At 37.8% G+C, this 72,089-nt stretch overlaps 1 pseudogene; it reads left to right on the forward strand.

Moving 5' to 3' along the window:
- Positions 1-41,542: 41,542 nt before the first annotated feature.
- On the forward strand, positions 41,543-42,247 carry LOC113916004 (annotated as a pseudogene).
- Positions 42,248-72,089: the final 29,842 nt, after the last annotated feature.

Genomic DNA, 72,089 nt, shown 5'->3' on the forward strand with positions numbered 1-72,089 from the left:
CTCAGCAGAATAAATCCTAAGCCCTGTTCTCACCAACTTCCTTTATGAAACTTCCCCAGAGAATATTTTTTAAACCATGACAAATTTGGAATCCACTGAAGCAGTAAGGAAGCTACAGTTAAATTAATCAGAATACAATCCCCAGACAAGACAATCATTGCAGCTGAGGAAACCTGTAGGGAGGGTGTTTGTCCTTGGAAAATATTTGAAAAAGATCCAGTGCAGCTGAAGCAAATCATCTCACAGTGGGCTCTGAAGAGCCACATAGGATCAAATCACTAGGCAAATAAGATGATGGAGAGGAAAAATTCCTCTGAATGAATCATAAGTAGCCTCTATTTTCAATCAAATTCCCCTTCTTTTCAAAGGTAAAAGCCTGTCCCTCTGAGCTTCAAAAACCCCTGGGGCTTTCACAAAATTCCATTGTTTTCTCCAGTAAGAGGAAGAAGTAGAAGTAAAAGCCAGAAGACAATGGAATGGCAGTCTCTAAAGGAAGGCACACTGATTGATTCCATATATACCAGGACAAAAAAAAAAAAGAACTTGTATTTAAATTCACAAACTATATTCTACCAGAAAATTTGCTCATTCTGCCTCAATGGCAAGTACAGATAAGCCAGTGGCCATTATTAAACCACTTCTAAGCTCCTTGATAGAATTTTGAGAATGGTGATGCAAGGAGGTCCTTTGTAAGCATTAACTTGATAACTTATAGACACCTGTCTGTCAGGTTTGAAGAGACACAAATACATCTGCATACGGATATAACCAGTCAAGGCTGAAACATTGGACCCCAGGTCAAATCAACTCAGTTAGATAAATGCCTCCCAGGAGGTGATTAAGCTAAGCAAACTTGTTACTTCAAGGTCTTCTTGTTTATTTTAATAAAGCATCCAGGGTTCCATGAAGGATTCATCAGAACTCCCTACTTTCAGTCTATCTGGAAATTTGTGCCTTATATTAGTTATCCTCTGCCACAATAGTGCTGTAATAACCACCACAAAACATCAAGGACATCCAGCTTTGAGCATTTATTGCTCTGATGTCTTGGGGTTGTCAACCAGAACAGACTTGCTTTGGTATCACCTGGGCTCTCTCATAAGTCTGGGCCTGATGTGACTGTGTCTCTCATCACCCAGCAAGCTAGGCCAATATTTTTCTCATGGCAGAAACACAGTGCCTTTTTTAAAATTTATTTATTTATTTATTTATTTATTTTTAAAAATTTTATGTATTTATTTGACAGAGAGAGACAGCGAGGGAGGGAACACAAGCAGGGGGGAGCTGGAGTGGGAGGAGCAGGCTCCCCACTGAGCAGGCAGCCCAACATGGGGCTCGACCCCAGAAGGCAGACACCTAATGACTGAGCCATTCAAGTGCCCCAACACAGTGCCTTTTTAGACCCAGGCTCAGATGTAGGGCACTGTCACTTGTGCCGCATTTCATTGGCCAAAGCAATTCACAGTACTGGTCCAGATTCAAGGAAAGTAGACTCTGCATTGGAAGATATGAAGTCTCAGGGCAAAAGGCGTAGATACAGGAATGGGTTAAAGACTTGGAGCCATGACCAGAATCTACTACAGGCCCAGAAAATCAATAAATTCCACTGGGTAACTCCACATTCCCAGAGTACTCTTTCTTTACATATACTCTTCTCAATATATGGACTACAAACAGTGCTCTCTAGATTGTCCTGGTAAGATTAAATAAAAAGTAAATTCCTAAACCTTGTGGATAACTTTTCTACCTGTGAGATCTGGAACACCCCAGCTAACTGAAGACAGTATATCAGAGCCTTTGGATCTGACATAAATTACCACTTAAGACCATCAATTTCTCATTGATACCTGGTCCCAACTTCATTCTAGAGCAGTGTAGAACTTAAGAAAAAGCAGAAAAATGTCTCTGATTTTGTCTCCTACTATCTCACAATCTCTGGTCAAAAAATATATATCTAATTTTTTTTTAATTTTAGAAATGTGTGATGAAATAAGATTTTAAAAATTAGGGTGTCAAGTTAATTTCTTGATCAATTGCAATAGGAGTCTTTCTGGGTGAAAATCAAAATACACGTAATATCTGAAAATTTTTTTAGTTGTAAGAAGGAACTAAGAACTCTTCTTGCTTTGTTTTATCTCTTGGCTTCTGACTTCTGAATGGCCTTGATGGATTCTCTTATTTGAATATGTTCATATAATGACTATTCAGTTCTCAAATGACTAGGTTTTTAACCAAGTCATTTTTCCTTCCTTCTCAGCTTCTTATTCATCTTTTTCCATTCCATAACTGTTCTGCTACCTGTCTAGAAAGAATATATAAATGGAAAATAGATGACCCCTCTCTCCTCAGTTTACAAATTTATAAATGTAATTTAACAGGAGAATCTAATATTTTCACTAATTATCTTTCTTTTACTATGTTCCAGGTGATCTTGCAAATAACAAGGGCAAAAGCTTACTCTTGTTTTGGGGTGTTTGGGTTTTTTTTCTAGTTTAAGTCAAGATTAGAGTAACAACATGATGAACCATACTATGTTTCTCCTGGTATTTCCATCTTTCTGGATTGATGATATATCAGGCAGCCCAATTTTTCCCAAAGGATACGTGCACATTCAAAATATTAAACCCTTAACAGAGACAAATGAGGAAGCCATCTGGGATCCCTCCGTTACTTCCCAATTTCACGGAATCTCTTAACTTAGCCCTTTGACCAATGATCTGCTCATTTCACTGTCATACAAGTTCTTTTTTCTCCACCTGACAGTTTGCCTACCTTTTTGTGTATTGTAACATAAAAAACAATTTCAAGGAGTAAAACTGTCTCCCATAACCTATCTCCGCTAATGCCAACCATATTGATTGCCTGACCTTTGCTAAGTCTACTGACTAGATGGTGTATAATGTTTGGGGATTAAAGATGCTGACTTATTTCTTTCCTAAGTCAAACTTAAACTCTGACTGCCCAGAATCGAATCCTGCACACTGTCTCAACCTGTCCCTGCTTCACACCACTCTCTCTGACATTTGGACACCACTTATTGATTGAAATTTTAGCAGCTGTCATTCAAGGACAGCCAGCTTTAGCTGGACCAGCATTAGAATAGCAGACTCCCAAGGTCCTAAAAAGGACCCAGTCTGACACACATGTGTATAACTTTCTGCAGAAATAAATGGATTCAATGAGGTTATCAGTTTAATAATTCTCATCCAATTATGATTATCACAATTAACAGTTTTAGTAACAGAGGCATTCAGACTTGAGGGCTTTTCCTTTTCAGTAGAGAAAATAGGATAAGAATGATTTTGCTTTCTCATTTCCAAGTATTTGGGTTGTGAAATCCATGGACTAAAATCTACTTCTATTTAACAGATGAGTTGCTAGCTTAGTGATGCAAGAGCATCATTCAAGACCATAAACCTCCACTGTCACCACATACACACACAGATTAGATAATGCCCTGGTCAAAAAAAAAAAAGGTCTTTGCCAAATCTGACTATATACATGAAAACTAGGCTTGGCTGCATATCAATTGGGGTTTATTTAACTTGTAATTAAAAGAAAAATTTTCCATCTTTCAAAAAGCATTTCTAAGCACTTTAAAAATGGCAAATATTTTAAAAGGTAAGTACACTGCTCACCTTTAACAGCATATTTGCAAGTCATTCATGACCTCAAAGATCAAAGACAATCCTTTCATTTTCTCTTAAGAAACAAGTCATTACTATTTGGCTTACTATCCACAACCAGATAGGACTATAAACACTTCCACTTAATAGAATAATCAATGAAGCACCACTGTTGACTCATTATAAAATTCAGACTAGGACATATGCAGCTTAACATCTTGTATGGCTTAGGTTTATTATTTATTGTTTTCTTTTTTTGTATGGTTTAGTTTTGAGTGCACAGCCACTTTAAGACACTGGTCCCAATTCACTTTGAGCAGTTTTCCCTATTGACGTGGAAAAGATGTTTAAAGTTAAATTGTATATTTTATATTTCCACCTTATACCTAAAATAGAGTTAAGGTCTCCAAGGTATTGGCCACTTTCAGTATACTATTGATATTGTGTTCTTAGAAAGCCATTCTCATTGTAAAATGAAATTAGAATGTAAAGAAGAGAATCAGCATTTTTTGCCATCACGGAAGAATTTCTCCCATAAAACCAGTGACAAGGAACCAACTCACTTTGTCTCTCACCTTAATTGTGTGTATCTGTTTGCAACTAACTCCATGTTCAGTGACATGTCGGTAGCTTGAAATTAGTCACAGTAGGAGTATTTACACCACAGAAACTGGCAAACTACTCATAGGTTTACAAGTTTAGTATTAGAGAAATGAAGGTGTTTGATATTTGTATTGTCCAATACAGTAGCTCCTAGCCACATGTGGCTGCTAAACAGTTGAAATATAGCTATTGTGACCAAGGAATTAAATTTTAAATTTTATTTCATTTTAATTTAAATTTAAATTAATTTAATTTCCATTTAAATTTAGTGGCTACCATTTTGGGCAGCTCAGTTCCATACTGAAATAACAAGTGAGGGCATCTGCCAAGAGTCATAGAGACTGAGGTAGCTAAACCTTGGGAAGAAATAGAGCACCTAAAAAGGGGTCACTTCAGGGCTTAGAAAAATGAAACGCAAAGCCCTTCCAAGTTCTATCATCACTTTTTGGATCTGCTATCCACACATTTATTCATTCATAAGCCTGGAGTAATCAGTTGTGGGAATAAGCAGATGAAAGCCACCTCCTCATTAAGGTAACTCAGCAAAGAAAAGTGACCTCAGTTCCCTAAAATAATGGTTCTCAAATTTTAACATACATCAGAATCACCTGGAAGACTCCTTGAACCATAGATTTCTGGGCCCCAGCCCCAGTTTCTGATCCAGTAGGTTTAGGTTGGGGACCAAGAATTTGCATTTCTAACAAATTCCCAGGTAATGCTGATACTGATGGTCTAAAGACCACATTTTGAAAACCACTACTCTCAAGCTCATTTATGTCATCGCCAACCCCTGCCTCTTCAATCACAGTCCACACATGCTTTTTACTCAGGCCGAAATGCTATTAGCTGTGTTTTCTGGGACACTAAAGGAAATCTCATGACTCTTCATTGGTTAATTCTGTTCTTAAGGTCTGGAGTTAAAACTACAAGAAACCTGACAAGCTCTCCTACTTCCCCTCTTCCAGGGTTCCTGGAGCTCTGTTGTTCCCACTATGCCAGATGCTACTTTTGAATGTGCAGTTTAAAGAGTTTCTGCTCATAGCCCCTGCTGTTTATGAAAACTACAGACACCACCTAATCCCTATCTCTCTCTCTCTCTCTCTCACCAGCCCTCATAATATCTTCCAACAGAATACACTGAACACAAGCACAAAAAGCAGAAACAACCTCCAGTATATACTGTATACCTACATTTTGCAAACTCTTTGACGATATAGATTCAGCAGGAATGAAACGATTTTATTTCCCAGGAGGAAGATGGTAAGAGGGGACTCCCCCAAATGGAAACACACCTATTTGAGTAGATTGAAGACCCAAAAATCTGAATTATAACAGTAAATGGCTTCTCAGATTAAACTCTAGTTTAACAAAGAAACTAATAAGAAGCTTTGTGCTTCCTTCTGTTTTTGTTCCATCCTCCCTCCCCCAGAGAAGTAAGATGATGGTATTCAGGAGTCTATTTTAGAAACCGGTCCTGAGACAGCCTGGATAAAGAAAGGTTGATAAAGACAAGCTTTGCCATCAAGACAGAAATGATAGCTTGAAGCACAATGTAGGTGATATAAACAGAAATTACAAAGGAGGAGAAATACAAAGTGTCAAATTCTGAGGCCCCACCTCTTGCCTCGACTGCTCAGAGTTTTATTTCTGATCAGGATGTTTCCTCACTTTCTACAAGAGGATTCTGTTATGTCTAATCAGAACATTGTTAGAAATTATGAAACATTTTTAAAGTGAGAGCAGAGATACCAAACTCTGTTCTTTCAGGGACATGTGGCTATTTTTATCTCCAGGCTAAACCACTTCTAGACTAGGGAAAAATTCCTCAGCTTTCCACTATAAACAAGAGATTAAATCTAAACTCAAAGCACAGTACTGAAGAAATAAAAACAGGTACTCCCTATTGTTTCTCTTTGCATATAGACTATTTACACTACGAGTTACTTGCATACTTTTAAATCCATCTAAATTGGTCTTAAATGGTCTTCCTAGAAGCAGAAACAATTGATGTGTGTTCAAAATGCAAAGTAATTTTAAGGTTAGCATGAACAAAATATTTTGAGACTGTAAACCGCACAGTTCCCCTCACATACACACAACAAAAATTTCTAATATATACCTAAGTCCGCTTACAAACCCTGTTATCTCCCTGCACAGAAAATCAAGAGTTGACTTATTTGTCTAAGACTATTTTTCATATTCTACAGCCTCAAAAAAGGGTAAAAATTGCGATTATGACATGCCAACAAAATAACAATGATAAATGATTTCCCCCCTTATATATACATATATATATGCTCTGTATCAAGAAGCTACTAATCTTTCTCTTTTTCATTCTCATACATTTTCTTACACCATCTACATGCACCAGGTCCTGCAGTCACTTTTCTCCATTTTACACTTTCTTCACCTTTAAATGATATATACCAAGAGGAAAGGTTGACATTCACATTAACTGATTTTAACTCTCCACTGGGACTAAGATGTTCCTATTCAAGAAATATTATACACTCTGACCCCTAAGATAAGATATCCTTTAAAAAAAGAAATCCAAATGGATGGTACATGTAACACAGAAGTTGTTTGGTACCAGAACTTGAAAAGGTATCTGTTTCTAGTGCTTTCTCGAAATAGAGCAAATGTCTATTACTTGTATGCTAAATTTCCTAGCAACTGATAAGTTAATTATAAAGAGGAAACTAATCTCTGTTTTTCTAGCACCCCCTCTTCATCCAGTTAGCTTTTTTGTTTCAGAGCCTCTTATTAATGAGCACTACCTGTTTTTATGTGCTTACCATATGCCACTGTTAAGCATTTTGCACTTGTAAACTCTGTACTTTATATTAGCTCATTTAATTATCATCACAATCTATCATAAAAATCATTTCATAACTGTAAACACTGAGTTTCAAAAAAACTAAGAATTGTCCAGATTCGCACAGCTGGTAATGGCAAAGCTGGACCCAAAATTCTGAAGCTTCAGAGCTTATGCACTAAACTCCATGCACTGAAGCCTACCTTGAAAACTGTACTCCCAGCAAAAGAGCTCAAAAAGAACAAGATGGCAGAAGTTTTTCAAAGTCTAATGAGATCCAAATGTCAACTAAAGTTTCCCATTAGAACTATTCATTACAATTATCAGCTCTTGCTGGCTTACAAATAGGTTAAAGAGGAAATGAGCTGAAGTAGATTTTAATCACTTAAATGGCTTTTTTTCCTCCTTCAACAGGTGATTTGTTTCACCAAAAGCAAACCCTGCCAAGAGAATTAGATAAATAAGCAACCTGTAATTGAACGGTTCTTATCTAGTCTTCCTTGGAAGTTATAAGAATTGGATTCGTGGTCTCTGTCCTTTTAGGTAAGGAAAAAGTTAATATTTCAACTAATGTCTTCTAGCAAAGAAAAGGAACTAACAGTGGTATTCTTTTTTTTCTATCTTTACCATGTTTAGCTATTTGTAACTGAAGTAGTAATACCAAAAGCATGTAGGCAGTTCGAATACATGGACCTTGACTCAGCAAGTTATTTCATGATTTTAAAAAATCAAGGTGGCATAGTTCTTCAGGTATATACATGTTATTCACTTATTTGCACATGACCTATAGATATTTCATCAACCTAACTTCTGTTCAAAGATTACAAATGAAATAACGTTCTTCTTAGAGAAATTCAGATTATGGGTTTCTTTTGAATTTAGAAGAAAAGGCTAAAAAAAGAAGTGGGTGAGGGGATAAAATTTCCAGGAAGCTTATTTTGGATAAACCCTGAAATATATAATTATATTCATGAGTTCTGAAATGAACATCCCTTACTGGTAGAGTATGAAAAGAAACCTACCAAAACCTATGCACAACTTGACTCCTGTTCATCTGCTTGTCCTTCTAAATTAACCAATAATTATTAAATGTTTCCTAGGGGCCAGACACCATTTTAGGCACTGGGGATAGTATATAAAACAAACATGAAGGGATGCCTGGGTGGCTCAGTCGGTTAAGCATCTGCCTTCGGCTCAGGTCATGTTCTCGGGGCCCTGGAATCGAGCCCCATGTCAGGCCTCAGGTCATGCTCCTCAGGGAGCCTGCTTCTCCTTCTCCCTCTGCCTGCCAGTCCCCCTTCTTGTGCTCTCTCTCTCTGTCAAATAAATAAGTAAATAAATAAATAAATGAATGAATAAAATCTAAAACAAACATGGTTCCTGCTCTTTAGGAAGCTTACAGAGCTGGTAGGGCAGTCAGGCATTAAGACTCCCCTAGTCTTAAAGATAGACAAATAAAAAATTGTGTTTTCCAGAGAAAATCCCTTTACTATCTGTCCAGAGTTCTCCAGCTTTTCCTAATTTGGGTCAATTCCATTCTCTCCTGAGAATTTTCACTTCCTTGGAAGGTCACAGAAAGCCAGTCAAGAATTGTACCTCTAACTGCTAGGGCTAGGGAAGAAGAAGAGCTTGCAAGGTGGAAGAGATTCTTAGAGCTCCCAGAGGATATTAGCGAGCATAATCCCAGCTCCTCCACCAAAGATGAGACTCGAGCCAAAGTCATGATCCAAAATCCCCTCTGCACACTTAATACAGCTCTGTGGGAAGAGCAGGAAGCTGCAGGGACCACAAAATATCCCATATTTGGCAGTAGGAATCCTTCATTGTGAGTGACAGAAAACCCAAATTAGATTTATTCAAACAGTTAGGGGAATTTACAAGTTCAAGTCACTGAAAAGTTCAGAGGTTGAGGGGCTTTATGTGGAATTTCATTAAGGCTTTAGTTTTGTTTTTCTGTGATTCTTTAGGCATTCCTCTTTGTATCCACTTGATCTTCAGGGTGGCTTTCCTTATGAACATAAGAGTACTGCTAGCAGAAAGTGGAGCTACAGTTTCTTTCTCAAACACATCCAGGGTATGAGATGATAGTTTTCCACAACAATTGAACAAAACCCCTAAACTTTACTCTAATTGGACATTCCTGAACAATCACTTTAGCCAAGGAAGTATCATCTACAGACTGCCTTCTGCCCAGGTCAGTAATTTCCACCTTGACCACTCTCTGTAGCCGGGAAACACAAATAACCGTGAATGGCATTACCTATCCCACAGCCCAATACAGGGGTTGTGGATTGTGATGGCCACAAAGTGGGATGAAATGGGAAATAGGAATGGATGCCAGAGAGACTAGAATAACTGTTTTGTATAGGTTTCTTTGTCTATCTTTAGTAATATGTTTCCTCCCAATGGGAGCACTGTCCAGCAAGCAAAGGCTAGACTAGTTGACGCACAAGCCATAAAAGGAGTACAACAGTGTCTCCAGATTCATTTCCCAGCTAATCAACAATAGTGTAGAAACTCACATGCTGCTCTCATAAAGTTTTATCAGCTACAGTGAAAGAACCTGGATAACATCCCAGCTAATCTCTCAGCAGCGGCTGGGGAAAGCATCAAAAAATTACACTTTCAGTTGTCTGTCCAAGTATTGTCTGCACTTAATCTGCAGATATCCAACTGTTAACACTAAGGGACTTCACTCAAACAAAGCAACTGCCACAGCACCCTGGGCACACTACCCCACGTGACCACTCTCTAGAAATGTTAATTAAAAATTCCATACTCAGAGTAGGCTTTGTTGGGAAATGTCCTTAAGCCCAGCAGAGCAGACTGATTTCTCTAATTGCTCTGATTCCCCAATGCTAGGAGATGCCTTTTGGCGGAACCTATTCTAGGCAAAATGTAGGTTTTCCAAGTCTTCCTAAATGAATTTATCTGTTCAATTTGAGCTCCCCATAGGAAACAATGGCTTTAGCCATTACCATATTGGTTTCAATAGGCAAAATGCTTTTGCTTCTCCATCTTATCTTTTAGCTTCTAAGCATAACATGGGGAGTAAAGATTATGCTCTGTGGTTCAAGTCTTGTGTGACAAGTCTCCACTAGCTATGTAACCTACATTATACCAACTTCTCGGTCTGTTAAAGGATAACGTCGTTTTTTTTTAAAGGTACAATCATGACTCTCATACAAATGAATAAAAAATGAACATGTGTCAAAGATTTTATGTAATGCATTAATTAATGAGGAAACCAGTAAGCTGTTACAACCAGTTCAAAGGATAATTCAAAGAACTACACCTACACAGACAGGAAGAAATGCTGAACTAAATTTATAGAAAGAGGCTAAGAGATCGGGGCAATAACCAGTTACATTTTGGTCACAATTTATTTGCATTTCTAGGAAGAAGAGTCATGATTATTATCAGTTTTCTGAATTTTACCAAGTTATAAATTAATGCAAAGCCAGTGAAAGACATAGACAACTCAGAAGAGTACACTAACAGAACATTTGGTAATTTTTTAAGGAGAGATGGGGGGTTAAACAATTTTAAAATCTTTCACAGTTTTTTTCTGAAAACGTCTGCCAAGTAAAAACTCCACCAAGAGAACGAAAAGACAAGTGACAGACTGGGAAAAAAATGTTTTCAAGAGACATATCTGATAAAGAGCTGCTATCCAAAATACACAAAGAACTCTTAAAACTCAACAACAAAAAACAAACAACCCTATTTAAAAAATGGGCCAAACACCTCAACAGACGCTTCACCAAAGAGGATATACAGATGGCAAACAAGTGTATGAAAAGATGTTCCACATCATACGTTTGCAAAACAAAACAATGAGGTAGATACCAGTACAAACATACTAAACTGGCCAAATTCCAAAACACTGACAACACCAAATACTGATGAGGATGTGGAGCAGCAGGAATTCTCATTCACTACTGGTGGGACTGAAAATGGTAAGGTCACTTTGGAAAACAGTTTGGCACTTTCTTACAAAACGAAATATACTCTTAACATATGACCTAGCAATCCTGCTCCTTGATATTTCCCCAAAGGGACTGAAAACTTTTGTGTTATGACGGTCGTATCTGCAAGCATAGCCAAAGTCTGGCAGAAAGGGCCTTCCTTTTAGAGGGAGGAGTAAATAATGCTTAAAAAAAAAAAAAAAAAAGGTTGTAGGAAAATAGGATGAGTGGTTAGCCTGATTGGGCAGCTAACCACGGAATAACCCTGAGGTCAGCTGATTTGGGGGAGGGTCTATTAAGGAAGGAGAGGTTTTTCTACATGCCGATGCTCAAGGAGGTACCAGAGTTCAGGAGCCTAGAAGAAGGAGAGAACCCTCACTAAAATGTGGTCAAGTCAAGTGGTTGGGCATTTTCTTCAGTTTGATCAATGGGGACAAATATTCTAGTTAATCATTCATGAGATAAAGAATGAGGATTTGAAGGATCTGCATCTGGCCTGAGTAAACAAAGGATTCATCCTTTAGTCTCATCTAAGTCATATGGGGAAGGCTGGTTCTTTGCAGTAAGCCATTTCCCAGAATACAAAATGGTAGGGAGATTTCTTAGCCTCACTATTTTCCAGGAGCACAGGGCTCAGGTAAAGTTCAACATTGCCTGTCTGCCCTTTGGTTCAAGGTGAATGAATATCATTCATAGCTGAACAACACAAAAGCGATCTAAAACCTCCTGAGTGGAGTGAAACAGGGTCTAAGCAACAGCCTCCTAAAGGCTGTTAATCTATTGTTCCTGCAAAAATGGTTGAGCCGTTTATTGCGAGGTGGCGGCAAAGGCCAGTTGTTTTAGGATCCTCTTACAGGCATGTTAAAAGAGGGATGCCTAGAAAGGAAAAGAGCAATATTAGTATAAAATGTTCTATTGGAGTAAAGAGCTGACCCCTGAAGGTATCTTGCCCAGTGGATTCCAAGAGATTGATACATGGAATTATTTCAATTTTGTAGCACTGCTCATTGAGTTTCTTGAAGTTAAGTTTTCAATGCTCTTGACAGTGGTGCCCACAGTCTTGGCTACTCACATATAAGGGTGTTCATGATCTGAGTGTTTAGCCAGACTTCCTTAGTGGCCTTTCCTTAGTAGCCATCTTTAGTGGCTCATCCAGGGAGAAATCCAGCCTATGCATGGTCTGCTGAAGGGATGAGTCCTTCAAGGTGTATATCAAATCGTCAGGATTCTTCAGATCCCGGGGGAAAGGCCAGGCTACTCAGCTGATAAAGAATCTGGGCAGTCAGGTTTTTAGGTCTTGGTGACGCTACGTCAGAAGGGAGAGGGGAAAATGAGAAACATCAGTTTACAGGGTTGTAGTCACATATTGAAGGAAACTAGAAGAACTAAAAATTTGGTAAGGGTTGACAATTTATGAAAAATGACAAGATATTAGTCCACTTTACAGGTAGGTAACAGTGAGAGAAGTTAATTAAATCTCTACTGAAGACAGAGTTTGTATCTATCTGCAACTTACAAAGAGCTAGAAAATAACTCAAAGATAAGGAACCATCAGAATCTGATAACCCAAAAAGGTATGCTATAGTTTTCTATTAAAACATAAAACTTCTCTGTATGTGTCCAAGAGGATTGATAACAACACAGGCATCATTGTGTGGTTTTTGGAGCACTAAGCAGCCCAAAATACAAAACACGCTAGACTCTCAATCTTCACACAATGCCAGGTCCAATAATGCTAAACTGATGTGAACACTTACTGTTGCCATTATTATGGTTGCTATGGCAGCCAAAATATCTTCCTTACACCTGGCTTGTTTTTTTTTAACATTTTTTTTATACAAAGATCTTTGCCGTTATCCTGCTATTCAAGATAAACTCTATTAATAATTTAGTTTATTTCTTTTATCACTGCTTATAAGGGGAAAAAATGCACAAACCCAAATGTCTAATAATAGAATAAACAGCCAAATTGTGACCATCCACCCAATGGTGCCATGGATGGTAGCCAATGACAGCCTAAAACTGGTGTCTATGGAGAGTTTTAGTGATGTAGAAATATATCAGAATATATGACCTTTAAAAGACAAATCTGCATAGCCAAATAAACTGGATGGATAGACAGATAGATGGATAGATGGATGGATGGATGGATGGATGGATGGATGGATGGATGGATAAGTTTATGTATGAAAAAGAACAGAAATAACACTTGTTATATCTTTAAGACATTCCACATCCTCTCTGTTTACTCAGTAATATATTTGAGCATCTTGCCATTTCCACAAACAGTCCTTGAGAACATATACCCTTAAAGTTATAGCCTAAGACATATTCCCTCTATGTTATTTTTCTATTAACCTCTGACTCTCTCGTTAAGAATTATGTGGAAATGGTTGGACCATTAAATTGGCAAGCTCATGCAGCAAGGCCTCAGATAAATCTTCATTTGAAACAAAGAAGAATCCAAACCATAAATGCCATGGTCAAAAGAGAACCAGATGAGAGAACTAAGAGAGAGAAAATTGGTTACTAGAAGTAGGAGGGAAACCATATGAGAGTCTGGGGTTCAAAAATGAACCAATTTAAAGGGTTTGAGGTCCTTCTCCCAACATAAAGGTGAACTAGAAAATCAGAGTGGTCCCTCTTCCATTTCTACTCTTTAAGCATTAACACTACTATAGTTCTTTAATACCTATATTTTCTCATACCTCTTTGGTTTTGCCATAGACTATTTTTCTGTTGGGACACCCTCCCACTCAACCATCTGGCAAACTCCTCTTCATCAAGTGTCAGTTCAATGCACCTTATACACAAAGCTTTCCCCAATTCCCCCAAGGAGCATTAGAGTTTCTTGCCATGATGTGCCTCTTTGGTTTTGCAAGGACCTTCAGTACAGACATTATTTTATTGTAACATAATCTTTTACATGCTGATCTTCCCTAGTATACAGTGAATTCCTTGAAGATAAGGTTTTCACTTCTTCATGCCCCATTCTTAGCATATTGTATATGTTAATAATTATTCCATGAATAAATAAATGGACAAATGAACAAAACTTTGTGATGGAATAACATGGAATTTAATTGATTACTTAGGATCAAAAATAAAGTTTTGGGGGTCAGCAATCTGGGCTGTGTAATTCCTAAGAATTACTAATATTCCCATTTTTATAGATAAAGAAACTGAGGTCTAGATGATTAGATAACTTACTCAAGAAAGTAAATTTCAGAAGAAATACATATGGTCCTTATGTTTTGAAAAGATAAATGTAAATTAAAACTGTTTTCGCCTATCAGACTGGCAAAAAACAAGCAAACAAGTTTTATAATAGACTTTTTTGGTATGGTGTAATAGCACTTTCATATACTACTAGTACATAAATCGGAACCACCACAAATTTGGCACTACATACCAAAATTATAAATTTCTATAACCTTCAAACCAGAAAATTCACTTTTAGAAATTCATCTTACGGAAGTACCTACACCTGTATGAAATGATATATGAACAAGAATATTCATTGCTGGATAGTTTGTAACAGTGAAAGGTTGGAAAAATCCTTTTCTGCCCACAGACTACATATATTATGGTACATCTAGAACACTGATTTTCAAAGTATGGTCCCCAGACAACAACATCAGCATCCCCTGGGAATTTACCAGAAATGCAAATTATCAGATCCCACACCAGACCTCTTGAATAAGACTTGGGGATAGAACTCGGTATCTGTTGGTGGGAATGCAAGTTGGTACAGCCACTTTGGAAAACAGTGTGGAGGTGCCTCAGAAAATTAAAAATAGAGCTACCCTATGACCCAGCAATTGCACTACTAGGTATTTACCCCAAAGACACAGATGTAGTGAAAAGAAGGGCCATATGCACCCCAATGTTCACAGCAGCAATGTCCACAATAGCCAAACTGTGGATAGAGCCGAGATGCTCTTCAACAGACGAATGGATAAAGAAGATGTGGTCCGTATATACAATGGAATATTACTCAGCCATCAGAAAGGATGAATACGCAACTTTTACATCAACATGGATGGGACTGGAGGAGATGATGCTAAGTGAAATAAGTCAAGCAGAGAAAGTCAATTATCATATGGTTTCACTTATTTGTGGAACATAAGGAATAGCCTGGAGGACATTAGGAGAAGGAAGGGAAAAGTGAAGGGGGGAAATCAGAGGGAGAGATGAACCATGAGAGACTATGGACTCTAAGAAACAAACAGGGTTCTAGAGGGGAGGAGGGTAGGGGGGTGGGTTAGCCCGGTGATGGGTATTAAGGAGGGCACGTACTGCATGGAGCACTGGGTGTTATACGAAAATAATGAATCATGGATCATTACATCAAAAATGAATAATGTATGGTGATTAAAATAACATAATAAAATAAAATTTAAAAAAAAGAAAAAGAACTCAGTAATCTGTATTTTAACAAGGCCTGCAGGTGATTCTGATGCATGTCAAAATTTGAAAAATACTAAACAATGAAGTACAATGCCGCTGGAAGGGAGCTCTCTATATCCTGCTAAAGGAAGATCACCAATAACCTTTGTTAGGTGATGAAAACAAGCTATGAAAGGCTGTCTGTAATATGTTACCTTTTGTGTAAATGGGAGGAGGAAAAAAATCAAATTTTAATTGGCTTTTATGTACATGTTTTGAAACTCTGAAAATCGGGATGTGTCAGAAATTAAGAAGAGTGATTAACTATGGACGAGGGGCTTTGGCAGATGGAGGACAAGGAACAGGAGGGAAACTTATAACTATGAACTTTTTAATATTTTGTGTTTTTTTAAACAATGTACATAAATTAACTCTAAGATAGACAGAGACTTTTATTAAGCACGCACATCTCTAAAGTAGTGGCTAGAAAGGATTACTACATTGGCTAATTGCTTCCTACTACATCCTTCCCTCAAGACCCTGCAGAATTGTTAACAGTTCTTTTTTTTCTTAAGAGCTGCTGATGACTCATAATAAAATCTAGTAGCTAACACATAGACCCACATACACTCGGATGATGTGCACACACACAGACACACTTACATAAAGAAGGACTCGCTGGCTTAATTGCTTTGTTATCAATTAATTTTCCAACTGCTCTTCCAAGTTTAAGGACATTTCCTGCTTAAAAAGGAGGAATCATTTAGACAAATCTAAACTTAAGAGTCATTTAACAATACAAATATCAGGTCACACTGATGGACGATAAATAAGTTAGATAAAACAGTGCACCTACTCTGTTTTGTGACCCTATAACCTGAGCAAAGTCCAACAGTTTAGATAGTTTCAAATGTGCACTAGTTGTTGAGAAGAAGTGTTTTGTGGTGTTATACTAGATGTCTGTGTGTGAATATTGCTATTGTTAATTTGGTGTGTGACCCTCAATAATTACTAAGAGATTCAGTTGTCCTTTCTATAAAGAAAAAAAACTAACATGTTCCTCATCCATCTCATTGGAATGTGATAGGAATTAATTGAGGATAGTTTTAACTTAGTAATATTTTTAGTTCTTCAATTCCAGACATTATGCAAAAAGCAAATAGCCTTGTCATAAATGTCTTCCAGTTTTGTCCTATTTTCAATGTAGTGACACTCGGACAAAGTTAAATCCCAAGATCCCTTCCTGCTGCCAAACTCCAAAATGGAATCAACAGCAGTGACCTCACCTAAATCTCCAGAAGGACTGGAAAATTACAACTCCAGGTGGCTCTTGCTGGCATATATCCTCGGGAGACCTTTATAGGCCCCTGTGCTGTGGAACACGAGGCCCACACTTGGCAAATTTACTGTGCTGTTTGCTTTGATCTGAATTTGCCTCCAATAAGTACCTTTGAAATCCACATATTTCCTGAGACTACTGCCCTGCAGATGCCCAAAATGAGCCATGAGAACTATTAAACTGTGTCTTGACCTGCTGTGGAAGCTCAAATGAACCATCAGTAATAGGATATAAGAGAACCAAGAGAGACCATAGCCAGTGATGGGTACAATTGCTATCAAGGTACTTCTTATCCATTTCAGAGACAGGCTGTAAAGATCTTGGAAAATGTTTGCCAAGTGCTTTAAGTCCTAAAGAAAAAATATTAGTAGAATCCTTTGAGACAAAAATGGGAAAAGAGGGTTTTTTTTTTTTTTTAAGGCAGAAAGAGCAAAGGGGATAATAGAAATTCAATTCAACAAATATTTGTTGAGTGCCTACCAAGTAGTAGGCCGTGGGCTCAGTACCAAGATGAGTGAGGCACTTACAGGACAGCACTCTGGAGAGGAATGGGAAGACAAGTTTAATAACAAAAACGTAGATTAAAAGAAATTTCATGAGAGAAGTGTTCCTGCTCTATTATCTGTTTTTTCATTCATTTGTTTTAGTTCCCAGCAACTGGCACCGTGCTTCACACAAAGACGGTACTCAGTAATACCAAAGAGGCACTCAGTAAACCAAATATGAATGAACAAATAATTGGATATATAATACTGGGGGTGGGGGAGAGAAAAGTGTTTCTGTCCTCCTATCTCTCAAACTCCCTCCCTTTCTGTACATGCCCTGGCCTGTGACTTTCAAACTGTGTTCATCACTTCAATGGTGTCTTTCAGAAGCATCACTTGTAGGGTTTGACGTTTTGTTAGTGTCAACTCTTGCAACCGGCACAGCTGAAGCCTGTACTGAAATAATACTGTTGTAGAAGTAATACTGTTGAAGCCTATACTGAAATAATACTGCTATAGACTGAATGTTTGTGTCCCCCCAACCCCGACCCCACCAAAAATTCATAAATAAAACCTATGCCCCAATGTGATGGTATTAGGAAGTGCGGTCTTCGGGAGATGATGAGGTCATGAGGGTGAAGCCCTCATATGAATGGGATTAGTATCCTTATAAAGAGACCCCAGAGAGCTCCCTCACCCTTCCATCATGTGAGGACACAGCCAGAAGATGGCCATCTATTAACTAAGGAGCAGATGCTCACCAGACACTTCATCTGCAGGCGCCTTGGCCTTGGACTTCCCAGCCTCTGGAACCATGAGAAATTAATGTTTGTTGTTTAAACCACTAGTCTATGGTATTTTTGTTACAGCAGCCTAGACAGAATGGGACAAGTAGAGATTGCACGTTAGGAGTAAGGAGGCCAGCTCATTCCATGTTGTCCATTCTTTCCCCTATTTAACAATGAAATTCCTGCTTTCTGATAAACTCATTCCCAAACAAACTGGGGTGGCTGCTCACCATTATGAGGGACTTCCTTTGGACGTTTCCTCAAGTATTTTCCCTACAATTTAGTGCCAGAAGATTTTAAATGTTAGATTGTAACTTTCTGGACTGCCGGTTCGTGATTTCCCATCTACAAAAAAATTGAAGCTCTTTTCATTTCTCCCTTCCCTCCAAAATATTCACTCTTCTAAAAGTTATCTGACTCCTACTGTCCCACCTCCCAAGACTCCCTAATTACCTGTATCAAAAACATTTTAGAGCGGAAATATAAATATAATTAACTAACCTGGTCCTCTCTCTCCAGTGGCAGAAACCTGAATCCCAGAGAGGTAACTGGCCCAAATCTGAGCTTTTTCTTGGCAGAGCAAGGCAAGTGCTCCGGTCTTCCAATATCCAGATTAGCACTATTTCTTTCAAATGTAACTTTTAAAAATTTTATTTTATGTTTAAAACACACAAACTTACAAATGTTTTCTTTCCCCTTTTACTAGACTTGACGATTCCCCATAAAATCTTTCACAATGCTTTTAAGATCAATTTATAATTTGATCAACAGTAGTCTGGGCTTAAGCACAGCATTTGGCTAATGAAAAGCCGAAATAACATCAGCTCTTCTACTCATGATTACAAAAGTCCTTTAAGCCCCCCAACAAAGTAGGAATGTTAAAAAGTACTTTTCTATTTCACTGATTACTGAACTTCTTCTTCCACTTGCCAGAGCCCATTACCGCCCACTGGGTTCCATGATTTAATAATGTGAAGAGTAACACACACAACGTTTATCAGTTTAACAATGTCATTTAAACTATACAACAACCCTGTCAGGCAGTGTAGAGGATGAATTGCCCCCTGGAGGGTTTGGTTTGGAAAAAAAGAAAGAAAGAAAGAAAAAAGAAAAGTTGCCCTCTGACAGTGGCACTGCAAAATCAATAAAATGCATAGTGATGGAGATAGACAAAGCTGATTTATAAAAGCCAACTGAACACCAGAGATGCGTAAGGCAAGTTTGAAGATAGTTGCCAATGACCGATTGATTCATAATGACAAGTCAGAGAAGCTAGTATCCTTATTATAGAAAAGGATACATGAAGCTACCCTTTCCCTGGTGCTTTAAAATTCAAACCATGAGATCCCCTACTTTTATCTGAATCCTATTCCCACTTAACATTCTTACTTTGACTGAACTTCCAAAATAGATTGCCTACAAAGACAATATGCCCTAACCAAAGAATACCACTGTCCATTCCTAGGTGATCTTCACCTTTCTGGCTTAAATTAATAAATTTCCATGCTGGTTTATACATCAGTCTTCATTAATTTGGTTAACAAACCTTTCCTTGGAAGAAGACACCACTATCAGGACAGGACAAACCCTAATCTCCATGGATTGTGGAGAATTCCTCCTGAGACCCCTTGGCTGCCAGCCAGTTCACTTCTCCCACTGGCACACCGCACTCAGTTCCATATCCTCCACACAGTAGGCCCAGGTATTACCTCCATCTTCTACATGAGAAAACTAAAGCTTGGAATTAAATGCTGGGAGTTAGTACAATTGGGGGCTGGAACTCAGGCCTCTGACTCCAATTCCAGTGTAGTTTCCATTTCTGATTTTGTGTTGGACACCTCTGGTGTTGCATAGCATATTGCCTTGGACACACTGAATTTCAGCTGAAATCCACGTGAACTTAGACTACCCTCAGGATGACAGTGCCCCAAGTCAAGATGTGTCATTCATCTTTCTGCTTTCTACCAAAAGGCCTTTTCTGATGCCACAGAAGCTTGTTCGGCCCATGTGCAAGTATAGTCCAGGCTATTTCAGGAACAGCCTTCAACCCAAGGGGAAATGAGAAAGGTTGGATAAATATCTCTGACTCCTATCCTATGGGAGGATGTCTTTGAGAGGTATGTTTTTCAGGAGGTCCCAGAAAAATGAAGTCGTTTCCTATAACAACCTTGATATCACCTCCTTATATTGAATTCTTCTCTTTCTAACTCTCACATTCCCTCACTCCTGCTTTCTGGGATCACTTCCCAAATAAAGCACCCAATTCTTGTCTCAATCTTTTCTTTGAGGGGAATCCCAAACTGTGACAGGTACCTTCATCCACAGAGTAAATCAAGATAGACCTTCTTTCACTGCTGCTCTGGGAATACTAGAAAGCACATCCTCTGGGCTTCACAAGAGCCACAGAAATAAGTCTGGGACCAGGTTTTGTGGCCCATGTTCTGACCCAGTAAGTCAGTAAATCTGAACTCTAGATCAGAGAGATTCTTCTGGGTTCTAGAAAGGGCCCAAGAAGCCAATGGCAGATATTACACTCTCCCTGAATCCAGAAGAACTCAACTGGACTTTCCATATTGTGGGCTTTTGCAATTACCAATAGTCAAAATAGTCCAATTATCTATTGTTATATAATAAACTACCCAAAACTTTGTGGCTTAAAATAATGTCAACATTTATTTTGTTCACAGTGATACTAAATTCTGTCTTGACCCAGTTGTGAGGCCCTAGCTAGAGGCTGGTCAGTTCCCCTTCTTGAACAGTTGATTAAATCCACACTCCAAGCACCTCCTCATCTAGCTCTCACACTCTGAGTCACTCTGAGCCTGCCATAATGACCCCAGGGCCAGGTATCAGACAAGCAGGGACAGCCCTATGCCCCATAACTGCTGGTATTATTCCAATCCTCACCCTGCTTCTCCTGCCTTGCCCTTTCCTTCCCACAGTACTCCCTTCCCTCTGACTTGTGATGAACTCTGGTGCTTCCCTGAGTAACTCTGCATCACATGGCATGTTCTCTCCCACAGAACCCTGAGTTTAACAAAAATGTAAAACCCTTTCTGGTTTCTCTCTCTTGATTTGCTTCTGGCTTCACCTCACCATGCTTCACCAAAGGTAAAATAGCTAAAACACAAACAATCCTGCAATTTGGGCAGGGCTCAAGGGGGACATCTCACCTCTGTTCCATGCAGCACCAGCTGGGGGGCTCAAAGGCTGGGTGATAGAACCATATGAAGGCTTGCTTCCTTACTCACATGTCTCTTAGTTGATGCTGGCTTTCAGCTAGGACCTTAGCTGGAGATGTGCCTGGAATGTTTACGTGTGGTCTTGCCATGTGACTACCAAATGTGGGAGAGTTAAATGCCTTAGGTAAGACACTCAGTAGGTTTAATTCTGGATTTGAGCACAGACTGGGTGCTCACTCACTCCAAGGGTGAGTCTCCCAAGGGAGTGTCAAGTGAAAGCTGTATCATCCTTTCTAACCTAGGCTCACAAATCATTCAGCATCATTTCTACTGCACTGTGCCCATTGAAGTGAGTCATGAAGGCTGGCCCTCTATTTGGATGAGAGAAGTGTCAAAGAATTTGTGGCCAGAATGTCTATCTCTTGCTGAACCTGCCATCACTGACCCTGCCATATCATCTTGTCTTAAAGATCTTGTCCTTGGATTCTCTAAGCTCCTAGAAACTGGTCCCTAGATTTTCTAAATCATGAGAGCTCTGAGACCTGCGAAAGTCTTTAAAAAGTATGCAGTTCTGCTTCCCATCAATCTACCTGGCAGATGGTCAACCCAGATCAGGTTTAAATGCTTTAAATGGCAACGAGTAAGTCAACGCTTCTCAAGCTGCTGATTTTCACTGTAAACAGCTCTTCTAGAATATTTTTCCTTACCAAAATCTACCTTTGCTTGAAAGTTCCAAGTCCTGCTTTCATTTGTAGGTATAGGATGATACAAAAAAAAATCCCTGTTGCACATGATAGTCTTCAGATACTGGAAGACAAATTATCACATCTCCTTAAATCTTCTCTTTTTTAAGGTTAACATCTTCAGTTTCCTTAGCTATTTCTTATAGAATGGGGGCTAATAAGATCTTTCCTCAACCCTGTTTTTTACACTGAGGGCAATGATTTAAATTTATCCTAATTCAATCTCATGTTTAAAAGTCTCTGTTCAATTTTCCTAATTGTTCTGATCTTTTCAAATTTTAATTGTCTGATTCTCAAGTTTATCTTATCTGAAAATTCTATATATATATAATATATAACTATATACACATAATTTTATATATATACACACAGAGATATACATATCTTGTCAGTTCATTAATTAAAATGCTAAAGAAAACTTTAATGTACACCATCAAGTGAAAACAGATTTATTCATCAACTCTCAACTAGCTATGCTTGGACGCAAGCCTATTGAAAGATGGTTTGCTAATATCTTTCAATATAAAATATACTATGGCTTATAATAGTATTCTGATCCTCCAGCCTCTTTATTCTATTTTTTTAAAGGAAATAAAGTTTATGACTCTATTTGACAAATATTTAATAAATGCCCAAATGCACTCATTACTGACCTAGGCACTTGCACACAGCAATGACAAAATGGACAAGGTTTTTGCTTTCTACAGAGGAAAAGAGATAAGCAAGTAGTCAAATAAATGAAAAAGATCACGGCAAAAAGTGATAAATGCCTGGGGCAGTGGGTAAATGAAGCTACTTTAGTGTGAGTAATCAGGGAAGGCCTCTTGGAAGCGATATCATGTTTAAGTAAGACCTTAATAAAACAATCAGTCCTGTGAGTATCTGGAATCATAATGATACAACAGAAAAAAATAGTCCATGCAAAGATGTTATGGCCATATTTGAGAAACAAATAAAGGGACAACAATGTGGCTGTAGGTAATGTGTGAGGCAGAGAGTGGTACCAAGTAAGATTGGACAGGTAGGGAGAGGTTATCATTTAGGAACACCAAGGCCATTAGAAGGTGTTCAAGTTTTGTTCCACATGCGACTAGATGACCAGGTGCTGGAGTTAGAGAAGTCCCCAAGGCTGCCCTCACTTCTGACACCAATGAAAAGTTCAGGGGTCCCTGAGACCACCATCACTAGATGGACCCACTAACTCACTGAAAGCTGTTATACTCAGATTACAGTTTATTACAGTTTATTACAAATGGGCTGCACTAAAGTCTCTTGACAATCATGAGTACCCAATACACAATGCAGTATTGCCAATGAGAGAAACTCACCTGAGCCTTGATGTCCAGAATTTTTATTGGGGCTTTGTCACATAGACATGACTGGTTGCCCATATGGCTGACCTTTAGTCTCATGCCACTCTGAAGGTCGAGTTGATAACACATGGTCCTAAATCCTCACCATAAATCAAATTGTTAGACTATGGGAAGAGGCAAGGAAGGGGAAGACAAATATTAAAAAGTTGGGGTGAAAAAACAGGCAGCCTAGGACCAGGTTGGCTTGCCTACACCAAGGCTAGCTCCCAATGATCACTGTATTCCAAAAGCACCTAAAGCACTCCTTTGTCAAACTACTTTAAAGTTTTATCAGAAATTGAAGGCAAGGGGGCACCTGGGTGGCTCAGTCAGTTAAGCGTCTGCCTTCGGCTCAGGTCATGATCCCAGGGTCCTGGGATCGAGCCCCACATCAGGCTCCCTGCTCAGCAGGGAGCCTGCTTCTCTCTCTCCTTCTGCTGCTCCCCCTACTTGTGTTCTCTCTCTCGCTGTGTCTCTCTCTGTCAAATAAATAACAAAATCTTTAAAAAAGTGTTTAAAAAAAAAGAAATTGAAGGCAAAAATAGCTATCTATCTTCAGAATCTCTGGTGTTTTTTGAAAAAATAAGATGTTCCCCTTTATAACTTTTTTTTTTTTTTGGAAAGTGTACATGTTTTCCTGATCATGCAATGATTTGGACAAAATTTCTATAATTGCAAAGTGAGTAATGAAACAATTTTTGAGTACCTAATATATGTCAGACTACTACCCATGTTTGTTAAGATCATTTCAACTAGTTAAAGCAGAGATTTTTTTGTAAATGTTCTGGGATATAATTCATACAGGTCTGAGATCTTGAATACATCTAAAGGGTCAACTCTGAGGCTCAAAATGTATCTTTCAGGCAGTAATTTCAGGCATTAATTAATTTCACTTATTCAACAAATATTTATCAGTTACCTACTATCTGACTGCAAGGTGCCCTGTATTCACCAATGAACATAGCAAGCCATGGTACCCACCCAGCTGGAGTGGACTGCCCACTACTATATAATGCAATAAGAAATTCATAAATTTTATCACCAAACAAACATAGATTTGAATAAAGATTCAACTACTTAGTAGCTCTATAGCTATGAGCAAATTATTGAATTTCCCTGGACCATAATTTTTGACTCTGCCAAATGAGACTAATACCAATTCACCTCCAAGAGTTGTTGTGGAGCATAAATGAGAGAAAAAATTCATGTAGTGCCTGATCTGTAGCAGACTGTTAGTTCCCTTCTGATCGTTAAGTGATTTGACATAAAGGTTGCATGCCTATCCCTAATACGCTTCTCTTTTTTAAAGCCAAGGTAGAGTGCAAAATTCTAAATTTGACATTTAAAGTAATGGAATCATGGGCTTCCTAAGATAAAGAATATCAATTGTTAAAGTCAATTAAAAGATTCCAAACCCACAGTCCTAGTCTCATTTTTCTTCATGACTTTTGGAAAGGCACGCTGTGGTAGCCGGTCTCCATTATGGCCCCCAATGACCTCCATCTCCTGGTTTTCATACGCTTCCGTGTATAATAGGCCTGATCTGTGTAATCAGAGACTATTGTGAAAGTGACAGTGTGTGATTTACAAAGTTAGATCATAAACATTGTGAATTCTACCCTGCTCTTTCTTGGATCACTCACTCTGAGGGCAGCCAGCTGCCATGTTGTGGGGGTGCTTTATTAGCCCTATGCAGAAGTCCTCACAGCAAGAACTCCTACCAAGAGCCAGAAATAACTTGACATCCTGTGGGAGCAAATCCTATAGCCCCAGAGTAGCATTCAGTCCACCCAACATCTTGACTGCAACTTCATGAGAGACCCTGAGTCAGAACCACCCGGTTAAGCCACTCTTTGTGTAATATAAGAAGTGTTTATTGTTTTAAGATTCTGAGGGCCATCTCAGAGGATGGTTTCAGGGTAATTTGTAATGCAGCAACAGATAACTAATACATGTGTAGTAGGCCACTGGAATAGCCAAGAACAGATAACCAAGTGTTTCAGAGGATCAAACATGACGAAAGACATGTCTCTTTTGTTTTCCAATACACGTCAAAAGAGTTTATTTTCAGATGGTTGTGTTGTTGTTGTTATTTTTTGTTTTTTGGCTTTGGTTTATGTGTCACTGGCACAAAAGTACTGGTATAATAAAAGGTGGATACTCTGATAATGGAAAAATTAGGGCCTAAAAATGTTAGAAGTGTTTCAAAAGAATCAGCCCCAATCTTGTAAACATAATTTATTATCTCGCCAGCAAACAGGGTAGAAATGCAGTTCTTAGTTTTAGAGAGTCCAGAAGAATGCAATGTGGAATCCTCTTGACATATAGATATGAAACAGCCCACCAACAAGCCCTGCTTCCTTCCTACAAGCATAGCTCTATGCATTTGGCAGCGGAGTCATTCATACGCCATAGTATTATCTGACTAATTTATACATACAAAAATTAAACAAGGCACACAGAGTTTATCTTTATGAAAAATGAAGATTAAAAGTTGAAGTTAAAAAACCTGAGGACCAGGATGGAATATTGTGAAATAAATGAACACAATTTTCCATAAAAATGGATCTCCTTAGCTAAATTTAATTTATATTAAGTTCTAAGAGATTAAATAAATTAAAGTCATAATTCTCAAATTCCCCTATTATTCTCTTCTTTTTCACACTTTCCTTTCAAATCCTCTACACTGCATATTCCACATACCCACCCACATACCCATACTCACAGTCACACACTTCCCCACAAACACACCTCTTTCTTCTTTACAATAACTGTAAATTTCCATAGCTCAACAAAGGAAGTGTGAAAAATCTAAATTATTTGGTCATGGTCAGCATGCTGAAGGAAAAGTAAGCCTAAAGTTAAATTCAAGCAAAAATCTGCATCCCCCAAAGCAGAGACTTTAAGTAGACCTTATTTTCGCTCCAATAAAAGAATCCATATCCCTTTGGTTCTCTTTAAACTGGTTTCCATGTTTACAAAAGTAGGCTGCTTAGTTCTGCACATCCCAGGAGAGTTAGCTAATCCTGTACCTGCTATTTACACAGTCACATTCCCATCACTGTGCCAGAGTCCTGAGCTGCCCAAGAGAATTTTCCTACAGGCCCTTCAAAACTTTCAGCTGGCACAGCAAATTTTAGAGCCTTGCTCATAGAGAAGGTATTCTGAAGTTGCTACAAAGTACTCATTTCAATAAAAATTACAGCCCCAAAAAACTTTGGAAAACATCCTTTCAATATAAGAAGTAAATAGAATAAAAACTTTCACCATGAAAGATTTTCATTCTGACTCACAGACACCATCCCTACATTCCATTCCACTAATCAAGGATTTTTTTAATATTCAAGTCCATGTCTTAATCTCAGCTGCCACCCAAAACCAAGAATTATTTTAATAAAGTACTCTAATTGCCACTTAGTTTCTCTTTATTTACCTTAAGGTAAAATTTAGATTAAACTATTTGAAACATGGGGATTTAAATACCATTCTCTAACATTTCAGAATCTTTTTTTTTAATTTTTCACTGTAATAATTCAAAATCTTAATCTCCTTTTAATCATCAGCTCATTCACTCAAATCTCTTATTCAAAGCCTTTATTCCCACACAATTGTTACTAATATACAAACAAGTGAATAGGATTGAGATGAAATGCAAAAAAATCGAAACAAGGGCTTCTGAGTAGAAGATGGTAGAGTAGGATGATCCTGAGTTTACCTTGGACACGCCAAGGTAACAACTGCATGTATTTTAGCTCACTCTGAAAACACAAAGACTAGCTGAACAGATCATAGATAGCTGAAATCATAAAGAGTAGGTCATATCAAAAGGGTAGAAGGGGTCAAGAGACAAGGTTGGAAACCAAACCCCCAGCAGGGCTACCCACATGCAGGAAGGATATCACAAACATGGAGCAGTGAAGGGATCAAGCTTCACACCAGGCATCCCTGGCCCCGGAAACCCCATAATGACTGGCTTTGAAAATCAGCAGGACTAAACTTCTGGAGATTTAAAAATCAGCAGGGTTTAACTCAGGGAGAGCCAGAGATCTATAGGAAACTGAATCTGTGCTCTCCAAGAGCCAACACTGTATCACTCAGTCTGAGACCCAGCCCAGAAGGAGCAGTTTGAGAAGAACCTAGGTAATAGTTAAAAAGATTTATGGACTAATTTTAGGACATATGCCAGAGGGTTAGAGATCTGCAGGAACTTTCTCTGGGAACAGAAGTGCTAGTGGATACCATTTTTCTTTGTCCTTCAGCCTAGCTAGCTTGTGGGAGCCAATTCTGAAACTCTCCATCAACCTTGCTAGCACTACTTGCCCCACCCCAGCATTCTCCTGTGGATCCACCTGCCTGGCAGGCACCCCTCCCAAGTGGCTCCCACCCCACCATATCTAGTGGCCAGCCCCTGCCAGGACCAATGCCCCTGCAGAGCAACTCCTGCCTTGGGGAAGGAGGGAGCTAGCCCCACCCACCAATGCAGACTCAGTAGTTATAGTCCAACCTCTCAGCCAGCCACACTGGAGAAAAGCCCTGTCCACCAGTGTACCCACAGCAGTCATGGCAATTCATGGCAGCCAGCTGAACTGAGAGCCAGCCCCACCCACCAGCATGCCTGCAGTAGGTACAAGTAGGCCTCTCAGGCAGCCACTGGTGGGCCCACCAGTGCACTCAGAGCAGTTGTGGCCAGTGATTGCTGAGAACCAGGCTGCAGGGCATCCCCAACAACCACAATACCAGCAGCAGTTGTAACCCAGTCAGGACAGAAGGGCACATACAGTCCACACAGGGGCACACCTGGAGTGCCTGGTTCTGGTGACCAGGGGGGATAGTGCAATGGGGCACCCCAGGACACCTTCTACATAAGGCCACTACTTTTAAGAGTAGGAGATGTAGCTGACCTACCCAATACATAGAAACAAACACAGAGAGTAAGATAAAATGTAAAGACAGAGGAATGTGTTCCAAATGAAAGAACAAAACAAACCCCAGAAAAAGAGCTCAACAAAACAGGGATAACCTACCTGATAAAGAGTTCAAAGTAATGTTCATAAAGATACAAACCAGGCTTGAGAGAAGAGTGTATGAACTCAGTGAGAAATTCCACAAAGACATAGAAAATATAAAAAAGAATCAGTCAGAGCTGAAGAATATACTAACTGAAATGAAAAGCTCCCTAGAGGGAATCAACAGCAATTACAGGATGCAGAACAACAGATCAGTGATCCAGAAGACAGAAAACAGTGGAAGACCAAACTGAACAGCAAAGAAAAGAATACAAAAAAATGAGGATAAGTTAAGTGACTTCTAGAGCAACACCAAGCATACTAACAGTCCCATGATAGAAGTCCCAGAAGGAGAAGAGAGAGAAAAAGAGGCAGAAAATCTACATGAAGAAATAATAGCTAAAACCTCCCTAACTTGGAGAAGGAAACAGATGTCCAGATCCAGGAAGCACAAAAGCCCAACACAAGATGAACCCAAGGAGGTGCACAGGATTTATAACAATTAATTGGCAAAGTTTAAAGGTAAAGTGAGAATCTTAAAAGCAGCAAGAGCAAAGCAAACAGGGAAAGTCCTTAAGGCTATTAGCTGATTCTTCAACAGTAATTTGCAGGCCAGAAAGCACTGCTATGATATATTAAAAGTGGTGAAAGGAAGAAACCTATAACAAAGAATACTCTACTTGGCAAGATTATCATTCAGAATTGAAAGAGAGATAAAGAGTTTCCCAGATATATGAAAGTGAAAGGAATTTGATGCCATTGAGGCAGCCTTACAAGAAATATTAAAAAGGACATCTTCAAGTGGAAAAAGAAGACCAGAACAAGAAGTAAAAAAAATTATGAAAGGAAAAAATTCCATGAGTAAAAGCAAACATACAGTAAAAGTAGGAGATCAGTCACTTACAGTGCTAGTTCAAATGTTAAAAGATAAAAGTAAAAAAAATCAACTGTATCTTCAAAAATTAGGTAAGGGATACACAAAATAAAAAGATGTAAAATATTATAACATATATGTAAAACATGGAGAGGGGAGTAAATATGTGGTCCTTTTAGAATGTGTTCAAATTTAAGTGACTATAAACTTAATACAAACTGCTATATACATAGGTAGAAACAACAGTTCAAAATCTTTAGGAAGCAAAAAAAAAAAAATCTTTAGGAGGCAGCAAAAGCGGCTCTAACAGGGAAGTTTATAGCAATACAGGCCTACCTCAAGAAACAAGAAAAATCTCAAGTAAACAATCTAACTGTACATCTAAAGGAAATAGAAAAAGAAAAAGAAAGTCCAAAGTTAATAGAAAGATGGGAGAAATAAGGAACAGAGTGGAAATAAATGGAAGAGAAACTAAGAAAAAGAAAACAGACAAAAAAGATCAATGAAATTAGCTGGTTCTTTGAAAAGATAAACAAAATTGATAAACCTTTAGTTAAACTAAACAAGAAAAAAGAGAGAGAGAGAGAAATAAAATAAAATCAGAAATGAAAGAGTAGAAGTTACAACTAACACCACAGAAATACAAAGAATTATAAGAGACTTCTACAAAAAATTATGTGCCAACAAATTGGACTACCTAGAAGAAATGGCTAAATCCCTAGAAACAGACAAGCTTCCAAGAAATAAAAGGCATCCAAATTGGTAGGAAAGAAGCAAAACTGTCACTATTTGCAAAGGAAATGATACAATATATAGAAAATCCTGAAGAATCCAACAAAAAAACTATTGGAATAATAAGTGAATTTAGGAATGTTGCACGATAAAAAATTAAGATACAGGAATCTGTTGCTTTCTATATACTAATAACAAAGTAATGGATAGAGAAATTGAGAAAACAATCCCATTTATAATTGCATCAAAAGACTAAACTACCTGAGAATTAATTTAACCAAGAAGTTGAAAGAGCTGTACTCAGAAACTATAAAAACTGATGAAAGAAATTGAAGACAACACAAACAAATGGAAAGATATACCATGCTCATAGTTGGAAGAATTAATATTGTTAAAATGTCCTTGCCACCCAAAGCAATCTACATAATCAAGGCAATCCCTATCAAAATGCCAATAGTATTTTTCACAGAACTAAAAAAAAAATCCTAAAATTTATATGGACCCACAAAAGACCCCAAATAGCCAAAGCAATTGGAGTATCGCAATCCCAGATATCAAGATACACTGCAAAGCTACATTAATCAAAACAGCATGGTACTGGCATGAAAACAAACACATAGATCAATAGAACTAGATAAGAAGCCCAGAAATAAACGCATCCTTATATGGTCAATTAATCTATGACAAAGGAGGCAACAATATACAATGGGGGGATGTCCCATCAATAAATGTTTTGGAAAAGCTAGACAGACAGCTACATGCAAAAGAATGAAATATCACATTCTTGCATCACACACAAAAATAAATTTGAAATGGAGTAAAGACCTAAATGTGAGACCTGAAACAATAAAACTCCTAAAGGAAAACATAGGCAGTAACCTCGTGGACATCAGCCTTAGCAACATTTTTCTAGATAGGTCTCTTCAGGCAAGGGAAACAAAAGAAAGAATAAACTATTGAGATCACACCAAAATCAAAGCATTTGAACAGCAAAAGAAACCATCAACAAAATGAAAAGGCAATCTACTGAAGGAAAATTATATGTGTTAAGGGATTCATATCCAAAATATATAAAGACTTATACAAATCAACACACACAAAAAAAATGGGCAGAGGACCTGAATAGACAGTTTAAGGGTAATTAGGGGGAAGAGATTCCTTACATACAGAGGGAGGAACATCAGAATAATTTCAGACCTATCCACAGAGACCTGGAAAGCCAGAAAGGGCTGGCAAGACATATTCGGGCTACTAAATGAGAAGAACATGCAGCCAAGAATACTTTATCCAGCAAGGCTGTCATTTAGAATGGATGGAGAGATACAGAGCTTCCAGGACCAGCAGAAACTGAAAGAATATGTGACCCCTAAGCCAGCCCTGCAAGAAATATTAAGGGGGGGTTCTATAAAAGGAGAAAGACCCCAAGAGTGATATAGAACAGAAATTTACAGAGACAATCTATAGAAACAAGGACTTCACAGGCAACATAATGACAATAAATTCATATCTTTCAGTAATCATTCTCAATGTAAATGGCCTAAATGCTCCCATAAAATGGCACAGGGTTGCAGACTGGATAAAAAGACAGGACCCATCCATATGCTGTCTACAAGACACCCATTTTGAACCTAAGGATACATCCAGACAGAAAGTGAAGGGATGGAGAGCCATCTTTCATGCCAATGGACCTCAAAAGAAAGCTGGGGTAGCAATTCTCATATCAGACAAATTAGATTTTAAGCTAAAGACTGTAGTTAGAAACACAGAAGGACACTGTATCATTCTTAAAGCATCTATCCAACAAGATCTAACAATTGTAAATAACTATGTCCCCAACATGGGAACAGCCAACTACATAAGCCAACTGTTAACCAAAATAAAGAGACATATTATAATAATATGTTAATTGGTGGTGCCTGGGTGGCTCAGTCATTAAGCGTCTGCCTTCAGCTCAGGTCATGATCCCAGGGTCCTGGGATTGAGCCCAGCATCAGACTCCCTGCTCGGCGGGAAGCCTGCTTCTCCCTTTCCCACTCCCCCTGCTTGTGTTCACTCTCTCGCTGTGTCTCTCTCTGTCAAATAAATAAATAAAATCTTAAAAAATATATGTTAATTGTAGGGGACCTCAATACTCCACTCTCAGCAATAGACAGATCATCTAAGCAGAAAATCAACAAAGGAACAAGAGCTTTGAATGACACACTGGACCAGATGGACCTCATAGATATATACAGAACATTCCACCCTAAAACAACCGAATACTCATTCTTCTCGAGCGCACATGGAAATTTCTCCAGAATAGATCACATATTTGGTCACAAATCAGGTCTCAACTGATACCAAAAGACTGAGATTATTCCCTGCATATTCACAGACCATAATGCTTTAAAACTGGAACTCAATCACAAGAAAAAAATTGAAAGAAATTCAAACACTTGGAAGCTAAAGAACACTCTGCTTAAGAATGTCTGGATCAACCAGGAAATCAAAGAAAAACTTAAACAATTCATGGAAACCAATAACAATGAAAACACATTAGTCCAAAACCTATGGGATACTGCAAAGGCGGTCCTAAAAGGGGAAACAGATACCCATCCAAGCCTCACTCAAAAGAATAGAAAAATCCCAAATTCACCAACTAACTTTACACCTTAAAGAACTGGAGAAAAAACAACAAATGATGCCTAAGCCACACATTAGAAGAGAAATAATTAATATTAGAGCAGAGATCAATGAATTAGAAACCAGAAATACAATAGAGCAGATCAATGAAACTAGAAGCTGGTTCTTTGAAAGAATTAATAAGATCGATAAACCACAGGCCAGACTTATCCAAGAAAAAAGAGAAAGGACCGAAATTAATAAAATTATGAAATGAAAGGAGAGAGATCATGACTAACACCAAGGAAATAGAAACAATTATTAGAAATTTTTATCAACAACTATATGCCAACAAATTAAGCAACCTGGAAGAAATGGATGCCTTCCTGGAAACCTATAAACTATCAAGACTGAAACAGGAAGAAATTGACAACCTGAATAGACCAATAACCAGTAATGAGTGCGAAGCAGTGATCAAAACCCTCCCAAAAAACAAGAGTCCAGGGCCTGATGGCTTCCCTGGGGAATTCTACCAAATATTCAAAGAAGAAATAATACCTATTCTCCTGAAGCTGTTTCAAAAAATAGAAAGAGGGGTGCATGGGTAACTCAGTCATTGAGTGTCTGCCTTCAGCTCAGGTCATGATCCCAGGGTCCTGGGACCGCTTCTTCCTCTCCCACTCCCCCTGTTTGTATTCCCTCTCTCGCTGTGTCTCTATCAGATAAATAAATAAAGTCTTTACAACAACAGCAACAAAAGTAGAAACAGAGGAAAGCTTCTAGACTCATTCCATGAGGCCAGCATTACCTTTATCCCCAAACCAGGCAAGACCCCATCAAAAAGGAGAATTTCAGACTGATATCCCTGATGAATATGGATTCTAAAATTCTCAACAAAATCCTAGCTAATAGAAGCCAAAAGTACATTAAAAGGAATCATCCACCACCACCAAGTGGGATTTATCCCTAGGGTACAAGGGTGGTTCAACATTCGCAAATCAATCAATGTGATAGAACACATTAATAAGAGGAGAGAGAAGAACCATATGGTCCTCTCAATTGATGCAGAAAAAGCATTTGACAAAATACAGCATCCTTTCCTGATTAAAACTCTTCAGAGTATAGGGATAGAGGGAACACTTCTCTATTTCATAAAATCCATCTATGAAAAACCCACAGCGAATATCATTCTCAATGGGGAAAAGCTGAGAGCCTTTCCCTTAAGATCAGGAACATGACAAGGATGCCCACTCTTGCCACTATTGTTCAACATCGTACTAGAAGTCCTAGCAACAGCAATCAGACAACAAAAAGAAATAAAAGGTAGTCAAATTGGCAAAGAAGTCAAACTCTCTCTCTTCACAGATGACATCATACTTTATGTGGAAAACCCAAAAGACTCCACCCCCAAATTACTAGAACTCATGCAGCAATTCACTAATGTGGCAGGATACAAAATCAATGCACAGAAATCAGATGCTTTCTTATACACTAACAATGTAACTGTTGTAAGAGAAATTAGAGAATCAATTCCATTTACAATAGCACCAAAAACCATAAGATACCTTGGAATAAACCTAACCAAAGAGGTAAAGGATCTATACTTTAGGAAGTACAGAACACTCATGAAAGAAATTGAAGAAGACACCAAAAGATGGAAAAACATTCCATGCTCACGGAGTGGAAGAATAAACATTGTTACAATGTCTATGCTGCCCAGAGTAATCTATACCTTCAACGCCATCCCTATCAAAATACCAATGGCATTTTTCAAAGTGCTGGAACAAACAATCCTAAAATTTGTATGGAATCAGAAAAGACCCCAAATTGCCACGAAAATGTTGAAAAAGAAAACCAAAGCTGGGGGCATCACATTGCCTGATTTCAAGCGATATTACAAAGCAGTGATCATGAAGACAGCATGGTACTGGCACAAAAACAGACATATAGACCAATGGAACAGAATAGAACCCAGAAATGGATCCTCAACTCTATGGTCAAATAATCTTCGACAAAGCAGAAAAAAATATGCAATGGAATAAAGACAGTCTCTTCAATAAATGGTGCTGGGAAAATTGGACAGCCACATGCAGAAGGATGAAAGTGGACCATTCTCTTACACCACACACAAAGATAAACTCAAAATGGATGAAAGACCTCAGTGTGAGACAGGAATCCATCAAAATCCTAGAGGAGAACAGAGGCAACAATCTCTTCGACATCGGCCACAGCAACTTCTTTCAAGACACATCTCCAAAGGCAAGGAAAACAAAAGTAAAAATGAACTTTTGGGACTTCGTCAAGATAAAAATCTTCTGCACAGCAAAGGAAACAGTCAACAAAACAAAGAGGCAGCCCAAGGAATGGGAGACGATATTTGCAAATGACACTACAGACAAAAGGCTGATATCCAAGATCTATAAAGAACTTCTCAAACTCAACACCCAGAAAACAAGTCAAAAAATGGACAGAAGATATGAGAAGACACTTCTCCAAAGAAGACATACAAATGGCTAACAGACACATGAAAAAATGTTCATCATCATTAGCCATCAGGGAAATTCAAATGAAAACCACATTGAGATACTACCTTATACCAGTTAGAATGGCAAAAATTGACAAGACAAGAAACAACAAATGTTGGAGAGGTTGTGGAGAAAGAGGAACCCTCTTACACTGTTAGTGGGGATGCAAGTTGGTACAGCCACTTTGGAAAACAGTGTGGAAGTTCCTCAAAAAATTAAAAATAGAGCTACCCTATGATCCAGCAATTGCACTCCTGGGTATTTACCCCAAAGACACAGATGTAGTGAAAAGAAGGGCCATATGCACCCCAATGTTCATAGGAGCAATGTCCACAATAGCCAAACTGTGGGAAGAGTTGCTTTAACAGACAACTGGATAAAGAAGATGTGGTCCAGGCGTGCCTGGGTGGCTCAGTCGTTAAGCGTCTGCCTTAGGCTCAGGTCATGAACTCAGGGTCCTAGGATCGATCCCTGCATCGGGCTCCCTGCTCCGTGGGAAGCCTGCTTCTCCCTCTCCCACTCCCCCTGCTTGTGTTCTCTCTCTCTGTCAAAAAATAAGTAAAATCTTGGGCGCCTGGGTGGCTCAGTTGGTTAAGCGACTGCCTTCGGCTCAGGTCATGATCCTGGAGTCCGGGGATCGAGTCCCGCATCGGGCTCCCTGCTCAGCAGGGAGCCTGCTTCTCCCTCTGACCCTCTTCCCTCTCGTGCTCTCTCTCATTCTCTCTCTCAAATAAATAAATAAAATCTTTAAAAAAAGAGGCGGGGTCACCTGGGTGGCTCAGTCATTAAGCGTCTGCCTTCGGCTCAGGTCATGATCCCAGGGTTCTGGGATCAAGCCCCGCATCAGGCTCCCTGCTCGGCGGGAAGCCTGCTTCTCCCTCTCCCACTCCGCCTGCTTGTGTTCCCTCTCTCGCTGTGTCTCTCTCTGTCAAATAAATAAAATCTTTAAAAAAAAAAAAAGATGTGGTCCATGTATACAATGGAATACTACTTAGCCATCAGAAAGGATGAATACCCAACTTTTGCATCAACATGGATGGGACTGGAGGAGATTATGCTAAGTGAAATAAGTCAAGCAGAGAAAGTCAATTATCATATGGTTTCACTTATTTGTGGAACATAAGAAATAGCGTGGAGGACATTAGGAGAAGGAAGGGAAAAATGAAGGTGGGGGGATTCAGAGGGGGAGATGAACCATGAGAGACTGTGGACTCTGAGAAACAAACTGAGGGTTCTAGAGGGGAGGGGGTGGGGGGATGGGTTAGCCCAGTGATGGGTATTAAGGAGGGCATGTATTGCATGGAGCACTGGGTGTTATGAACAAACAATGAATCATGGAACACTACATCAAAAACTAATGATGTACTGTATGGTGACTAACATAACATGAAAAAAAAAAAAAAAAGAAGGAAAGGTTACATACTATATGACCCCAACCATATGACATTATGGAAAAGGCAAAACTATGGAGACAATAAAAAGATCAGTGGTTGCTGGTGGGTGGGAGTGCAGGGTGCCAAGGATGGCATGGGTGGGGGGGATGAATAGGCAAAGTACAGAGGATTTTTAGCAATGAAAATACTAGGTATGATACCATAATGATGGGTACATGCCATTATACATTTGTCTAAACCCATAGAATGTACACCAGCAAGAGTTAACCATAATGTAAAGTATGGGCTTTAAGTGATCATAATGTATAAATACAGACTCATCAATTGTAACAAATGTACCACTCTGTGAGGGATATTGATAATGGGGGAGACTGTGCATGTGTGGGGGCAGAGTGTACATGAGAAATTGTGTACCTTCTTAATTTTGCTGTGAATCCAAAACCACTCAAAAATATAAGATCTTACAGGGATGCCTGGGTGGCTCAGTCAGTTAAGTGTCTGCCTTCAGCTCAGGTCATGATCCCAGGGTCCTGGGATGGAGTCCCGCATTGGGCTCCTTGCTCAACAGGGATTCAGCTTCTGCCTCTGCCACTCCCCCTGCTTGTGCTCTCTCTCTCTCTCTGACAAATAAATAAATAAAATCTTTTAAAAATATAAGGTCTTACAAAATTAAAAAAAAGAAGAAATGAAATTGTGTTAGGGCAATTCAAACATCAAGTCTAAACCTATAGGTAGTATACATACTTAGCAAAGTGGCTGGGGCTACATTTAAGAAATGTTTTACTGCTCCATCCTGTTAATTATATATTTTAAATATTAAAATATTTGGGTGGAGAGAAAGAGGTAAAGTGTGAGTATGTGTTAGAACCTGCAAATCTTTCTTTGTTGGAGGAATAGGTGAAGTGTCATACAACATTGGAGATAATCAAATTTTTGATCTTCAATTAGTTTCATTTATGAAGAATATTGTCAGTTTTACTTTTATGCCTATCATTGACAAACCATAAGATAGGTCCACTTCAAGTTTACCGGTTTCCACCACCACTCCAAATCATAGATTTAAGATGATTGGAACCATGCCCCATCCCACCCATACACAGAATAAAACTATTCCATATACTACTGGTTTTTTTTAAGGTATATGTGTTTAGATTTTTCTAAATCAGGATAAAATGCAGTTGGGGCAAATTGTCTTTTTAAAATTTCTATGAAGTCTTGTTACAATAAAATCAAAAATTGGAGCTATGTTAAAATAGAAGACATTGTGATGAGGAATCACTGAAGTCCCTGGACTTTCTATTATAAATGTAGTTCTCTTTCAAGATACGCTTTGCCTCTTTTTTTTTTTTAAATCAAAGCAGAAGCAACAAAGGAAGACCTGCAAATTCTAAAACAGAATCACAGAAAACTAGGCCATGTTAATAGCAATGCAGTGTAATTGGGTGCATCTAAAAGATGCTATCGTTCATATTTTCCAGTTTGCTAAATAACTCTGTCTGAATACAGTGACCATTCTTAGAGCCCCACCCCATTCATAGTACCACTTGGTCAAAAGAGCAATCAAATTTATTAAAATAATGTCTCTCTGGCCTGAGGTTCAGATGCTAGAATGGCCAAATCCACGAGGAGCTTCCTGCAGGTTTTAGCAGTAAGAGAGCCCATCTCCACAGCCAATAATTAAGGAATGGCCACCAAATTCCCTGGGCAATGCTTCACAAACTGTACTGTGTATCACAATCATTTGGGGGACTTGAAACATACAGATTTCTGGGTCACATCCTCTGAGTTTCTTATTCAGTAAATCTGGGATGAGTTTTGAGAACACTTTTCCAGGTAATAATGATGCTGTTGGTCTGAGGAGCACACTTTGAGAACCGCAGTCTCAAAGAAGTGGCAGGGGAATAGCTAGCCCTACACAGCTTTTGAGGTCACACTCTATAAAATAGAGGTTCTCCACTTTGAATGCATAATAGAATCACCTGGGGAACTTTTAAAAATCCTAATGCTCAGGCCACAACCTGGACCACTTAAAACTAGAGGAGAAGCAGGCCAGACAGTACTCTCTTTCAAAGGTCCCCAAGTGATTCCATATGTATCCACGTTAAAAACCAGTGAAGACCCCACCCATATCGTTAGTTCTCAAAGTTGGCTGCCCATTGGAATTACCAGGGAGAAAATTTAAATACTGATGCCTGGCTCCCACTCTCGGACATTCCAGACACCAGGATTTTAAAAGTTCCCAGGTGATTCTAATGTGTAACAAAGATTGAGAACTATTGAACTTAACCTAATTCAAATTTTCACATTATTAAAAAAACAAGTGCCCCTGGGTGGTTCAGTCAGTTAAGCACCTGCCTTCAGCTCAGGTCATGATCCCAGCACCCCGGGATCAAGTCCCGCATCGGGCTCCCTGCTTAGCGGGGAGTCTGCTTCTCCCTCTGCCCTTCCACCCTGCTCGTGCTCTCTCTCTCTCTCTAAAATCTTTAAAAAAAAAATTGAACATAAAGTCACCATAATGAAGTTAGAGTTATGGATGTAGTTTTTCCCAAATTCAGGCATTTTTGAAAGATTTTATATATGTATGTATGTATGTATGTATGTATGTATTTATTTAAGAGAGAGCATGTGAGAGAGAGAGAGCACGGGGGAGGGTGTTGGAGGGGCAGAGGGAGAGGGAGAAACAGACTCCCCGCTGAGCAGGGAGCCCAATGCAGTCTGGGATCATGACCCAAGCCAAAGGCCGACACTTAACCGACAGAGCCACCCAGGTGCCCCCAAATTCAAGCATTTTAATAATTTTTTACTAAGCCACTACAAATAATTTAAAAATAGAGAAGAAAAATATATATTAGTATGAATATATTTATAAAAGCAAGTTAGAATTACGATTTTCTTTTAGGTAAAATTCATATACAGAGTATTCACCTTTTTAAATGTACAGTTCTAGGACTTCTATAAATGCAGCCACAATCAAGATATAAAACAGTTCTATCCCACTGAAATGTTCTCTTGTGCTCCAGATCAGTTTTGATTTGCCAATAGATCAGGATATTCTGTCTCATTGCCTCCTCCACCTCATCTCCAATTTGTTGCATGATTCTTTCTCCATCTTAGCAAGGGAAGCTCAGCTACTCTGAGGACACAGAAATGGATGTGGAGTAATAATGTAAGTTAGTATACATGTAGCTAATATTAAAATGGAATTGCATCAAATGTGACTAAATTTTAATCCATAATGCTATTTTCAAAAAGATGTAAATAAAAAAGATGGTCACCTTTGGAGGATGGTAGGGAACCGGCTCACTCTTTTGAAAACTGGTAAGCGAAGGGGAAAAAAAGAAGCATTCATTCTTGCTTTCTTGTACCAACTGTACCACTGGGTCACTGAAACAGTAGATGAGGAGGGGAGTTTCCCTTAATTGAAGTAGAAGCAGCTATGAAGCACCAGGATAGCATCATGTTGCAACTCCTAACGAACTGAGGAGATATGAATGAGGGTTAAGGTAGCTGATATCCCCCAAAAGAGAGAAAACCACGCATTGTGTACCTCCAGAAGGGAGAACAACACCCCCTCTGAAGTGTTTTTGCAAAAAAAAGATAAAGAAATGAAACTTGACTCTGATCAAGCCTCTGGATCCAACTACCAATGACAGAAAATACAGGGGCCATAAAAACAGGTTAAACTGCAACATGAGAATGCAATCAGCAAAAGCCAGACTATAGGAAACCACAGGAGAAACGACCCAGTTCCTTCAACAAATGAATGCTAAAAAAGAGAAAGATAGACAGACTAGAGATGAGGTTTAAAAGAGACATAGATTATCCTAATCAAGTATAATATGTGGAACATATTTGCTAATTTAAACTTTAAAATTTATGATACATGAAAATCATCAATGTGAACACTGAGGCTGTCCAATTTAGATTTAGATATAGGAACTGAAGAAGTCAATGCTATTTTCCAGTATGCTAATGGTATTTTAGTTAAGTTTTTTAAAAGAGGGGCTTATCTTTTGGAGATAGTTACTGAAATATTTATGGATGGATTGATATAACATCAGATATTTGCTTTAAAATAATACAATTTTGGGAAAAGTGAGTGGGGTAAGGAGAACCAAGATTGGCCATTAATTTAACAATTCTCAAACCTGGATAATGGGCACATAAGGATTCATTATACTGTTTTGTCTACTTTTGTATATGGCTAAAATTTGCCACAATGAAAATAAAAGGCAAGAAAGATTTTATTTAAAATGTCCACAATAGCCTTATTCATAAGAAACTAAAACTGGAAAAAAAATACATCAATTGGTAAATGGATAAACAAAATGTGGTTTAGCCTTTCTCTATGCCTACAATGGCTGATCTATATGGTTTGACGACCTAGAATATCACCATCCATGAACTTCCATGCAAAGATTGAAATGTGAGTGTTCTAGGCAGAGTGGCCTGCTCAAAAAACATTCCCCAATCTATTCAACATAATATCCACCAGCATTTCACCCCCCAAATGGTGGAAAGAGCTAGTGCTAGAACTCTGAAGTCTTGGGTCCTTCAAAATCAAATCATTTAAAAGTAAATCATATGATATTGATTTATCACCCCTTCTTCTACACTGAAAGCTGGTGTTTCAAATCCTGTTTTCTTAAATACCTGGTTAATCCTGGATTAATCAGATAAACTGAAAAACTGTTGTGCATTACCTGGATATCTAAATGTCTCAATCAGTGATAAAATAAAAGACATTTAAAGAATAAGTAATATAGGGGTATTTCAGAGAGCATTTAGGGAGACATGTTTTATTATGAGGTTGGGGTTTCTCAGGACCTCTCAAGAAACAGAAGGTAGCATCAGACATGTTAATGCACAAGGCTCACAAAAAATCATATAGTTAATAAACACATGCTTCCATTCAGCATCTTCTTCTCTCCAAATACCATCAACAATGACAACAGAAAGATACAAAATCATTGGCAGGGCCATATCTGCTTAGATTCATGTCTAAATGAGGTCATAAATAAAGGTGGAGGTTAAGTGTTAAGTTTTTGAAATACACAGTAATAAATAAATTTTTAAAAATCAAAACCCGCTCTTTTCCGGTTACTGCAGCGCGAAGAACCATGAGCAGCAGTCTCCCACTACACCCTGGCGAGGCAGTGCGGGAAGTCCTGCACGGGAACCAGCGCAAGCGCCGGAAGTTTTTGGAGACGGTGGAGCTGCAGATCAGTCTGAAGAACTATGACCTTCAGAAGGACAAACGCTTCTCGGGCACCGTCAGGCTTAAGTCCACTCCCCGCCCCAGGTTCTCCGTATGTGTTTTGGGGGATCAGCAGCACTGTGATGAGGCCAAGGCAGTGGATATTCCCCACATGGATATTGAGGCGCTGAAAAAACTCAGCAAGAATAAGAAATTAGTCAAGAAGTTGGCCAAGAAGTATGATGCCTTTTTGGCTTCAGAATCTCTGATCAAGCAGATCCCATGAATCCTGGGCCCAGGCCTGAATAAGGCTGGCAAGTTCCCTTCCTTGCTGACCCACAATGAAAACATGGTGGCCAAAGTCGATGAAGTGAAGTCCACCATCAAATTCCAGATGAAGAAGGTGCTGTGTCTGGCAGTGGCTGTTGGCCATGTGAAGATGACAGATGACGAGCTTGTGTACAACATCCACTTAGCGGTCAATTTCCTGGTGTCCTTGCTCAAGAAGAATTGGCAGAACGTCCGGGCTTTATACATCAAGAGCACCATGGGCAAGCCCCAGCGCCTGTACTAAGGCACAGTTCAATAAATCCTAGTGCTACCCTTAAAAAAAAAAAAAAAAAAAAAATCAAAACCCTACATCAGAACTTATTTATCAAACTGGAAGTACATTTAATAATATACCTCAATGAGCATGCTTGCTTGTGAGTACAAAGGCAAGGAGTACAACGTGATTACCATCACACCATTGCTTATTTTCCAGATAGGGAAGCTCAAGGACATTTCAGTGTCATTTCCATTGCTTTGTAGAATTTAATCAATCAACATTACACCTAATCACTATATCAGCATTTGAAAAAATTATTAAACAAAGTTTCTTGCTAAAATTTTAACAGTGGACATACCGAACCACTCCTGTTTTTCTGGTCATGGCAGGTCAGATTAGGTTAGCACTATCTAGAAAATGCAAAGGCAGGTCGGAGACAAACTCAACCAAGACCTGGGATCCAAATATGTCCTCTCCCTCTCAGGTCCTAATTCCCAAGTCTAGAAGATGGCCAGCTATTCTTTCTTAAATTTCTAAACAACCACTCTCTCTACATCTTCCTTCTCTGAAATTAATTATTGATTCTGTGTGTTTTAATAAGATGAATCAAGATAGATTTTTGTTTTACTGACTAGATTGAAAATTTTACCATCTACCTTCAGATAATTAGAATCACCCTGAACTGTTAAAACTTCCTGCTTGTGAAATGTCCTTGGACAACAATCAACATATGGTAAAGGGGCTGTTTCTTAGCAGGAAACTGCTGTCAACATGCTCGTAGGGACCTGTCATCAGGGCCCCACACAAGAGGTAAAACAATGGGTAATATCGACTGGCTACACTCCCCCAAGAACAAGTACAGGGTAATTTTCTGCCCCCTTCTTGCAACAACCCTGAATATTAAATAAATGTAACTTCTCTCCAAAAGAGTATTTTGACTGTAAAGTTAATAGGACATCAAAAACAAAACTGTACAAGTTCCATATAAAAGGTCAGCAGAGAGCTGGTTAAAATGCAAAATCAACAATTAACCAAAACAGAAGCTACTTGGGCATCCAGAGATGAACATCGAAATCCAAGTATGTTCATTTTAGTAACTTACAGGGATATATACTACACATTATATGACAACAATTGTTTTAATATGAAATGAAAAAAAGACAAGTCTGTAGATTTGGTAGATTTTCTGGGAGTTTAGTGTGCAAAGATGGGTGAGTGCAGTTGAAAACCTCCAGTGCACTTTAAATTCAGCTTGATGTCAAGAAGCCTGTCATTTCCATAAAGGGGGTGGCCTGTTCCTGCACACTGATATATATACACACACAGTATAGAGATATCAGTACAGTAACACAAACTGAATCGGTATAGTACACAAATATAGGTACTGTAACTTTGTCAACCCATAGTGGTCATGAAGTGGAGAGCAATTTAAAATAGCAACCTGTATTCTTGCTCAAATAGGAATTAATCAGAAGGCAGGTGAGCGTACTTTTGATACAACTATGTTAATATAAATAACTGGTAATGGATGAGTTAAGGCTAATTATACATGTGGTGGGTTTAAAATGTGTTAATAATTTCACTGAAACTCCTCCCTTCAAAAATCAGAGCGTAATTCTCTACCATTTGCATGTGGGCTGAACTTGGTGATTTTCTTCTAATAAATAGCATGTGCTAGAAGTAATGCCATGTTAATTCTAAGCCTAAATCATCACAAGGATGGCTTCTATCTGGCTCTCTTTCTATCTTGGATTACTCTCTTAGGGAGAAGTCAGAGGCACGTCATGAGGACATGCAAGCAGCTCTGTGGAAAAGCCCATGTGGGGAGGAACTGAGGCCTCACAGTAACAACCAACTTGCCAGCCTTATGAGTAAGCCACTTTGGAAGTATATATGCCAGTTCTAGTCAAGCATCACATTAACTGCAGAACCAGCAAACATCATGACAATCTCAATCTCATGAGAGACCCCAAGCCAAAGAAGCCAAGCTAAATTACTCCTGAATTCCTGACCCACAGAAAGAGTAAGATAATAAATATTTATTGCTGTTTTAAGCCACTAAGTTTTGGGGTGATTTGTTACATGGTAACACATAACTCATATAAAGCATTTTGGTTTTGTTTTTTTTTTTAAGATCAAAGATGGGTTAAACATTGGGTGTGTTGATGTGCTTCCTACACCAAGCACCCTTGCAGATGGCCACTTGATTCTCCATTTCACTTCATAAAAATGCTGAACCCAAGAGAACTTCACAACTGACCTAAAATACTCTACTAGAAATATATCTTTTAAGGCAGAAATCGTGGTTTCAATAATAAAAGGCAAGTACAGTGTGGTAAAGCCCTCTACATCACTTCAATGGTCCCTCCGTTGGGGGGACCCAATGTTAAGGACCCCCTCCATCCCCACCCTCAGGATGAAAATTAAGATTAAACATGATATTAAAGGTCCCTCATGACCTAGCCCTACCAAAAATCTCAAACTTTATTTTCTATCACTCCTCCCCTTATATGTTATATGTCACATAAGTAAATTATTCATACTTCTTGGCACACAATATTGGTCAGCAAAAATTGTGAAAAACTTTACAATGGTTTAAAAAAAAATTACTAGAAGACCGAACTAGCATGCTCTTGGAGATTATCTTCACCTTTCATTGTGTTTGAGTATTTTTCAGCTCTTTTTAAGTTATAGAAAATGGACTGTAATGCAAATGTTTTTGTCTATACAAATGCAAATGAACTGTGTCCAGGGGAGATGCAGCTGATTATTGTCCTTTGGATATGGACTAACTTTGCATCTCTCTATAAATTCATCTCACAACTCCTCAATGTTTATATCTGCATTTTTTTCTCTTGAAACAGTTATGATATCATACTGATTCCCTCATTAATTAATCAGATAAATAAAACCTTTGATATGTGTTTATATTTATATGAGACTCATGATTTAACTTTTTATTGGGATACAATTGACATATAACATTGCATAAATTTAAGGTGTACAATATGATTTGACAGATGTATGTATTGTGAAATGACTGCCATAGTAAGTTCAGTTAACATCTGTCACCTCACACAGTTATAATTTTTTTCTTGTGATGAGAACTTTTAAGATCTACTCTTTTGGCAACTTTCAAGTACCCAATACAGTATTGTTAACTGTAATTACCATGTTGTACATTAGATCCCCAGAGCTTATTTATCTTATAACTGGAAGTTTGTAACATTTGACTACTTCACCTACTCTCCACCCCTACCTCTGGCAACCACCAATCTGTTCTCTGTATCTATGAGTTTATTTTTTGGGTGAGTTTTTTTTTATTCTACATACATATAAAGTGAGATCATACAGTATTTGTCTTACTCTGTCTGACTTATTTCACTTAGCATAATGCCCTCAAGGTCAATCCATGTTGTTGTCAATGCTGCAGGATTTCCTTATTTTTTATGGCTGAATAATATTCCATTGTCTATATATACCACATTTTCTTTATCCATTCATCTGTTGATGGACACTGAGTTTGTTTCCAGGTCTTGGCTATTATAAATAATGTTGCACTAAATATGGGGATGCTGACTTCTTTTCAAGATAATGATTTTATTTTCTTCCCATAAATACCCAGAGGTGAAATTGCTGGATCATATGGTGGTTCTATTTTAATTTTTTGAAAAACCACCACACTGTTTTCTATAGCGGCTGCACCAATTTACATTCCCACTAATAGTGCACATGGTTTCCCTTTTCTCCATATTCTCGCCGACACTTATCTCTTGTCTTTTTGATAATAACCATTTTAACCAGGTGTAAAATAATATCTCTTTGTGGTTTTGATTTGCATTTCCCTGATAATTAGTGATGTTGAGCACCTTTTTATGTAACTACTGGCCATGTGTATATCTTCTTTGGAAAAATGTCTATTCGTGTTTCTGTCTACTTTTTTTTGTAAAAAGGGATTTTGGAGATGTTAGAATCATATAGTAATTGAGCAGGATTGGACATTAAACAATATAGGCTTCAGGTGTGAACTACGGCGTGACCTACCACAAATGTTTCCTGTTGCATGATTTCCACCAGTCACTTTCTTCACTGGCCATTGTGCTTTAAAATATTTTTCCAGTCAAAGCTATGCCTACGGTGTTCAGAAAACAGGCTCTGGCCTCTTGAGACCAGGGGCCCTTTATATAAATACTGTTGTCTTTCCCAACAAGGACCTTTGGGGTTTTTTTAGTCATTCTCAGGGAAGGTAACAGTTGCTGCCTTCCTCAAGCTTGAACTTCAGGCACAACTGGACATTTCCACCAGCAACCAACCAAATTCTCAGTTTCTCTCACTTTTTAATTTTAACTCCAGTATACTTAACAATTCTCAGTCTCTTTAAACCTGGCTGTAATGTTAAGAACCCAGTGTTTGCTAATATAAGACTTGTACAGAGACTACAGAAAACTGAAGTGAGGAATGCCCTACAAAATCAAACAACTATGTTTTCCAAAAATACTTTAAATAATTTACCAAAAAAAGCTACAAAAATCATGTTTACAAGGACCCTCCTGTTAAATAAAAACATTGTTCCATGTTAGTGTACAGGACAATGTGTAGTGTATTCCAGTCTTCTCTCCCTTTAATCACAAGTGTTACCTAGACATGCACGCACACACATACATATATATACGGCTTTCCACAAATATGATGAAAACCAGGAAGCATACTCACAATTTGAAGACTTTGCCCTTGGCTGCTGGGCTGCTGCCACCTTCCTCCACAGAGGTCTCAGTGAATTCACTGTTGCTGCCTCTGTTGCTCCACAGAGGTGTCAGTGAATTCACTATTGCTATTCATGTCTCTGTTGATTGCCCTCTGTCTATTACTCGGGTCTAAAACATTTTCTTCTGAACCTGAATTCCTCACGTCATACAAACTGAGCACTGCCTACGTGGCCGGGGCCCATATTCCTTCTTCATAAGCAAGTATGAGATTCCTAACACTGAGCAGAGGCCAGGCCCTGCACAGGCCAGCTTGAGTTGGGGTGGGGTGGGGGGGTCTGAAGAGGCTGGCTTACTTCACACACACACACACACACACACACACACACACACACACACACACACACCCAGGAAACACCAAAGTAAAATATCTGCATGATGGAGAGTAGTGGCGAAAAGATTGCAAAGGGTAAGCTTTCTGTGGGGGCCATCACCAGGCTGGGCAAGCACCAGACCTGGTCCTCTGCCCCTTCTCTCACTCCAAAGGCCCCCTTTCTACATTGCATCTCTATCCTCTGAGTTCAGCGCCTACAGCTGACTCAGGTGGGCCAAGCCACCCATAAGAGGGCAAGCCCAGCCCGGAGTCATTCTACCTCTCTGCTTCTAGGTTCTGAGTCAGCAAGTTCTAGCTCTGGAGAGTTCTTTAAAAAGGTACTACCAGGGCTTCCTTCTTTGGCACCAGTTCCCGCACTACATGGCAGCTGATTGAAAGCACTTTTCCCAGAGCTTATGCCCATTTCTAAATTAGATTGTTTGTTCATTTTTCTATTGAATTGATTGATTTTTTTATATATTTTGGATACTCACCCCTTGTCAGATACATGATTTGCAAATATTTTCTCCCATTAAGTAGGTTGCCTTTTCACTTTGTCCATGGTTTCCTTTGCTATGCAAAGCTTTTTAGTTTGATTGTAGTCCCACTTGTTTATTTTGGGTTTTGTTGGCTTTACTTCTAGCATCAAATCCAAATATATCATTGCCAAGGCATGTCAAATAGCTTACTGTTTATATTTTCTTCTAAGAATTTTGTGGTTTCAAGTCTTTAATCCATTTGGAGTTGATTTTTGTTTATGGTATAAGGGTCCAGTTTCATTCTTTTGTGTGTGGCTTTTCTAAACATCATTTATTGAAGAGAGTATCCTTTATCCATTGGCTTTCTTGTCATAAATTAATTGACCATATATGTGATGGTTTCTTTCTGGGTTCTCTATTCTGCTCTATTGATCTGTTTTTATGCCAATACCATACTGTTTTGATTAGTATAGCTTTTTAATATAGTTTGAAATTGAGGAGCATGATACCTCCAGCTTTGTTGTTCTTTCTCATGATTGCTTTGGCTATTTGGAGTCTTTTGTGTTTCCATACAAATTTTAGGATTATTCTAGTTCTGTGAAAAATGCCACTAGAGTTTTGATAGGCATTGCATTGAATCTGTAGATTGCTTTGGGTAGCATGGACATTTTAATAATATTAATTCTTCCAATCCATGAGCACAGAATATCTTTCCATTTATTTGTGTCTTTTTCAATTTCTTTCATCAATTTCTTAAAGTTTTCAGTGCACTTAAAGTCTTTCATATTCTTGGTTAAATTTATTCCTAGATCTTTTATTCTTTTTGATGCAACTGTAAATGGGATTCCTCTTTCTGCTAGTTCATTATTAGTGTACAGAAATGCAACTAATTTTTACATATTGATTTTGTATCCTGTACTGTACTGAATTTGTTGATTAGTTTGAGCAATTTTCTTGGTAGAGCCTTTAAGTTTTCCTATATATAATATCATGTTACTTGCAAGTAGAGAGAGTTTTACTTCTTCCTTTCTGATTTTAACACCTTTTAGTCCTTATTTTATTCTTTATTTCTTGCCTAATTGTTTTGGTTAGGATTTCTAGCACTATGTTGAATAAAAGTAGGGATAGTGGGCATCCTGTCTTGTTCCTTATCTTAAAGGAACAGCTTTCATTTTCCACTGTTGAGTATGATGTTAGCTGTCATATATGACCATATATGACCTTTATTATGTTGAGGTACACTCCCCCATACCCAGTTCGTTGAGAGTTTTTAACATGAATGGATGCTGAATTTTGTCAAATGTCTTTTCTGTATCTATTAAGATGATCATATAATTTTTATCCTTCATTTTGTTAATGTGGTGTATCACATTGATTAATTTGCAGATATTGAACCATCCTTGCATCCCTGGAATAAATTCCATTTGATCATGGTGTATAATCCTTTCAATGTATAATATTACCTTTAAAAAAATATTTTTGACACATGCTTATTTAATCATCTAAACTTCTGTATAGCTGTAACCAATGACTGGAATGGTTTCTTCATCACATTCAGGACAAAAATTCAAGATATTTAACATAACATATAAGGTCATTCATGACCAAGCCCTGCCTGGTTATGTGGTGCCTCCACTACTCCCACATCCTAGTGATCTTCTATTACACATATCCCTGCTTAGACATCATCTCCTTTCTAAGACCTATGTAATCATTTAGTTATTTATAAGCAAAAAGATGTGACATTCCTGGTAAACGAAACAGCATTTGGGAAGCCCCCTATATCTGGAATGAGGCAGGCATTTTGCGATACACAAGAAGTTTGGTGTGGCTGGAGGCACAGAGTGAGAGTTATGAGAGATGACCATGCCAATCCATGCCTGGTCTAGAGCCAAGTGGAAACCGTTGGTGTGATTTATTGCTGAATGGGGACTGGAGGAAACAGACTGGACATAGACCAGAAGAGATATAGGGAGGCCATGTGAGGAGGCTATTGCAATTGTTCAGGTAGAAGATGACGAAAACTTGGACCAGAGGGTTGGCAGTAAAGGTTAAAAAATAATAAATAAAGTAGATATAGCAAAAGACATTTGGAAGGTAAAATAAATGGAATCTGATGATGGGTTAGAGTGAAGAGGTAGGAGACATGTAGGAGGACATCTGTGCTTGTCACCCAGACAACAGAACAGATTAGAGTGCCACTCACTGAGAGGGAGAATAAGAAAAAAAGCAGAACTATGGACTAAGCATCATACCCTCTGAAAATAAAATCTTGAAAATTAAAAAAAAAGATAACTCATTTTCTAGACTAGTGAAAGTTCTGGAACATATCTGATTACACAAACAAAAGCTAAATTTTCTGGGCAAGATATTTTAGTCCACTGGTAGGCAATCCATTACAACCAAACCACTGTCTCATGAAATCTTCAGGTAGTAAACTCTAGAGAAAGGAGAATAGCTAAGTCAGTAAACAATACACAAGGATAAGGCTTATCATGGCTTAAATGAGAGCACCATGTGGCCTTTTCTAAATGATTTCTTCCCTGTCCCTTCACCTGAAAAAGGAATCCATGAATCGCAATTTTACTCCAAGTGAAAAATATATTCAGTTCTTCCAAAATGATATTTCATCTATGATGTTATTCATCCCAATATAGATTTTTTTTTTACCTGATCTATCTAATTTGGCTATCCACCTTAATCAAATCACCCAAATAATCACAAAGTGTCCTTATCAGTTTGTTATGACAATTTGCTGACTAAAAGTTCATTTTCTATCAGATGTTCTATTTTAACTCTAATTCCTATAGATTTAAAATGCAGGCCTCCCCAGTTTTTCAAACAAGAACATCTTGAATGAGTGCCTTGAAAAAGGTCATATTAAGTTGGTATTTATAATGAATATTATTAGAGTATTTTGCATCAACACTAGACTGGTAGTAACTTAAAACTAACTGTAACTCAAAAAACTAGAATAGAATAAAAAGAGAAAAGTAATAAGCACAAAATAATAGAAAAATTAAAACAATTAGGTATGGATTATTATGATCTAAGTAATTCCCATAATGCATATCTAGTTAAAAAAATAGTTGGTAAAAAATGTAATATCAAATAAAAAGATGAGAAATAAGTACAAATTAACTCATCATTAGACCTGCACAAGCAGAAGAATAACTATCGTAACTTTTAAGAATTTGTGAAACTTTTGAGTGTGATAGTGATTGCAAATGATATTTACAAGAAAATCAAAAATTTGTTTAGGAATGAGAATACAAAATAGCAATGCTTTGGTTAATGAGGAAATTATGGTATTGGCAAAGTGTACTAAATAAGGTGTTTTTTTCATCCTGCTAAATAAAACATAATTTAAAATGTAAAAAAAATTATTTTAGCAAGTCTTAATTTAAATCCTTTTAAGTATAGAAGCTGTGGCATATATATACAATGGAATATTACTCAGGCATCAAAAAAATGAAATCTTGCCATTTGCAATGATGTGAATAGAACTAGAGGGTATTATGCTAAGCAAAATAAGTCAATCAGAGAAAGACAATTATCATATGATCTCACTCATATGTGGAATTTAAGAAACAAAACAGAGGATCATGGGGGAAGGGAGGGAAAAATAAAACAAGACAAAATCAGAGAAGGAGACAAACCATAAGAGACTCTTAATCATAGGAAACAAATTGAGGGTTGCTGGAGGGGAAGAGGGTGGAAGGATGGGGTAATTGGGTGATGGACATTAAGGAAGGCACATGATGTAATGAGCACTGGGTATTATATGAGACTGAGGAATCACTGAACTCTACCTCTGAAGCTAATAATACACTATATGTTAAGTAATTGAATTTAAATTAAAAAATAGAATAAAATAAATTAAATCTTTTAAAAAATAAATCTTTTTAAGTGTATCATAAATGCTTTACAAGAAGTATGTTGGAGCAAACACATTTATTTAAAGCCTTTCTTAATGTCCAATAAAATGAACCACAGTAATGAAAATGTTAAATCAAATGAGCTCTACTGACACCAGAAATGACCAACCTTATACATAAACCACAGGGAATAGTTATTAGTTAGGTATCACATAGACTAAGTTGAGTACAGATAACAGAACAAACCCATCATCTCCCAATTTAAGAGTACCACACAGCATTGCAAGAAGGAAGTGGGGAATGTCCTCCAGGTTTCCACTGAAACTTTCACTCCAAAAATACACAATCCAAACAATGAGCAGGATACAAAAATGTAGGAAGACTTCTCTTACTCTAGTTTTCTCTCCACAGATCAGCAGTGAAGGAAGTTAGACATCTATCTCTCTACATATATACATCCATACTCTCCAAATCTGCTTTCTACACTGAAAAATATGGCCTTGATGACGGGTCAGTTTTCAACTGGGAATCAGGTTGCCTGCACCAAGGAGGAAGGATTCCAACCAAGAAAATAAGTCAATCCTTTGCCAACCATCATTTTAATTCCAAAATTACCGAAAAACGTAGCTTACCGAGAAGAGGAAGATCATCTGTATTCAAAACAACAATCCTCCTAAGAGACCATCACAACAGGACACATGAAATTATCCGACCAGTTAAGCAGGAGTTACAACAAATTAAGGAAACAAAATTCTTAAGTTGTGGCCTTTCACACCAATCTGTCTCTCTCAGATCATAAAAATATAAGCAGAAGATATATGCTAGGCTACTTCCTAGCCATCCAGCTCGTTTTCTAAGCAGAGGACCCAAAAAACAAACAAAATAATAGCATCAATTACAGCTTCATTCAAAGATGAACCAATAAAAAAAAAAAGCTTGGGACTTCCACAAAATTTCTGGAACAGAAGAAAAGAAACACAGAAATTAAAAAATAGGTAAAGATAGCACTTGGGAAGATTAATTTCAGGATACAAACGGATTTTTTAGAGTAAAATTACTTCAAATTTACAAATATATTAAAGAAAACATGTGCTTTATAAAATAGGAAAATTGGAAGAAAAAAAAAAAAAAGAACACCAGAATTAGATAAAACAAGATCTGGCAATGCTAAGAGAAGGATAATTAAGGAAAAGGATAATTAAGGAGAAAATAAAATAATGGTGCTGCCAAACTTAAAAATAAACTACAAGCAGTAGAGAATAGACTTTGTACTTCAGAAAGCTTAATCAATGACATGGAGAACAGATTTTAGAGAAACACAACTGCACATAGAGCCAAGATGATAGGCAGAAGATAGACATTAGAGATCTAATATATAGATCAGTGTTATGCCTAAAGAAAAGGGGGAAAATGTTTCATAAGAAAATTGTTATAAGAGGCAGGACATAAATATATTGAAAAAAAACAAAATGTTCTAGGAAAAAAGAAGTTAATAAAGATCGAAAAACTTCAAGATATATCCTGGTAAACTTTTTACACTTCAAAATTGTAAAAAGGGTCACCTGGGTGGCTCAGTCAGTGGCCTCCGACTCTTTATCTCAGCTCAGGTCATGATCTCAGGGTGGGAATGGAGCCTGCTTGAGATTCCTTCTCCCTCTCCGTCTGCCCCTCCCCCCCCACTCGCATTCACAAGCATGCCCTCTAAATATATACAGTACATAAAAATAAAATTGAAAAAAGAATTCCACAAACTTCTTTGTAGATAGAACTTTCCTACAAGGAAAGAGAAACAAGCTGACTGCAGTCTTCTCCACAGCTTTAAGTGCTAAAAGATAATGGATTCATATTAATTTTACGAGTGTGTGGGTATGCACACGTGTGCATGTGCACACTTGCACATGAGCACAAGCAAGTGTGCACATACTCATGCATTTGGAAGATGTGATTAAGGGAAAGGTAAGAAATAATCCTTATGTGAAGAGCATTCTTGATAATGGAAATGACTGTTCTGGACAACCCTCCGTTCAAAAGCTAGTCTTGTTTTTCAAGTGTGATTTCTGAGATTTCTTTCCCACAGTTATATGTGGCTCAGGAGAGCAGCATTCCTTTTTAGGCATTTGCAGAGAGAAGTCACCTGGCAAAGAGTGAGATCTCCCCAAATTTTCTAATTTCATGCATTTGTGAAATAATAAAGAGGATCAAGAATAGTTCTGCTAATGAAACGAGGGAGTGGAGTGGAGTGGTTAGGGTCACAAACTGCAACTAGACTGGTCACTTATTAGATAAGTGACCTTAATCAAATCACTTAAACTTTTTGTGCCTCAGTTTCTTCATCTGAAAAATGGGGATTAAAAAAATAGTACCTGGTTCACAAGTGACAAAAGGGAGAAAAAGATTCATTAACTCCCAACCTTCATTGGTCAAGGATGGCCCAGTGGGGTTTCCTCAGCCCCACGTGACATGTCTGATTGCTGACATGATTTTGACAGGTGTCCCATGCCATCCTGGAGCAGAAAGTGAGGAGTGTGGGGACTTTGGCTTGGGATGAGATGCTTTCTGATTGCATCTGCCTCAAGTTCACCAAAAAAAAAAAAAACCTCTGGGAACTGATCACCGTAACAATGGCTAGAACAAGGGATGATAACAAGAGGGTGTGCATTCAATAGAGTACCTCATTCCTTATCTTTGTAATCCCTCTGGAATTGTGTTTACTAGCTTCAATCAGAAGGATATGTCAGTATGTCAAGAAATTGGACTTGAAGAATATGATAACATCTTATTTCAAGGCCTACAAACTCACACAGGTGTCATTAGAAACAACATGAAGTCATAACTGTCAAAAAGCCTTATTACCTTTTAAGAGGATCTAGACACAAGCAACATTTAAATTTGCCCATGGAGAGTCTGAGGTCTCTATAATACTGTAGCAAGGGATAAAATTCCTTATGCCATTTATTTTGTAATTATATGTCATCCTGAATAACAACAGGATCATCCAATGGATTGAAATAATAAAGTACAATCAAGACAATGTTCAAAATATCACTGCTCTCATTAGGTGCCTCCTCAAGTTAAATACCACAACATCTAGCAAAAATAATACTCTTTAGTAGTGATAGAAACAGTAAGTTTTTTAAATGTATTACTCCATCCAGAAATTAGCTTCTGAATAATAAGCAATTAAATACACTCTGACCTCAAATGCTCCAGGTGAAATAAATTTTCCAGTCTTCAAAAGGTTTTCTCTTACAAAAATAAGACCATATTAAAAACAGTCGAAGCTATGTAGACCCACGTGCCCTGGTGAAGATGGAAATGATTGTTAAATCAGCCTTCATTTATTTGTTCTGGATTGCCATTCAAGGACTAAGTTGTTTTCAGGTGAGAAAAAACCATAGCACTTTTTCATGGTTTCCTTGTGTACTAATTCTTGACACTAGCTGTTTGTAGCCTTCTCAAGTGACTTCTGACTTTAGAACCTAAAGCTAGTCTTTTGAGAAAGCATATGGCAGATTGATGAGCATTCTTTTTTTCTAACAAAGTCATTTAATACTCTAATTAACAATGAGCCAGATGGAGAGCTCTTTTCACTTTGATCTTTTCTCTAAGAATGAGAAATGCACATTTTTAAACCTAGGTCCTTTGTATTAGCTGGATGCTTGGTAATAGTAATAATGATACCTAACATTTGCTGAGTTCTTATTCCATAACCAAGAAATAGTGCTTTCATTAGACACTCATTTTACTTTCACAAGACTATAAAGTCGTTATTATTATCCTTCTTTTAGAGATGAAGGAACTGAGACAAAGGGTGTTTGAATTACTGACCCAATGTCACTCGTGCTGGGTAGAAAATAACAGTACTCAAACTCCGTTCTATTTAGTTCCAAAGTCCACACTCTTATTAATCACTTCATACTATACTGTTGTAGTTACCTTGGATTTCACAAAGAATCTGTAAGGCTGATCTTTCTGAGGCTTTTAATCATTCATACAGGTCAGTAAATATTTTATAGATCTGCCAATGTTTCCCTTTATTTTTAGTTTTCAGTCACATTCAGAGGCATACTTTCTCTGTTAAGGTTAGCACAACATTCTTATATTTACACCTTTTGTGTTTCCAGGAAGAAAGATGATATCCTGTGATATAAACTGAAATATTACAATCACTGTTACTTGTATGTGTTCAACTTTACACTATTATATAGGCTCCATTCTTCTATTTTGCTGTGACTTACTTTGTCACACTACTTCAGACAAAAAGCCTTCTCAGAGTCCAATTATACAAGCTTATGCATCTTCAGAGGAGCCCCACCTAAAAACAACCGTGTCCAGTGACACTTCGCTTTCCTTTTCATAAAACATTCCCTATTCCAGTCTCCTGAACTGTCCCATGGCCAAAGTGGTTTTAAAATGACACGTTACCATTACCATATACTAAAATATAAATTAGATTTTGGCTTTTCTACTTTCTGACATTTTGATACTAACTTCCCTTTCTCTGCTCTCAGAAAACTCCACACAATCCCTGAATCTCTCTCAGGACGCTTCTGCGGTTTACTCTGTACTTCCCATGCTCTGTCCCCTTGATCCTTCTACTATCTTTCCCTCTTCTGACTTATTTTTCTGCTCTCTTTTCACCACTTTTTTAGCTTTTACATAGAATGAACAGAACAATCTTTTTTTATTTCCAAATATGACATGATTCCAGATGCTTGAGACTTCAGATTTCCTGCTCACTAAATTACAAAATAAAAGTTTCCAATTCACTGCTATTTATGATTTATTCTCTACCTACTTCAAAACAAAATTTGTTCGAGCTCATCTGTCATAATGTACATTTGAGCTGGGTTAGAGGGGCTATGATACTTTAGGCACTGTGACTTTTACAGTTCAGTTACAAAGTCGAGAAAAAAGAGTCAACAGAAATAAAACATTTTTGTTGAAACCTTTAAATTGAAAAATTAAATCAAATAATAATATCTGAGTTTCCCTCTGGTTAATCAAAAGAACATACATATATTTTTATTTATGAATCTACCTAAATATTCTAACTTTCCACAAAATAGTATAGAAAGCATTTTATTTTTTACCACCTACCATTGATTCATATATAGTTATGATACACTAGGAATTTATTTTTTTGTGTGTGTCTTTTTTTTTTAATTTTTTTATTGTTATGTTAATCATCATATATTACATCATTAGTTTTTGGTGCAGTGTTCCATGATTCATTGTTTGTTCATAACACCCAGTGCTCCATGCAGAACGTGCCCTCCTCAATACCCATCACCAGGCTAACCCATCCCCCTACCCCCCTCCCCTCTAGAACCCTCAGTTTGTTTTTCAGAGTCCATCATCTCTCATGGTTCGTCTCCCCCTCTGACATACTCCCCTTTTCTTCCTCTCCTGTTATCTTCTTCTTTTTCTTTTTTCTTAAAATATGTTGCGTTATTTGTTTCAGAAGTACAGATCTGTGATTCAACAGTCTTGCACAATTCACAGCGCTCACCGTAGCACATACCCTCCCCAATGTCTATCACCCAGCCACCCCATCCCTCCCACCCCCAACCACTCCAGTAACACTCAGTTTGTTTCCTGAGATTAAGAATTCCTCATATCAGTGAGGTCATGTGATACATGTCTTTCTCTGATTGACTTATTTCACTCAGCATAACACCCTCCAGTTCCATCCACGTCGTTGCAAATGGCAAGATCTCATTCCTTTTGATGGCTGCATAATATTCCATTGGATACACTAGGAATTTAAATTATAATGGGTTGGTTGGACATCCCCACACTTGAATGATTTTGTGAAAAAAGCTAGACAGTCATAGCAACTTTTTTAAATCTCCTTTTATCTTCTTTATCCTCTTCATGGTTTGACTTAATGTGTTTAGCATTACCTTAATGAAGTTGATGTTATGGTAAATCTCATCCCCAGCCCAGATTCTTCACCCCTCCCTGTATCCATGCTCTTTGCCACATGATTCTGCAGTTTATCCCATTCAAATAGTAAAGCATATTGCCCCATCCCTTGACTTTGGGTTTGGCCATTTGACTTTGACCAATATTTTGGAAAAGATCGTGGGCCATTTCTGAACTTAGACCTTAAAAGGCCTCAGATGTTCTCACTTGTTCTCTTGTGTTTCTACCATCACTATAAGAGGAATATGCCCAGAAAACCTGCAGATTCCAAGAGGAGTATGAGAAGTCCCTGGAGCTGACTCACCCAGCCTGCCACCCCAGCCAAGAATATCCAGCCCCATCAACCCACAGGCACATAAGCTAAATAAATGCTTATTTTTGTATGTCCTACTTTTTGTGGTGATTAGTTACGTGCATTTTTATAACAATAGTTAACGAATATAGATATTTACAGGAGTGAAGTGTTCTAATATCAGCATTTAATGGATGTATGTGCATTCACCATAAACCAATCAAAATCAAGAACATTTATGCATTACTTCTTAAATGTCCCATTTAAAGCAAAATGAGGATTTAAAATACAGATACAATAAGAACTGCCAATTGCTGAATTCTCAAAAACAACAGTTATAGATAACAAGCAGTCATTATATATAGGATTTTATTTGCTTTACCAAAAGAAAGCTTAAAAATCACATGTTAGCATTATGACTGCATTAAAAAAGTAGACCTGAAAGCTACCTTTGAAGAGGATGACAGCTTATTTCAAACATAGTCATTACATGACTAGCATTATCACTTGCCAATTAATTTTGGGTGATTTCTTTGATTTTGTCACTAGAAGTTTTTTTTTTTTAATTCACTTGGGTCAATCCCAAAATTTAACCAGTATAATAGCATGCTTAATTTTATTTTTGCATTCCACAGTCCTTGATAATAGCAAACTAATTTCTGTGGCTGCATTTGATGAAAATATGCTGATGAAACTCATATTTCACATCATTGACTATAATGAGCTATTTTATCAAACTGTCCTTATGACAGTATTATAGAGAAAATGATAAATTTACTAATTTATTCACTTGAGATTCCATTTGAAAATTTTAAAAGAAAGGAAAAGATCAATGAAGTCAGGTAAATTAGGCTTTCACCAAATGATGTGTCTCAGTCTATATAAAACAATAGCATTAACTATCCCTGCTCTTAATGAAATGCTAACACTAAATAAGGGTTGATTAATTACTACTTTTAATAAAATTCTTCAGAACAAATAAGTAGCTATGAAATGCCCTATTGTGAACACATATTCACAGTGTTTACTCATAATCACTGCCATGGTTTTATATTAGAATTGTTTTTTTTTTCATATTATTGAAATTTTTTATTTTTACTAGATTTTTAATTTAGAAATTATCAGTAAGTAGCTATATCAATTAATGAGACATTTTGTGGGACATATCTCAAATTTTGAAGTAACTAGAAACTGTAGTATAGTATAGTATAGTATAGTATCTCTTTCTGAAATGTTGATGTGCCGTTTGGCATAGATGGGGTTGATGTTAGTGCAAACACAATCACATATACAATATGCTAAAATGTCTTTTGTCAATTATTGTGTTCTATCGAATGTGTGCTCTCTGAACTCTAGAAAGAATATTAACCTAGAGCAGGTCAGGGTCTTCATTATCTGGATATATCCAGTCCTCAAGTGTTATATGATCACGACATTTTGTTTTGGAATCTTTTCTCAACATAAAATGATTTCATTGGTTTTTTTCTTTCCATTTACAAGCCATCAACAATGAAAACAATTGCTCTAATAAATTATTTAACTTGATCTCTTCTTGAACGGCTTATTCTACCACAAATGACTCTAGTATATATAAGAAAACACATAAGTATATTAAGGTTATTTTAAATGACAACTATATTCTTGATAAATGTCTACAGAAAAATGCATTGATGCCATAATAGACATTGTTTCCTTCCTTTCTAATTGTTCCCTCTATTTCTATTTCCCAGATACTACACTAAAACATACATATATTTTTATTTATGAATCTACCTAAATATTCTAACTTTCCACAAAATAGTATAGAAAGCATTTTATTTTTTACCACCTACCATTGATTCATATATAGTTATGATACACTAGGAATTTAAATTATAATGGGTTGGTTGGACAACACCATTCCTCCAGTCCAATTAATACTTTCCCAAATCCTACAATGATGATGAATTCTAAAAGCAGCTGTTAAGATTAGAAGAACATGACATTCTTAAAGGAAGTTCACACAGAAATAATGAAACTATAATTTCTGGGGGGAAAAAAGAACAACAAATCTTCATTAGATAATGGAAACATAGTTTGAACTTTAAAATTTAGTGTTGAATGCCAGCAACTTCTGGGGCTGTCAGGTATAGGAAGACCTTTGAAAATAAACTGTTTTAGTATAGATCTATCTCTGTCATCAGCTGTCCTTTAAAACAGCAGTAAAAAGAAGGGAAGAGTTGATCTTATCTTTCCTCATTTGGGTAAAAATGAATGGTCTGCTGTTTGTACAATCTTGAAAACAGTAGTACGGTAGCCAATGAATCTAAGCTTCATCACAAAATATCCAATCATCATCATCATATCTGAAAATTCTTGAGTGATTTTTATGTGCCAGGCCCAAAGAATTTGCTTGTATTGTCTTGTGCTTTCCTCATCACATCCTTGTGAGTTATGTAACTAATATTTTTCCTGTTTAACAGATAAAGACACTGAGGTTCTGAGAGATTCGGGCAATTGCCTAAGTCCACGCAACTATTTTGTGATGGCTCAGACCCATCATAATCTAATAGTTTTTAATGTTGAAAATTTAACTTCTGAGGTTTTTATTTGAGCTTCTGTGCTATAATTCATAAAGAATGATAGATGAGGAATTATTTATTTTCATGGCATAAAGAAATATAGCACATAATTATCCTTCCAAATATCATCAATAAACTACTGAACAAGTGATCAAGTTCTCTGTTTGGAAAAATTAGGGTTGGCCAACCCAGTACTTAGAAAGTTGACAGTTTTCATAAAGTGACTCCCTAAAGGCTATCTTTTCCACAAGAATGTGGTCTAACTCCCACATCCTAGACAAATAAAGAATTCCATCAACTCAGTGATTAGGTCAACAGTTTTATTTCATGGTTACTTTATAGATGGAACACATATAACATAAAACCACATATGAAAAAAAAACCCACCCTCATTTTCAAAAATTAAAACGATGCCTTAAAAGACATAGACAACATCCCCTTAATAAATAGAAGATGGATGGATGAATGGATGGATAATATTTGGTTTTGATTCACATGAGCTTATTTTCAAATGGAACCCCAGGGGGGAGGTGCTGTGTGGTTATATGAAATTGTCCAGCGACTTCTCTGTATCTTTCTGACATTCAGACTCTGCCTCTTTCCTGTCTGCTGCTCTACACTTGAACTGACTTCACAAGAACTCACCTCTGATAACTGATGAAACAGTCCGACTACTGGAGCCCTGGTTCTGGTAAAACCTACCCAGCTTATTCTCCCGTCACCTACATAAAGGTTGACATTAGGAAGGCTATAAAAAAAGACCCAAAAACCTCATGTGATCCAACTGAAACACATTTGTCATAATCCAGTGGCAGTGTGTCTGCCCCTAAGGAAATGTGTTCTTTCTTCTTCCCATACAGTGAGAATTATGTAGTGAACCATGTTTCTCTTTTGCTTTCACCTCCAGGAAGGTCAAAAATAAATTTACAGCTAAATCATGTGAGACTTTATTGTGGGGTTTTTTTTTTCCCTTCTGGTATAATTTACTCTATTTTGCTTTTCCTGCTATTGATTTTATTTTTATTTAATTAAGCATCTCTCCAACTGGATTTCTTAGAACACTAGTTCTTATATATGTTAATAGATGTTTTATCAAGAAGAAAACAGACTCATTTTAAAATGTATTTGTGAAATGTTACATAATAACTATAGCCCCATGCCATCCCCAAGAGTCACTTAGTACTGAATTTTTTAAAAATTCATTCAAGTTCATTTAACCAAAATTCTAAACAAATTTGAACATGGAGTAGTTTTGTCATGATATCTATTAATATTCCAAAATATGTCTTGGGAAAGAATCACTATGCTCCTTAATTATATATATTTCCTGAAAGCCACTTAATATCTTTGGGGGAAGAAAGAGAGGTATGAATTAATTAATTAATTAGTTAATTAATTAGTTAATTAAAAATTTTCTCCAAAATTGTACAAAATATAACTTTAATTTCCAAGTTGTATTCTATTTTTTTAAGATTTATTTATTTATTTATTTATTTATTTATTTATTTATTTGACATAGAGAGAGAGATAGCTAGAGAGGAAACACAAGCAGGGGGAGTGGGAGAGGGAGAAGCAGGCTCCTGGCTGAGCAGGGAGCCCAACGCAGGGCTCGATCCCAGGACACTGGGATCATGACCTGAACAGAAGGCAGACGCTCAACGACTGAGCCACCCAGGTGCCCCTTCAAGTTGTATTCTAAAGCACAGTCTGATATGTAGAAACCTGTATCCCCATTAGGACCAGCCCATTTGAAGAAAGAATTCTGAAGCAGTTTAAAAGAGACACAAATGTAAGAGAATCTCTGAAGAAAAGTAAAAGAATCAAGTAAAGTAAGAGAGAGAAAAGGTTAAATCAAGAAAAATAAAATCAGGGGCGCCTGGGTGGCTCAGTCGGTTAAGCAGCTGCCTTCGGCTCAGGTCATGATCCTGGGGTCCTGGGATCGAGCCCCGCGTCAGGCTCCCTGCTCAGCAGAGAGCCTGCTTCTCCCTCTCCCTCTGCCTGCCTCTCTGCTTACTTGTGCTCTCTCTCTATCTCTCTGTCAAATAAATAAAATAAAATCTTTTAAAAAAGAAAATCATTGAAAGAGAAAATAGTGCAATGGATCACAAAACTTAGCTCTGAAATGTTTATATCCAAGATATGAAAAAGAAAAAAGAAAGAAAATACACAAGTGGTTTTAAAATAAGTGCCCCTAATAAAAGAAAATCAACTGTTATACAAGGTTATAAAGAAAAAAAAGTTGGTCATTCTGAATTATAAGAAGGGTTTATCATATAGAAATATGATATTTAAGAGTCAATAATAGTCTTACAGACATCACTGAGCAATGTCATTTAAATATATGTAATTATAGATTTGTTAAGTATGTTTTGGGAGATTCTTTTTTGATTTATAACATTATGTTAGCTTCGGGTGTACAACATAATGATTTCATATTTGTTTATATTGTGAAATGATCTCAATAAGTCCAGTTAACATCCATCACCACAGGTGATAGGGAGATTTTTAATAAATAGCTTATAAATTGTAAGTGTAATACTTTCAGTAAATAAAGCTAGAATGGACTATTTCTGTGTCAGTTTTGTCAGTAGGATACCAAGGTAAATGAGATAAACCCACCCTCATATACAGAACTTATAAGAGAACAAAGAAAGACTGTTTTGTACTATTATCCAATGTCACTGTGCTTTGTAATGTCCAAAGTCCTTCACTCCAGTATCTCTCCATGAGATCTTATTTCACCCACAGAGTTCCTGTTCCAAAATTCTACTGTGCTTTTTCTCCCTACTCTCCTAATCTCCCTTCAAACTTGTCACTTAATCAAAAGAATAATTTCAACTATTATAATTAAGAAAAAGTAAAGTGTTTAAATTTCCTTATTTCATTATTCTAAGGCATATTTTTTGCACTTAATATTTCCAAAATACAAAATTATCTAAAAATTGATCCATATAGGAGGAGGAGCAAGATGGCTGAGGAGTAGGAGACCTAAATATGTCTGGTCCCAGGAGTTCAGCTAGATAGGGATCAAACTATTCTGAACACCTAGGAACTCAACAGGAGATGGAAGAAAAGAATAGCAGCAACTCTCTGAACAGAAAAGCGACCACTTTCTGGAAGGTAGGATGTGGGGAGAAGTGAATCCGAGGCGATATTCAGGAAGATAAATGCGGGGGAGGGGGCCTCCATCAGCCACTACCGGCAAGTGATAGAGCAGCGGAGCACAAAATCGGAAATTTTAGGAGTCGGGTCCGCTGAGGAAACGTCGCTCCAGTGGCTAAGCGGGGGGTGGAACCCTCGCTGGGACAGTGTGGTCTCAGGACCCTTGGGGTCACAGAAAGACCGGGGGAGCCTGAGTGCGGCAGAGCTCCCAGGTATCGGAGCGGGGAAGCCGGCTGCAGGGATGGAGCCAAGGTGCGGGCTCTCAGCTCCGGGTTGCCATAAACCATGATCCCCAGCACAGTCGGGCCACTGCTCTTCCAGCAGGGAACCAACAAGTGGCAGATCCAGGGAGACTCCCCTGCCTCCCCCGGGAGGAGAGGCACAGGAGTGCACCGCAGGGATCTGCTGGGTTTGGAGACTCCACATGGGGTCGTGTACCAGAGATAGAAATGCTCAGTCACAGGCCGGGTGAGCACAGAGTGCGGCCGGAGACCAGGGAGATGGGAGTGATTAACTGCTTTTCTCTGGGGGCGCACTGAGGACTGGGGCCCCAAGTTCAAGGCTCCTCTGGGGTGGAGATTAGGAGGCCGCAATTTTCACTCTCCTCCTCCAAAGCTGTAGGGAAAGCATGCAGGGAACAAAGCTGTGGAGAGCAAAACCAAGCAGATTACTTACAAGGGTGGGGCAATTCTGCCTCTGGCAAAGACATCTGAGAACCAAGGGAACAGGCCCCTCCCCCAGAAGATCCACAAGAACAGCCAGCCAAGACCAAGTTTACCAATCAATGAGTACAGCAGAACTCCAGTGCTAGGGGAATACTACACATAGAATTCATGTCTTTTTTCCCATGATTCTTTAGTCTTTCAAAGTTAATTTTTTTTAACTTTCTTTTTCTTTCTTTTTTTTTTAATTTTTCTTTTTCCCTTTTTCAACCAACATTTTATCAATCCCTTATTCAAAAAATCTTTTTTATTTTTCATTTTTAGAGTCAGTTTCTGTCCCTTCATAGTAGTTAACCTTATTTTTGGCATATGTATATATATATATATATATATATATATATATATATATATATATATATGAGTTGTTCTCTCTTTAAAATTTTGGGATACAATTTCTTCTAACAGACCAAAATATACCCTAAATCCCTAGTGTATGGCTTTGTTCTAGTCTCCTGCCTGATCACATTCTCTCCCTTTTTTTTAAATCCTCTTCTTTCTTTTTTCAACCAAATTCTTATCTTATCAATTCATTTTATTAAATCTTTTATAATTTTCATCGTTATGGTCATATTCCATCCCTTCATGGTATTTACCCTTATTTCTATACATATATAAATTTTTCTTTCTTTAAAATTTTGGGAGGCATTTTCTTCTAACAGACCAAAATACGCTGAAAATCTAGTGTGTGGCACTGATCTATGCACCAGCCTGATCATATTTGATCATATTCTGGTTTTTTGTTGGTTTGTTTGTTTGTTTTTATCTTGGACAGATCATCTAAGCAAAAGATCAACAAGGAAATAAAGACTTTAAATGACACACTGGACCAAATGGATTTCACAGACAGATCCAGAACATTCCATCCCAAAGCAACAGAATACACATTCTTCTCTAGTGCCCATGGAACATTCTCCAGAATAGATCACATCCTAGCTCACAAATCAGGTCTCAACTGGTACCAGAAGATTGGGATCATTCCCTGCATATTTCAGACCACAATGCTTTGAAACTAAAACTCAATCACAAGAGGAAAGTCAGAAAGAACTCAAATACATGGAGGCTAAAGAGCAGCCTACTAAAGAATGAATGGGTCAACCAGGAAATCAAAGAATAGTTTTAAAAATTCATGGAAACAAATGAAAATGAAAACACAACTGTTCAAAATCTTTGGGATGCAGCAAAGGCAGTCCTAAGAGGAAAGTATATAGCAATACAAGCCTTTCTCAAGAAACAAGAAAGGTCTCAAATACACAACCTAACCCTACACATAAAGGAGCTGGAGAAAGAACAGCAAATAAAGCCTAAGCCCGGCAGAAGAGAAATAATAAAGATCAGAGCAGAAATCAATGAAATAGAAACCAAAAGAACAGTAGAACAGATCAACAAAACTAGGAGCTGGTTCTTTGAAAGAATTAACAAGATTGATAAATCCCTTGCCAGACTAATCAAAAGAAAAGAGAAATGACTCAAATAAATAAAATCATGAATGAAAGAGGAGAGATCACAACCAACACCAAAGAAATACAAACAATTATAAGAACATATTATGATCAACTCTATGCCAGCAAATTAGATAATCTGGAAGAAATGGATGCATTCCTAGAGATGTATCAACTACCCAAACTGAAGCAGAAAGAAATAGAAAACCTGAACAGACCTATAACCACTAAGGAAATTGAAGCAGTCATCAAAAATCTCCCAACAAACAAGAGCCCAGGGCCAGATGGCTTCCCAGGGGAATTCTACAAAATTCCAAACATTTAAAGAAGAATCAATACCTATTCTTCTGAAACTGTTCCAAAAAATAGAAATGGAAGGAAAACTTACAAACTCATTTTATGAGGCCACCATTACCTTGATCCCAAAACCAGACAAAGACCCCATCAAAAAGGAGAATTACAGACCAATATCCCTGATGAACATGGATGCAAAAATTCTCACCAATAATACTAGCTAATAGGATCCAACAGTACATTAAAAGGATTATTCGCCACAACCAAGTGGGATTTATTCCTAGGCTACAAGGTTGGTTCAACATCTGCAAATCAGTGTGATACCATACATTAATAAAAGAAAGAACAAGAACCATATGATCCTCTCAACAGATGCAGAAAAAGCCTTTGACAAAGTACCGCATCCTTTCTTGATCAAAACTCTTCAGAATATAGGGATAGAGGGTACATACCTCAATATCATAAAAGCCATCTATGAAAAACTCACAGCGAATATCATTCTCAATGGAGAAAAACTGAGAGCTTTCCCCCTAAGGTCAGGAACATGACAGGAATGTCCACCATCACCACCGATATTCAACATAGTACTGGAAGTCCTAGCCACAGCAATCAGGCAACAAAAAGAGATAAGAGGCATCCAAATCGGCAAAGAAGAAGTCAAACTCTCACTCTTTGCAGATGATATGATACTGTATGTGGAAAACCCAAAAGACTCCACCCCAAAACTGTTAGAACTCATACAGGAATTCAGTAAAGTAGCAGGATATAAAATCAATGCACAGAAATCAGTGGCATTCCTATACACCAACAACAAGATAGAAGAGAGACAAATCAAGGAGTCGATCCCATTTACAATTGCACCCAAAACCATAAGATACCTAGGAATAAATTTAACCAAAGAGGCAAAGGATATGTACTCAGAAAACTATAAAATACTCATTAAAAAAATTGAAGAAGACACAAAGAAATGGAAAAACGTTCCATGCTCATGGATTGGAAGAACAAACATTGTGAAGATGTCAGTGCTACCTAGAGCAATCTACACATTCAATGCAATCCCCATCAAAATACCATCCACTTTTTTCAAAGAAATGGAAGAAATAATCCTAAAATTTGTTTGGAACCAGAAGAGACCCTGAATAGCCAGAGAAATGTTGAAAAAGAAAAACAAAGCTGGCGGCATCACAATTCCAGACTTCCAGCTCTATTACAAAGCTGTCATCATCAAGACAGTATGGTACTGGCACAAAAACAGACACATAGATCAATGGAACAGAACCGAGAGCCCAGAAATGGACCCTCAACTCTATGGTCAACTCATCTTTGACAAAGCAGGAAAGAATGTCCAATGGCAAAAAGGCAGTCTCTTCAACAAATGGTGTTGGGAAAATTGGACAGCCACATGCAGAAGAATGAAACTGGACCATTTCCTTACATCACACACAAAAATAGACTCCAAATGGTTGAAAGACCTAAACGTGAGAAAGGAGTCCATCCAAATCCTAAAGGAGAACAGAGGCAGCAACCTCTTTGACCTCAGCCGCAGCAACTTCTTCCTAGAAACATCGCCAAAGGCAAGGGAAGCAAAGGCAAAAATGAACTATTGGGATTTCATCAAGATAAAAAGCTTTTGCACAGCAAAAGAAACAGTCAACAAAATCAAAAGACAACTGACAGGATGGGAGAAAATATTTGCCAATGACATATCAGATAAAGGGCTAGTATCCAAAATCTATAAAGAACTTATCAAACTCAACACCCAAAGAACAAATAATCCAATCAAGAAATGGGCAGAAGACATGAACAGACATTTTTCCAAAGAAGACATCCAAATGGCCAGCAGACACGTGAAAAAGTGCTCAACATCGCTCGGCATCAGGGAAATCCACATCAAAACCTCAATGAGATACCACCTCACACCTGTCAGAATGGCTAAAATTAACAAGTCAGGAAATGACAGATGTTGGCGGGGATGTGGAGAAAGGGGAACCCTCCTCCACTGTTGGTGGGAATGCAAGCTGGTGCAGCCACTCTGGAAAACAGTACCTCAAAAAGTTGAAAATAGAGTTACCATACATCCAGCAATTGCACTACTGGGTATTTACCCCAAAGATACAAATGTAGGGATCCAAAGGGGTACGTGCACCCTGATGTTTATAGCAGCAATGTCCACAATAGCCAAACTATGGAAAGAACCAAGATGTCCATCAACAGATGAATGGATAAAGAAGATGTGGTATGTATATATATATATATATATATATATATATATATATATATATATATATATATAGTATGCTGCCATCAAAAGGAATGAAATCTTGCCATTTGCAACGACATGGCTGGAACTGGAGGGTATTATGCTGAGCGAAATAAGTCAATCAGAGAAAGATATGTATCATATGACCTCACCGATATGTGGAATTCTTAATCTCAGGAAACAAACTGAGGGTTGCTGGAGTGGTGGGGGGTGGGAGGGATGGGGTGGCTGGATGATAGACATTGGGGAGGGTATGTGCTATGGTGAGCGCTGTGAATTGTGCAAGACTGTTGAATCACAGATCTGTATTTCTGAAACAAATAATACATTATATGTTTAAAAAAAAAAGAAGATAGCAGGAAGGGAAGAATGAATGGGGGGAAAGCAGAGGGGGAGACGAACATGAGAGACTATGGACTCTGAGAAACAAACTGAGGGTTCTAGAGGGGAGGATGGTGGGGGGATGGGTTAGCCTGGTGATGGGTATCAAAGAGGGCATGTATTGAATGGAGCACTGGGTGTTAGATGCAAACAATGAATCATGGAACAGCTACATTAAAAATTAATGATGTAATGTATGGTGATTAACATAACATAATAATAATAAAAAAAGCGATCCATATATTTTTTTCTCCTCTTGAAGTATTATTAAATAAATGATACACATTGCAATCATTGGCATCTTAGAGTAGAAGAAACATACTAATTCATATTGATAAATGGCTGGCATTTTATATTACTTTTTTTCTAACAATTGCTCTTTTGGGAGCAAATGATAGAAAAGAATTCCATCTAGCTAATGCTGATAAAGGACTTTACTTGCTCACATAACTGAAAATCCAGGAGTTCAGGTATGGCTTGACCCAGGCAAGTGACTGATGTCTTAAAAGCTCTGCCTCTCTCACTATCTCTACTCTAGTTTGTTTTTTGTTTGGTTTGGGGTTTTTTCAGGTTGTTTGTTTTCTTTGTCTTCATTTTTCTGGTAGGCTAGATCCAGGGAAAATGACCATCCAAAGATGACTTGGTCCTATGAGTTTTTAATCCCATGGATGAGAGGGTTTCTTTCCTGATAGATCTGACAGAAGCTCAAAGTTGTGATGAACTGTGGGAGCGGAGAGGAGTAAGTAGAAAAGGACCAGGATTTCCACTGCACTTTCTCAGGTGACATAGCACAGAGAGAACCCCAGATGGTATGGATTTTTCCCACTGTTTAGATTTCCAACTCTTGTTAAATCAAAGTTGGGCCTCATTAAAATAGCTTGTTCTAAAGAATGTTCAGAATAGAGTTAACATCCCACAATAAAATCAGATGTTCCCAATTGATTGTGGGTAACAAAAGAAAAGTTTTACCACCTTTAAACGTCTTCAATCCATTCATCCAAAGACATTCTAATACACCTCTTAGTTTTGCTTTGTTTTTTATGACCGTTTCAGTGCCCTAGGTGTTAAAATTTTATCCTCTGTGATTTTGCTTATTCTACATTTCCTTTAAAATAACAGAGATCATGAGTCCTAGAAGGGAGCGTCCTTGCCATTCAATCTGCCATCCCCATTAATCTGCCACCTCCCAAGTCAGAAGGACTGAGACTTAACCTAGGTCACAAAGCACAGAAGCAGCATCCAGTGCTCTCTCCATCATACGTGTTTGTAAACTTAAAGTGTAAATTTGCCTGTAAAATCATTTAAACATATTTATCTTATCTCAGAATCCCTAGAGTTTCAAGGACATGTAATTTATCTCTCAGAGACTACAGAATTGCTCAAAACAAACTGGAAGTTGCACCTGAGCTGTAACTCAGGAAATATTTCAGGCTGGTCCACTGAGGGGTCTCACTTTAACAGTGCTTTCTTTGGGTAAGGAGGGAAATGGAGTTGTTTAAAACTGAAAAGTTTCTTCCACTTCATTTAAAAAAATTTTTTTAAAGAACAACAAGTTTTATTTTTTTTTAATGGGGATTTCAGTCCAAGGTTTAAAGATTTTTTTTTTATTTTTATTTATTTGACAGAGAGGGAGACAGCGAGAAAGGGAACACAAGCAGGGGGAGTGGGAGAGGGAGAAGCAGGTTCCCCGTTGAGCAGGGAGCCTGATGGGGGGTTCGATCCCAGGACTCTGGGATCGTCACCTGAGCTGAAGGCAGACGCTTGACAGGCAGAGCCCAGGTGCCCCAAGAACAACGAATTTTAAAGTGTGACTCTCACTAAACATGAAAATAACTCCTCCAAATATCCCTTTTAAAAAGTTTGCAAGCTGCAAAGATACTTAGTTTATGCCCTATAGACTTGACCTTAACACCTTAAGAAGTGTTACTGCTTTCAGCTGACTGGAGAGTATGAAAAGCAATTCCTCACACTTTATCAGCTTTTGACAATAGGCACTTATGGGCCTAAGTGATCTAAAATAGATTAATGAGGCACTAAAGTACTTTAATGAATAATGGAGCATTTTAAAATTTATTTTGTTTTTTAATTCATTTAACTGCAATCCATTTGGCAGCTGAAACACTCCCTCCTGAACATATTAAAAGGCATTTTACATCGAGGCTTTTATTAATTTATTATGTTTCAATTCCTTTATCATTTATTCATTTTATTAATTTATTCACTGAATTGAGCTTCACCCTACAAACACTTTAGAAATCAATAATTTTCTTGGGTTCTACATGCAACAAAATAACCTTTCAGCAGGTTAACCAGGGAATTTGGAATCTATGAACAGAATACCATTGGCATAATGCAAAAATACTATTATCATTTCAAAGGGCATAGGATGACAGGGGCTCCACTCAAGAATTTTGATTCTGACTCCTTGAAAGGTAGTTTTAAAATAGCCAAAGATGGTTTGCAGGCATTTTATATCCTTCCCCTTTCCTTATCTTAGTCATCCATTAGTAACATTAGTAACATTTCCCTTCCCTCTCTTAGATTTACTCTTTTAAAGCACACCCGTACCCTTTCCTCACTGATTAAAATAATATAGATCTTAATGAAGCAATTCACGCTCGAGTTTTCAGCTAAACTAATGAGTCATGGTGGAATTTCACGCATCTACACAGCATAAGAAATTTCTAAATAATAGTTTGCAGGCGAGGCGGGGGAAGATCTTCCTTCTCCCATGAAATGACAAGGTTTTGGCAATCATCTACATGGAAAGCTGCTCTGGCCCCTTAGAGTTATTTAAGTCCTTTTAAAAATAATTTCCTTCTTAACAGGTTAGAACTTTTTCTTTGAGATTTAACCAGAAACAACTTTGTCCTTTGGTCCGCAGAACCAAGGCTCTTTGAAAGAGCTTGTTTCCTTGGTCTACTTGACCACCTTAAACCACCATCCTCCAAAGCAACTGAAAATAAATGACTCTGTTCTGCCTTGTTCAGCACTGTATAACCTCAGGCACTGGACTGATGCATGTAAATTCTACCTGAGGTTTCAGCCCACCCTGCTGGTGGCTAAATTCTAGATCATTCTTGCTGCTAAACCATTTAACACTTAACACTATAATTCTTCACTGTGTTGTAGTCTTAGTCCCCAGCACCAACCATTTTCCCTTGCCTTACACAGTGCTTTGCACATTTTTCAATAAATATTTTGTCACATAAATGAATGAATAAAAGAGTCCTAAACTCCTAGGTGCCCCATATTCATCCAGTATCCATGCTTTATGCCCCAATCTCTCAGAAACTAGATTATCGCCCATGTCTGAGTTTCTGATTCCTGGTGTTTATCCTCAGGCACCATCTGAACCACTCCTATTACCTGAAGCTCAGACTACTTCTGTCCTGTCCTGAATTGAAACCACTCATCTTGGAATTCTATTTACATTTTAGAGAATACTTTT

This window comes from Zalophus californianus, chromosome 1 (assembly GCF_009762305.2).
Source record: "Zalophus californianus isolate mZalCal1 chromosome 1, mZalCal1.pri.v2, whole genome shotgun sequence".
Taxonomy (NCBI): domain Eukaryota; kingdom Metazoa; phylum Chordata; class Mammalia; order Carnivora; family Otariidae; genus Zalophus; species Zalophus californianus.